The sequence below is a fragment of the Natator depressus genome, chromosome 24, assembly GCF_965152275.1.
Source record: "Natator depressus isolate rNatDep1 chromosome 24, rNatDep2.hap1, whole genome shotgun sequence".
NCBI classification, from domain to species: Eukaryota; Metazoa; Chordata; order Testudines; family Cheloniidae; genus Natator; species Natator depressus.
The window spans coordinates 10,823,659-10,891,283 of NC_134257.1; the positions used below are offsets into that span (position 1 = coordinate 10,823,659).

The 67,625-nt window shown below is 58.0% G+C and overlaps 3 protein-coding genes across 11 annotated transcripts; 1 reads left to right on the top strand and 2 right to left on the bottom strand.

Moving 5' to 3' along the window:
• Positions 1–5,235: 5,235 nt before the first annotated feature.
• B4GALT3 (beta-1,4-galactosyltransferase 3) lies at positions 5,236–19,135 on the top strand. 3 transcript variants are annotated; one of them, XM_074938975.1, is made up of 7 exons: positions 5,236–5,345; positions 10,904–11,219; positions 14,297–14,532; positions 14,664–14,854; positions 15,605–15,727; positions 17,446–17,550; positions 17,675–19,135. In XM_074938975.1, exons 2-7 carry the CDS (start codon positions 10,964–10,966, stop codon positions 18,387–18,389), a joined length of 1,626 nt encoding a protein of 541 aa, XP_074795076.1. In that variant the 5' UTR covers positions 5,236–5,345; positions 10,904–10,963; the 3' UTR covers positions 18,390–19,135. The 3 variants fall into 3 exon arrangements, with proteins under 3 accessions (XP_074795076.1, XP_074795078.1, XP_074795077.1); XM_074938977.1 differs by lacking the exon at positions 5,236–5,345 and adding an exon at positions 8,394–8,414; XM_074938976.1 differs by lacking the exon at positions 5,236–5,345 and adding an exon at positions 8,431–8,566.
• PPOX (protoporphyrinogen oxidase) lies at positions 15,354–28,578 on the bottom strand. 3 transcript variants are annotated; one of them, XM_074938979.1, is made up of 15 exons: positions 28,536–28,577; positions 27,794–27,888; positions 26,992–27,126; positions 26,220–26,335; positions 25,886–26,018; positions 24,396–24,540; positions 23,889–24,079; positions 23,434–23,494; positions 22,978–23,096; positions 22,523–22,636; positions 21,751–21,900; positions 21,628–21,670; positions 21,159–21,412; positions 16,968–17,496; positions 15,354–15,659 (listed from the first exon to the last, which is right to left on the bottom strand). In XM_074938979.1, exons 2-13 carry the CDS (start codon positions 27,878–27,880, stop codon positions 21,276–21,278), a joined length of 1,431 nt encoding a protein of 476 aa, XP_074795080.1. In that variant the 5' UTR covers positions 27,881–27,888; positions 28,536–28,577; the 3' UTR covers positions 15,354–15,659; positions 16,968–17,496; positions 21,159–21,275. The 3 variants fall into 3 exon arrangements, with proteins under 3 accessions (XP_074795080.1, XP_074795081.1, XP_074795082.1); XM_074938980.1 differs by lacking the exon at positions 16,968–17,496; XM_074938981.1 differs by lacking the exons at positions 16,968–17,496; positions 21,159–21,412 and having other exon boundaries at positions 28,536–28,578.
• Positions 28,579–35,948: 7,370 nt separating this feature from the next.
• Positions 35,949–58,708, bottom strand: USP21 (ubiquitin specific peptidase 21). 5 transcript variants are annotated; one of them, XM_074939145.1, is made up of 14 exons: positions 58,577–58,708; positions 55,026–55,119; positions 53,883–54,687; positions 51,656–51,715; positions 49,882–50,005; positions 49,058–49,169; positions 47,373–47,510; positions 46,675–46,739; positions 41,522–41,625; positions 40,471–40,557; positions 39,907–39,988; positions 39,237–39,344; positions 37,078–37,192; positions 35,949–36,185 (listed from the first exon to the last, which is right to left on the bottom strand). In XM_074939145.1, exons 2-14 carry the CDS (start codon positions 55,106–55,108, stop codon positions 36,095–36,097), a joined length of 1,974 nt encoding a protein of 657 aa, XP_074795246.1. In that variant the 5' UTR covers positions 55,109–55,119; positions 58,577–58,708; the 3' UTR covers positions 35,949–36,094. The 5 variants fall into 5 exon arrangements, with proteins under 5 accessions (XP_074795246.1, XP_074795247.1, XP_074795245.1 ...); XM_074939146.1 differs by having other exon boundaries at positions 53,919–54,687; positions 58,525–58,630; XM_074939144.1 differs by having other exon boundaries at positions 58,525–58,630.
• Positions 58,709–67,625: the final 8,917 nt, after the last annotated feature.

The following is a 67,625-nucleotide window of genomic DNA, read 5'->3' on the forward strand; positions in this document are numbered from 1 at the left end:
AAAAAGGCGTCAAACTCTTCAGTGAGTTCAGCCAGCCCCAGGGGGAGACAGCCAGACGGGAGTGGGGGTGAAGATCTCTGCCCTGAGGGCTGATACTCACAAGCCTGCTTTTACTAATTGCAGTGAGAAGCTAACCAGGAGTTTAAGGACACCAGCCCATTCAAAGAACTGGGCACTTGCTGCGTGTTCAGCTCAGGAGAGGGTATTAATGCCAATTCAATGGTGCCTGTTTTAAATGCATAGGATCTGTGGCCTGGGTACCTTTCAGTAGTGAAGAAATCTGTACATTTTATACTATTATTGTTTTCGTTGTGTAGTATTTTCTGTAATGATATGACTATGTTGAGATTTGTGTAGGGTCTTAGTTAACTCTCAAACTGTCCTCTTACAGATTTTTTTTTACTCTGAGCAGCTTTACTACATTCCAAACTCCGGGTATGGACATCCACAACTGTCCAGATGTGTGTATTTATCTGTATTGTGTTATTATCCACAGGTGGGAGTCCCACTGTGAAACAGACTGAACTATGCACTATGGCTGCAGTAAAGTGGAATTATAGTGGGTACTCATGTAATCAAAATTAGTGGGTTACACTTGGTCTGATCATATTTTGGTACCATATTTCCAGCACACATACATAATTGTTTACACACTGACCATACATACTTCACACAATAATACTTAAGACCTGTTCTGCTAAATATTCTGACAGCAGTGTGTTGGGGTGTACCCTTTGCCAGTTGGTCAACCTGGCCAAAGGCTTTCTGCAAATCCAAGTTCCTTATATTGACTGGATCACCTTTATCCACGTGCTTGTTGACACCCTCAAAGAATTCTAATAGATTGGTGAGGCATGATTTCCCTTTACAAAAGCCATGTTGACTCTTCCTCAGCAACTCGTATTTATCTGTCTGTCTGATAATTCTGCTCTTTTCTATAGTTTCTACCAATTTGCCTGGTACTGAAGTTAGCCTTTCTGACCTGTAACTGCCAGGGTCGCCTCTGGAGCCCTGTTTAAAACTTGGCATTACATTAGCCTGTAAGGATAAGGCCTTTGTCTGCAGCCATATTGTAAGGCCTAAAGCCTAAGGCCTCTGTCTGCAGCCAGATTAAAAGAGCAGCTGAGCAGCAGCCATTAGCTGAGAAGCAGGAAGTTACCTCCTCACATTCCATCTAAATTACATTAAAACACTGTTATATCAGGCTGTTAAGAAGGAGACCCAGTCCTAATGACACCACTTTCACCAGATAAAGAAACAGATCTTAAGATGGCTAAAGAAAACTTAACTTGACAGCATCCTGTCTGGCAAGAAATCACTTATCAAGAGTTGTGGTTGTGAAATCCTCATTTCTTTATTGTTTTGTCATTATGGTCCCCATTTCTCTATCGTTTATCTGTTTTGTCCCTGTCTGGTTCTTTAATAGTTTGTCTGTTACATAATTAATTTTGCGAGGTGTAAATTAATTAAGGTGGTGGAGTAGGATTGGTTAGAGAATTTTGTTACACTATATTAGGATTGGTTAGTAAAATTTTAGTATAATGATTGGTTAAGGTATAGCTAAAAAGGACTCAAATTTCACTATATAAACTGCGGTCCAAAAACTCCAGGACACAGCCCCAAAGATCAGAGCTGCCAGACCTCAACACTCTGCCAATGACACCGTGCAGAAACTGGAGTCCCCTAGATGACCTGATCCTGACTGGTAATCAAGAAATGTTCATCTGTCTTATTGGGAGTGGTGAGCACTGTATGTGTAGTGTGTGCAGTCTGTTTCGGGGGATTGTTAATAAATAGAGGTTATGTAGTATATTACTGTGTAAGGCTCTTTCACTGGTAAAAGACCCTGTAAACCCAAAAAAGATTAAGCCCTGAGTCCACAGGGAAAGGGTATTTGCCCGGAGCCCACCGAATGCAGGCCAGAGCCCACGGAGGGGTAAAGTTAGGTGCTTTTTGCCTGGAGCCCTAGAAACTAGGAAAGGATGGGGGTACCTAAATTAAAAGGGTTACGCCTTGAGCCCTAGTAACTGGATAAAGGTGGATGCCCTTAAATGTGTGAGTAACAGAGAATTTTCTGCAGGTAACAAGCCCATCTATCCATGGGCATATAAAATGGACAGTAAGTTCAGTGGTGCTATATGGAAGTAAGTAGTTTCTATTCCTTTGGGGAGGTTAAGATTTATAAGTAACTGTGATGGGTACTTCAAAGCCTTCCCCAGCTGTCTGTTGTGTCTCTAATCTGTGCCAGCCATTAAGGGCTGCCCCTAGATGCCAACCTCTGCACGGGGGACTCCCAGGTTCTCTTCAGAGTTGGCTCTGCATTTCTCTTTCAGGTTTTGGGAATGCTGCCCCCCCAAGGTTCCCTTGAACGCCACAGGTCTCGGGGAGCTGTTCACACACAGAGCCATCTGTCTGGAAGCTCCTGGACACTCCACTGCATCCATGTCCCCTGGGGCCTAGGCCTGCCTGTCCCCGCACTCTGGGGGCTTCCTTGGAAAGCAGCTGCCTTCAGGAACTCCTTCAGAGAGGTGTCAGTCTTCTGATTATCAGTCTGCTTCATGCCACCAGGGAGGGTGGCAATGGAGGGCTCTGGCTCTGTGTCTACACTGCAAGCAGGAGGTGTGATTGCAGCACGTACCCAAGCTAGTTTCAATCTAGATCAAAGGGCAGCATGTCTATCGATACATATGATACAAGCACAGACCCCTGGGCGGGGCTCTGCTGCCCTCACACCTGCGCCGGCAGCACCCAAACCTGCTGGCCATAGCTGAGCAGCTGGGTGCAGGGGGGCCGGGCACTGGGGGGCTAGGCTTGCACTGGGGGTCCAGGGCACTGGTGGGGGGGAGGGCATTAGGGCTCTGGGGGTTGGGGCAAGGGGGGCACTGGGTTGAGGGGGCACTGGGGGTTGGGGTGAGGGGGTGTTAGGGGCAACAATACCTGAAGTCCAAAGGTGCAAACAATTTGATGTTTATTGGGGTGAACTTTCAGCAAGCATGATTCCAGTTTCCTTCCTTAGTGTCCCCCTTCCCAGCTCTGACACCACAGAGCCTTACTTGTGTCCCTGTTCCCATTTCCCCCCTTAGCAAAACATGATTCCAATTTCTCCACCCCCATTCCCCCCCTTACTTCCTGATTGACTGCAGACTATATAGTAAAACTTAAGTTCTGCTTAGCTATACCTTAACCAATCATTTTACTGAAATTTAACTACCCAATCCTAACATATTGTAACATGATTATTTAACCAATTATATCCCACCACCTTAATTAGTTTACACCCAGCAAAATTAATTATACAGCAAACAAAAACAATCACAGAACCAGACAAAGATTATACAGACAAACAATAGGAAAATGGGGACTACAATAATAAAACAACACAAAAATAAGAATTTTACATCCCAGTTATTAATAAGTAAGTTCTTGCCAGACAGGATGCTATTAAACTAAGTTTCCTTTTACATTTTCTAGGCACTTCCCTTTCTCTGGAGGTGATAGGCATTATCAGGACAGGATTCAGAGTAGCAGCCATGTTAGTCTGTATTCGCAAAAAGCAAAGGAGTACTTGTGGCACCTTAGAGACTAACAAATTTATTTGAGCATAAGCTTTCGTGAGCTACAGCTCACTGTAGTTCACGAAAGTTTATGCTCAAATAAATTTGTGAGTCTCTAAGGTGCCACAAGTACTCCTTTGCTTTTTTCAGGACAGGACTGTATTCCTAACAGCCCAGTAGCACCTTATTTCAATGTGACTAGTTTGAAATGTAAAAATGTGACCATTCGCTTCCCAGCTTATGGCTGCCTCTGCTGCTTAGCCAGAGGCCTTAGCCTAAGCACAGGGCCTCAGACTGTCACAGTAAAAAAAAAGGCATTATACAGTCAGACAGTGATTTTGATTCTTTCTTTTATACCTCTAGAACTAGCTAAGTAATAAAAATATACCTAAATTCTTAGAGTATAGGCCTTTACAGACAGGCCTGAATATCTGTATCCTAACAGAGGTGTCATAAATATAAAGGGAAGGGTAAACCCCTTTAAAATCCCTCCTGGCCAGAGGAAAAATCCTCTCACCTGTAAAGGGTTAAGAAGCTAGGATAACCTCACTGGCACCTGACCAACATGACCAATGAGGAGACAAGATACTTTCAAAAGCTGGGAGGAGGGAGAAAAACAAAGGGTCTGTGTCTGTCTGTGTGATGCTTTGGCCTGGGACAGAACAGGAATGGAGTCTTAGAATTTAGTAAGTCATCTAGCTAGATATGCGTTAGATTATGATTTCTTTAACTGGCTGACAAATTAAGCTGTGCTGAATAGAATGAATATTCCTGTCTGTGTGTCTTTTTTGTAACTTAAGGTTCTGCCTAGAGGGATTCTCTATGTTTTGAATCTGATTAGCCTGTAAGGTATTTACCATCCTGACTTTACAGAGGTGATTCTTTTTTACTTCTATTAAAATCCTTCTTTTCAGAAACCGAATGGTTTTTCATTGTTCTTCGGATCTAAGGGTTTGGGTCTGTGGTCACCTATGCAAATTGGTGAGGAATTTTTACCAAACCTTCCCCAGGAAGTGGAGTGTAAGGGTTGGGAGGATTTTGGGTGGGGGGGAAAGACATTTCCAAACAACGCTTTCCTAATAAAAATAAACCCAGATAAACGTTTGGTGGTGGCAGTGGAAGTCCAAGGGCAAAGGGTAAATAGTTTGTACCTTGGGGAAGTTTTTAACCTAAGCTGGTAAGAATAAGCTTAGGAGGTTTTCATGCAGTTCCCCACATCTGTACCCTAGAGTTCAGAGTGGGGAAGGAACCTTGACAAGGGGGCACTGGGGGGAGGGCATTAGGGCACTTGGGGCGAGGGGGCACTGGGGCGAGGGCATTAGGGCGTCGCTTGGGGCGAGGGGGTCACTGGGGACTTGGGGGGAGGGCATTAGGGCACTGGGGGTTAGGGCGAGGGGTCACTGGGGAGACGGCATTAGGGGGTTGGGGCATTAAAGCACTGGTGGGTTGGGGCGAGGGCATTAGGGCACTGGGGGCTTGGGGCGAGGGGGTCGCTTGGGGCGAGGGGGGCACTGGGGGGAGGGCATTAGGGGAGCAGGTTCGGGGTGGGGAGGTGATAGCGCCGCACAGGACCCCCCTTCCCCAGCCCGCTCCTGCCAGTTATCCGGGGAGGGGCCCTTTAAGGGGTGGAACTTCTAGGCCCCGCCCCACCGTTACGTCACCACTGACCCCGCCTACCACCACAGCTCACCTTTCCCAAGATGGCGGCAGCGGCGGCGGCGTCCCTGGCTGCTGGGCGGTGCTGAGGGACCCGCCGCCCCCGGGACGCAGCGCGCGGAGAGCGGGGCGCAGGTGCGGGCCGGGCGGGCGGACGAAGGGGGGAGGGGAGCGGAGCGTGTGGCAGGGCTGGGCCCTGACGCGCTTGGCCCAGCCCTGGGGGTGCCCGTTGCGTGTCAGGCCAGACCGGGCCCGGAGTGGGGCTGGTTGGGGCGGGGCAAGGGCCTCCCGGCAAGGCCCGGGGGCGGTCTGCGGGGTTGGGTGCTGCGGGGTCCGCTGCAAGCCGCCCAGCCCCGGCAGCGCGTCAGGCCAGGATGTTTAAAGCCCATGCTGGTTTGCCGGCGCCTGGGTGACCTGCGGAACTCCCTGCTACTGGACCTGAGGCGGACGCAGAAGTAGCTGGGGCTAGGAGGAGCCTGGATCTCTGTGAAGTGCTCTCCTGTCTGTAGTGGCACCTGCAGAGATGGTAATGACTGATGTCTTCAGGAAATCCGCTCTTTGCCATGGGAGCACAGAAGGGATCTCTTCTCTCTCTTCTCCCCACCCCCACCCCGTGTGGAGCCCTGCAGGATCGGCCCCTTGCATTACGGGGACAGGGCTACTTTCCACTGGTGTTGGTGCCAAATGCGATGAACTCAAGCTCCGATCTGATATGGCAGCTCATGCAATTACCTGTAAGACCAAATTTGGTTGAACTCATTTCTCTGTGCACGGGGTGCATTTTTGCCTCCTGGCTAATGGACTCTCCTGAGCACATGGAATGCTGCCAGACCAGCCAGTCTTATCTCTGTGCCCTGTGCCACCTGAGTGCTTAGAGAAGGAACTCCAGATCTGCTCTCGTAATAACATTGTTACAGACCCCGGTAACAGGAAGAGGGACAGGCCAGGAAAAGAGAAGGGCCATGAGTGCTTTAAGGGCTGGAGGGCCTAATGCCCATCAGAGGGGGCTGGGAGCACTGCCCCTTCTCCTGTCCCTAGAACAGACTCCAAGGAAGGGCGAGGGTGGCATGCATGGAATTTCATGTCATGTTCGTTTGTGACATGGCTTTTATTTCTTAAGTGCCCCAGGCAAACACTGGCTTTCCCTGGGGCTGGGCTTCAAACTTCCTTGGGCATCCTTGAGATCCTCAGCCAGAACTGTGGCTACAGAAGGCGCATTGTATTTGCACACAGGTCACGGCTCTAGGGTGTGTCAGTGGATGGAGCTGTCCACTGGTTCCAGTCACACTCCGATCTTGTGCCAGGCTGGTGGGCTGTGGGTGTTGGTGGCTGGCAGTGTGCAGCAGAGAAGATGGGGAAGATGTTAGAAGCATTGATTAGGCAGGGCTGGTGCGGGGGGGTGCATGAAGCATTCCTGGAATGCATTTCGGTGCCTTCGCTTTCCAACACCTGTGGCCTTTTGCCATGGACTCTGTAAAGCCTGCTGTGCGCCATGCCCTCGAACCTGGGCAGGTTTGCACCATGTCTGCTTTGTTACCCTGGCCCCAGCAATGAAACCCTGCTCTGTGCTTATCGGTGGTGAGAGAATCGATTGCAGCAGGTCTCCTTCATTTGTGCCCAGTGAGGTGTGAGCTGCAGCCTGAGCATGAGGCCCGGAGGTCTGGAGCATCGTGAGTTCTAGCTGTGCCCAGACTGTGATATCTGTGTCTCCGTACACGGCTGTTCAGTTCTTGATTCTGACTGGGGCCTTGGGCTGCTATTGACCATTAATATCCTTTAGGAGAGAGAATCCCGGCTTGCCTACGGACTCGCTGGGTGACTCCAGTCAAGTTTCTTCCCCACTCTGTGCCTTAGTTTCCCTGTCTGTGAAATGGGATAATACTTAGCTATGGTGCAGGGGGCCATGGAGAATTATTAATGCTTTGAAGGTGAAATTATACCACATCCGACTCCTTAACGACTGGGAGTTGCCTCGGTTCCCCCATGTTCCCAGTGAGAGAACTCTGCAGGGCTCTGATGTTCCAGCAGCAGGGTCTCCAGTTGACCCAGCAACTATTTGAATCCCAGGATCCTACTGACCAGAGTACAGTGGAATCATACAAGGATTCTTCTCCGTGGTCTGGCACATCTGCGGGAGAGATGTTGGTTTTAGTGTTTTTCCTGCTTAGCTGGGCTAAATTGGAATCTGCGAGAACATTCATCGTTCAGATGTATTGATTAGCAGTGAGACTGAACCCTCGTTTGCTGCTGCTGGGCCATGTTTTATTGAGAGCTCTCAAATTCTACAAACTGCACTGCATGCAGGCCGCAGCATTTTTTGACAGAGTCTATAATTATTTTTACCCAGCTCTCTCAGGAGCAAAAACAGGAGCAAATCCCTCCATTATCCAGCACCTCTCCCCTCGACGCCCTGTGGCGTGTTTGCTTTCTGGGTACTATAATTTAAACCTCAGGCGTTTCTGTCTGCAGAGACAGGTAGCCTTTGTGTTCAGCTCCATGCAGAGGGGAGATATGCTGAGCATTGCCAGAGACTCTTGCTTTGGAAAAAGGACTTGTTTTAGATTAAGGACAGTGTTTGCCTGCTCTTTGAGTGGGGGGCAAACTGCTGTGGCTGCAGTAGGAAAGACGCACCCAGCTGTGTGGGAGAAGCATGCCCGCTGGATCTTTCTGGGATGGAGATTGGTGCAAAAACTAAAAGCATCGACCCCCAGTTGATCCGAGAAGGCCTCAAAATTCACAACTCCGCAGAGGGGGACGGTGGCAGCTCCCTTTGCTATTCCTGGAGGTGGCAGCCTCATGAGCTTCTCTTTCTAGCCAGAAGTGCTAGAAACACAATCTTATATGAACTGAAAGCAGCAGTTTGTGAGGAGAGCCCATGTCCTCAGCCCAGGCAGCTTCCCGCTGGCTGTGGCGCTAGCTTTCGCCGTGCGGGTCTGTGCTCTGGAAGGAGAGATGTAGAAATCATGGCAGGAGGAGCAATGCTCCCACTAAGAGCTGGGCCATCTTCTGCCTTGCAATCTCCTGGGTTCCCACGTCCCCTGCCCTAGCCCCCAACATGCCAATGGGCCTGACCCGCCATGTGCTGTCTCCTGCAGCACCCCAACGCAGGATCGGACGTCACCCCGGCACGTTTCCAGCTTGATGCAGAGACTGAAGATCTCCTTACAGGGAGCAGATCAGTGATGTGACGGAGTGAGGGCAAAGGCAAGGCCAGCGGAACTCCTCAATGGAAACTCCCTTCTCTTCATTTTGCACCCAGCCCCCTCATAGGTCGTCCTTACAGGGTGCGGGACTCCATCCGGAGAAGCACGGATGCTGAAAAAGATTTGGGGGTTGTAGTGGATAATCAGCTGAACGTGAGTTCCCCTGCAGTGCTGCAGCCAAAGCGGCTAATGTGTTCCATGCATTGGCCGTATAAACAGGAATATAGGGTAGCAATAGAGAGGTTATTTTACCTTTGAATTTGTGCGACCTCTTGTGAAATACTCCATCCAGTTTTGTGCCCAGAATGTCGATAAATTATAGAGTTCAGAAAAGAGCCAAGAGAATGATTAAAGGATTAGAAAATATGCCTCTTAGGAGCTCAATCTAGTTAGCTTAACAAAGCGAAGGTTAAGGGGTGAGTTGATCACAGTCTGTAAGTACCTACATGGGGAATAAACATTTAGTAATGGGCTCTTCAATCTAACATGCTCCAATGGCTGGAAGTTGAAGCTAGACAAATTCAGACTGGTGGTAAGGTGTGACATTTAAGTGAGGGTAATTTGACCATTGGCCGTGGTGGATTCTCCATCACTGGCCATTTTTAAATCAAGATGGGATGTTTTTCTAGGTCTGCTCTAGTTGAAAGTAAATATTTTGGGGGAAGTTCTCTGGCCTGTATGATACAGGAGGTCAGACTAGATGAGAGTCCAGAGGAGAGGAACAAAAATGATAGAAGGTTCAGAAAACCTGATCCATGAGGAAAGGTTAAAGAAACTGGTTATGTTCAGTCTTGAGAAAAGAAGATTGAGGGGGGACCTGATGAGTCTTCAAATATGTTAATAGCTGTTACAAAGAAGACTCTGATCATTCTCCATGGCCACGCAAGGCAGGACAAGACGTAATGGGCTTAATCTGCAACAAGGGAGGTTTCGGTTAGATATTAGGAAAAACTTTTAACTCTCAGGAGAATTCAGCTCTGGAATCGGCTTCCAAGGGAGGTTGCAGAATCCTGGAGGTTTTTAAGAACAGGTTGGACAAACACCTGTCACGGATGGTCTAAGGTTACTTGGTCCTGCCTCCGCGCAGGGGGCTGGACTAGATGCCCTCTCGAGGTCCATTCCAGCCCAACATTTCTGTGATTCTGTGATGGCACTAATCCCTTCTGGCCTTGGAATCTGTGACTCCTCCAGGAGCTCAGCAGGGGCCACTTCTGGCTGCAGCAGAGAAGGCCAGACTTGGGTGCGGGTGTGAACGCTTTGTTTAGAGCTGGGGTGAGGTAGACAGGAGGAGTCACAGAGAAGGCTCTTGTGCCCAGAGCCCTGAGACACTGACAGGGCAGATGAGTGGTGCTAGATGAGCAGAGTCGGGTGGGAAGGGCAGTGGGGCTGCCTGATCCCAGCCCCTCGGGGTGCTGACAAGGAAGGTGGCCGGAGGGGGTTTTGAGTAGAATGAGGAACTGGTGGAAGTGTGAGAGTCTGGGCAGATGGGGCTGTTCCCCCTAAATACTTGCAAAGCAGGCAGGAGCTGGAGCCAGGACTTGGTCCCGGCGCAGAGTCACAGTAGAGAAAGGCCTGGAGGATGTGAGCAGAGGTGGAGCCAAGGCAGTCAGCTGTGCCATGCTGCAGGGCAGTAGGTGTCAGGGCAGACCTGGGGAAGGAAGATGCCACGGTACAGACAGGGGAGGTGAACGGAGGGGGTGCAGTTCCTGTGAGGAGAGGGATGGATCAGCCAGTCTGTCTCCTGCCAACGCAGAGCTGTTCCTTGCAAGCCATGAAGCTGCTCCACTGAGATAGGAGTGACTGATTCTGTGCCCCAGCCTGGTGCTAGAGGATGCAGCTGCAAGAGGGCCCAAGGGCTTTTGCTAATCCAGTGGCAATTCTCACTAGTCTGTCCCTGGCCAGATGCAGGCATATCTGTTGAACTTCCCTCCACTCTCTTTGCAGCTCTGAGTGGATATGGGATGCTTCACTCCCTCCCCTAAACTTCTGCTGCTTTATACCCCAGAGGTGGCTGCATCTCTCCGGGGGTGGGGGTGAGGAGCAGATTTTGGGTATCCCTTAGGCTGAAAGGTGCTGTCCCAGTGCCAGTGAGAGTTCGCAGAGTGCTTTGGGGGGAGATCGACTCTCCACTAGGGCCTGTAATTCTTCACTTAACGGCATTTGCCAGCTTGCTCCTGGGCTGGGAAGGGAGCAGGTTGTACTGCCCGCCCACTGCACAGGAGGTGGAGGACTTGGGCATGTTCATATCACAAGCTGATTTCTCCAGCTAAACCAGAGTCCTTATAGTTCTTTGCCAGCCTGTTCCCTACGGTCAGCCAGCTCTGCTGGGTGGAGGGGGTGAGGCCCCGGCACTGAAGGGAGTGTCTCCAGTAGAGACTCACACCCTGTGTGGGGGATGAGGCTGGCTGTGCTCTGCCCAGGGCTGCTGCCCAGGGCGGCCTGAAAGGGGCACCTCACCCAGTTAATGTGTGGATGTGTGTGTCTTGACAGCACCAGCTAGAGACGCCACCTGGCACTGCTTGCGGGGGAGGAGAGCTCTCTCCTGACATCATGATCCGGAGACTGCTGGACCGGCCCTGCACCTTGGCCCTGCTCATTGGCTTCCAGTTTGCCTTCATGGTGTACTTCTCCTTCGGTGGCTTCCGGAACCTGACCTCCATCTTCGGGCGTGACTTGAACCCCGTCTTTGACTACTCCCGCACTCGGGATGTATACACCAACCTGAGTCACCTCCTACCCCGGCCACCTCCAGGCAGCAGCCCCACGGGGTCTCTGCCCTACTGCCCTGAGCGCTCACCCTACCTCAGTAAGTTGTGCACTGGGTGTGGGGTCAGAGTGGGAGCCCTGCAGGGTGGTAGGGGATAGGGGGCTACAGGCAAGGAGTCCTGTGGGAGATTGGTGGGGCACCAGCGGGAAGCCTTCCAGGGGAGGCAGGGGGAATTGATGAGGCGCAGGCATGGAGCCCTGCAGGGGAGGCGGGGGGATCGGTGGGATGCAGACAGGGAGCCTTGAGGGCCCATGGAGTGGGGTTCACTCAGTCTTTCTGTAGCATCATTTGTCATGCACAAGCCAAACTGGCTTTCAGTCAAGTCTGTGGTTTTCCAGCAGGAATAATAACAAACAGGGTATTTTCCCTCACCCATCAGTGGGTGCAGGACAAGCTGTGGTGGGGAGCAAGTACCCCAGAGGCAAGGAGGGGGGAGGTGGGTTGCACCCTTGTAGGGCGGGACAGGGCTGAGCAGGGGGAATAGCCTGTGTCATGTCTCCAGAAGGTGTATTGGTTACTTGCTAGACAAGGCTCCTGCCCTCCAGGGGGCCTGCTTCTGGGGTCTCATAGCTGGGTCTCGCTGTGGGCTGAGGCTCTGCGAAAGGCAGCAGAGACGCCCTCTTGCTCATGTGGTTGAGGTTTGCCTCTGGCGCCCCCAGCAGTGGGACCCATGCACCACAGAGCTGCGGGGGCAATCGGCTCCTGACTCCAGATACTAGTGGGTGTCTCAGAGCACTTGCATATTTAAACATGGAGAGAGCTTTGGAGTCTTTGACTGTAGGTCGGGAAGGGAACCTTGCGCCAGTCCCAGGGGAAGGAAGCATGGGGCAGCCTGAGCCTGGTGGCATGCACCAGCCCCCTTGAGTTTGTTTTGCCTTAAATTTTATTCAGCTACAATTTTCTGTTGTAAAAGCTGGTGCTGTGGCTGTGATGTTGCCCGGTGGGGATAGCCCAGGTGGTGTTGCCCCCTCCAAATGGTGATGTGGGTGCTCTAAAAACCTAGGGATGAAGCAGAACTTGGCCACTGATGGATGGCGATTCTGTACCCATTGCATTCTGGGTAGGTCCATCATCCTGCCCATTTCTGCACACCCGGTATTCAGCTTGCAGGCAGTGTGGGACTCGCTACAGGCTGGGATCCATGATTTGCCAGGACACTGTCTGTGTTCGGAGGAGCAAGAAGTCTCTGGAGCTTGCCGTGTCAGATGCGGAGCCATTCTTGCCTCAGATGCTCCCCCTGGGCTTAAACCCGGGGCATACCGTCAGGCTAGTGCCCAAGAGTGCTCAGACCAGCCCACTGCCTACACCTCTGAGTGGTGAAAGGACTAGAGCATGCCTCTGCCCCAGCGGGGCTCCAGCTCCCATTGCCAGCAGCGCTGGGGGAGACAAGGGGTTGGTGGCTCTGGGGGGCAGCTGCCGTGTAGTCTGGACTTGCTGTGAGCCCAGTTCCAATGCCACGTGATGCCCTGCCGAGCTTGCTGCGGGAGCAGCAGCGGTGCTGGGCTAACAAGGCTGCTGTGTTGCTGGGAGGCCATGCATTGAGCGGCGGGCTCTGAAATGGGAAGTCTGGCTGTGCAGCTGGCGTGTGCTCACCTAGACATGCCCAAGCACCCATAACAGCAATCCTGGGACAGACCCTGCATGGGGAAGCAGGCTTGTAGGGGCCTCTGGGCATCCAGCGCCAGGTCAGGCTTGGGTAGGGGGCTGCATGTCAGCGGGGGTCTGTTCAGGGCTGCAGTGCATCAAACCCATCCAGGGAGCAGGACACCTAGTGGGAGAGGCCCAGGCCTGTGTTCCAGTCCTACCCCCTGCTCTGAGAACTCAGCTACGCTGCCAGCCAGGGAGCCGCTCCTCTGCAGGGAGCAGATGGAGGCCCAGGCTGCTTGTCCTGCTGTCTGTCCTACCTGACGATACCTTGTTGGGGCAGGAGCGGGGCCTCCTGGGTGATGTGAGTTCAGCTGCAGAGCTGAGCTAAGGGCTGCCGGGCCATGGGGAGGCTGAGCCTAAAGATGGGCTCCGGACTGGGTGGGAGCTCCAGCCTTGAGACCCCTCCATTGCCCTGCCCAGCAGGGACAGCTATGCCTGACCTCCTTGTGAGGGCCGATGGAGCCCAGCATGGTGAGCACTTGTCTCCTGGACGAGCTGTAACTGCAGGTCTGTTTGTCCTGCATGGCGCCACAGGGTTGTGCTGGGGTCCTTGGTTAGCGCAGTTCCCCTCTGTGCAGTGCTGTGCCCCGCCTGGACACTGGCCTCCTCCCCAGAGGTGCCTGCACAGAGCTTTGGGGCCATGGGCACTGTGGGAGCGGGAGGGACTCTGAATCCTCTGCAGTCCCCTGCTCTCAGCCCTGCCTGTGGCTCCGAACAATCCAGACTGGGCTCCCTTTGGTGTGAACGACCCCCCGGCAGCGCTGACTCAGGGCAGAGAGAGGCCAGGGCTGGAGAAATTGCAGACTCCTGTCCTCGCACAGCTGCTGTTGGAGGGAGCCATCAAGGAGCTTAGCTGCACCTCAGGTGCCCTGGCCGGAGCGCAGGCCAGCCCTGGAGGGGCAGAGCTGGCTGTTCAGGCCCATGGCCTGGCTGTCCGGTGAAGGATGAGCCTAAAGGGCAGTTGAGCACATGGCAGCCACTCACTCTTCAGAGCCTTGTTCCGCCCCCATGTGATGCCAGGCTCCTTCAGGTGTCACCCGTATGCCTGAGCCCAGCTAGCAGGGTTGGCTTGGGGAGCCGGCTGGGTGACTCTCCACACCTGTGCCTGCTGAGTGTGGTGGAGGAGGGGCACGCCTGTCCTTGAGAGCATGTGCGGGCTGCCTTAGCAATGGCCGAGTGGGGAGGGGTGGCAGCCATGAGAGCTGAGGGGTCCGAGGGCCAAGGCTGGCTGGGGGCGAGACAGGGACACCAGCAGAGGGGCTGTGTAGTGTGTATGGATGGGGATGCTGGTGCTGATGCGTCTCTGGGAGTGTGGCTGGGCATTGGGGCTGGAGGGTGGCTGGGCACCAGGGCTGGGGTGTGGTATGGGCCTCAGCTGGGTGGGCTCTGGGGCTGCGGACCCATGGCCAGTGTGATGGGCTGTGGGGGTGTCTCTGCTCCTGATGCCAGCAGTGCTCTTTCCCCTGCAGTTGGCCCCCTGACTGTGGGCTTCAGTCAGGTGCCGACGCTGAAGCAGATCGTGGAGAAGAACCCGGCGGTGAGGGAAGGGGGCAGATACCGGCCCGTGACCTGCGAGTCCCGTTCCCGTACCGCTGTGATCATCCCCCACCGCAACCGGGAGACACACCTGCGCCACCTGCTCTACTACCTGCACCCCTTCCTGCAGCGCCAGCAGCTGCAGTACGGCATCTACGTCATCCACCAGGTGGGTCTGCACTCGCCTGCCGCCAGGCAAGGGGCGCTGTACTAGGGATCCCCACTGGCCCAGGGTGGAGTTGGGGCCTCAAGGCACCTGACTGGGCTCCTGTCTGAGCTCTTTGCGCTGCCCTGCTGCAGGCTGGGAACTCCACCTTCAACCGGGCCAAGCTGCTGAACGTGGGGGTGAAGGAGGCTCTGAGGGACGAGGAGTGGGACTGCCTTTTCCTGCACGACGTCGACCTCATCCCCGAGAACGACCACAACCTGTACACCTGCGACCCCTGGAGCCCCAAGCACGTCTCCATCGCCATGAACAAGTTCGGCTACAGGTGAGCTGCCACATGCCATCCTCCCACAGGGCCTCCCGCCACCATGGCTGTCTGCTTGTCGCTGGGCACCATGGCACAGAATCTGTGTAAATCTGACTGAAAACAGTGGTCACAGCTCAGCATGGGGCAGGCGCTCCTCAGTCCTGCCCCCATGGCCCCCTGCTGGTCCACTCCTGGGTCATCCTGCCCCTGCTGGTCCACTCCTGGGACACTCTGCCAGGGCCCTGAGTCCTGCCCCCGCAGCCCCCTGCTGGTCCACACTTGGTTGCATGTCAGTTAATACCAGCTGTGCCAGTTGGCACCATGGTTTATCATTGCAGGTACACACCCTCACTGCCCGGTATCCAAGCCCCAGCCAGCCTGCCCAGAGCAGGGACTGAGCTCTGAGCTGGTTCCCTGAGGGAATCCTCAAAAAGAAAAGAAGGACTTGTGGCACCTTAGACATGAACACATTTATTAGCATAAACTTTTGTGAGCTACAGCTCACTTCATCGGATGCATGCAGTGGAAAATACAGTGGGGAGATTTATATACATAGAGAACATGAAACAGTGGGTGTTACCATACACGCTGTAACGAGAGTGATCAGGTAAGGTGAGCTATTACCAGCAGGAGAGCGGGGGTGGGGGGGAACCTTTTGTAGGGATAATCAAGGGAATCCTGGCACCCAGGGCCTGGCTGCTGGGGGTAGTCTCTGAGCCAGGATCCTTTCTCAAGCCGTCTCAGTCACCCTCCTCTTCTCTCCTCCAGCCTCCCGTATGCCCAGTACTTCGGCGGCGTGTCAGCGCTCACCCCAAATCAGTATCTGAAAATGAATGGTTTCCCCAATGAGTACTGGGGCTGGGGTGGGGAGGACGACGACATTGCCACCAGGTGAGAGTCACCTCAAGCACCTGCGCCCTGCTTCTCACCCCTCCTGCTCTGCTCGATGTGTAACTAGATCTGTCCCCACCCCGCTGCTTGCCTGGGGGTCTGTGCACTTCCTCCCCTGCCCAGACACAGGCCCAGGGCACGCATGGCTGGCCACACAGGTCCCTGGTGACAAGAGATGGAGCTATGGATGGAGCATCGGGGGCCAGGGAATCCCGGCTGCTCTGAGCCAAGCCATAGGTCAGGGGGAGCAGGACATGGCCCACACCCCCTGCTAGTACAGCTTGTCTCCAGGGGGCACTAACACGCTGTGGGGGGAGTTACAGGCCCAAGGGACGGGCATCAGGCACTGCCTGTCTGGCATCAGCAGCCTGGTGGCACATGCTGTCCTTTGGGATCAATCACATGGATCCCCTGTGCAGGAGGGAGGGGTATGACTGTGCCCCCCACCCCATTGGCTCAGTGGGGCATGCCAAGGTGGAGACTCTGCTCAACCCATCCTGCCTCTCTCCCCTGGCCTTAGGGTGCAGCCCCCAATCGCTGGCTCCCTGAGGATCTGCTCCACAGGGTGGGAGGTGTCTCTGCTGCCATTCGCCCCTTGGGCCTGGGGCAGCGTGCTGGGGCCAGCTGTCAGGCAGGGCCTGCATATGGCCAGGGCTGGGAGAGCTGGCCGCAAGGTGTTCGTGAGCCAGCAGGCCGAGCTGGTGAGGAGCTCGCTCGGGGACCTAGGCAGGCGCTCTGTTCTAGCTGTCGCCCCAGCATGGGCCTGGGCCAAGGGGCTGGCAGCAGCGTCTCTGGCCCTGGTGACAGCACTCAGGCAGCAGGTCCCTCTGGGGCACCCCACTTCCCAAGCTGGGCTCCCACAGAGGCTGAGCCACCTCCAGCTGAGTGTGTGGTGCTCCTCTGGCCCTGTCCCCGCTTCCCGCGGTCTGGGTCTCATTGTCAGCCCCTGTGGTCCATGGCTGTCTCTCCTTGGCCCTGATGCACCCCTTCCCGGCCATGGTCTGGGGTTGTCTCATTGACCCTCGTTTCTCTCCCATGCTCTGTGGGTTTGCTTCATTGGCCGCAGTGTGCTTCTCCCCCCCCTCCCCCCCACATTGTGTCTTATTGGCCCTGGTGCATCCCTGCCCCACCATGGTCTGTGGCTGTCTCTCATTGGCTCTGGTCATCTCCCCGTTCCTCCCCCCACTGTGTCTCGTTGGCCCTGGTGTTCCCCCTCCCTGTGGTTGTGGCTCCCTCTCACCATCTCTCTCTTCTCTCCACTCCTGGCTCTCGGGACTCTTTGCATGCTCATTTCTCACACAGTGCCATTGCCAGCCATGATCAGGTAGGCCCAGCGCAGCGGGAAGGAGGCGGGTCTGTAGCTGTAGCAGAGCTGGCGGGTTGAGGACGAAGTGACTGCCCTGTGCTCTGCTGAGCGGTTCCATGGCCTGCTGCCTGCACTGGTGCAGCTGGCTCCTGGGTGCCAAGGGGAGAGAACCTGCTCCTTGGTGGCAGGGCTCTCCCCACAGCAGGAATCGGGTGACTCCTGGCTGGTGCTGCACCTGCTGAAGCACAGCTCTCTCTGCTGTCCCAGGAGCTGATCCCTGGCTGCCTGGCCCCCAGTGTAGGGATCTAGCCCTGCAGCCTGCTGCACCATGCCATGGCAGCGAGCGGGGATGGATCCTGCAGCCCCTGCGCAGGGCGCCGCACTGAAGCGTATATGCTCCTGTTGTCTCCAGGGTGCGTCTGGCTGGCATGAAGATCTCGCGCCCCCCCGTATCGGTCGGCCACTACAAGATGGTGAAGCACAAAGGTGACCAGGGCAACGAGGAGAACCCGCACCGGTGAGTGTGCTGGGGCCCCGCCCTAGCAGGGAGTTCACACTGGCTAGGCCAATGGGGAGGCTCCCAGAGGGCGGGGGCTGGGCTGGGCAGAGCCCTCGTGCTGACTCTCCTCCCCACCCTGCAGGTTTGACCTGCTGATCCGGACGCAGAGGATGTGGACACAGGATGGCATGAACTCTCTCTCCTACACGCTGCTGGCCAAGGAGCTGCACCCTCTGTACACCAACATCACCGCTGACATCGGGACCAACCCCCGGGCGCTGAAGGGCAGGAAGGGGTCTGTGCCCGGCTTCGGGGGGCAGAAATACAAGACTGGGACCAACCATGAGTTCAGGCAGGAGATGCTGCGCAAAACACATCCTGCCAATCTCCCCTGGCCCATGGCAAACTGGGTGGAGCAGCCCCCACCCCTGCCCCAGAGGTCTGGACAGGATGCTGGCTGGGGAGCACCCACAGCCCCCTCCACACAGAGCAAGAGGCCTGGAGCCGCAGCAGGCCAGCTGGGGGGCAGGGAAGGGGCTGCATGGGCCAGCACCCAGAAGAAGGCCCAGGGGGGAGCTGTGGACAGCTCTGGGTCTCAGCGCGGAGCAGGAGCCCCTTGGCCCAGGGGAGCTGCTCAGGGCACCCAGCCGAGTCCCAGCATCCTTCCACAGAGCCCTGATGCATTGCAGCACAGCCAGGAGACCTTGGGCAAGGGGAAGCCTGAGTCTGGGGCAATGGATTTGGGTGGAGCTGAGAATGCGGAGAGCAGTGCCCCACAGGCCCTGGCACAAGGGCAGCTCCCCAAGGGCCCCCAGACACAGTGGGACAATCAGACCTTCCTGCAGAGCACCCTCTAACCAGAGGGCCCTGGACATCAGGCATGGGGTGGGGCAGCCACAGATTTGCTGTGTGAGCTGGGCCCTTCCCAGCTCCTCGAACAAACCCCATGGATCACAGTGAACTGGAGGCCCTGGCCCTGTGCTGCTCCCAAGTGCTAGGCTGGGCTGAGAGGCCTGGCACCCAGGAGCTCCTTCCCAGGCCAGGAGTGGACAAGTCTGCAGGGTGGGCCATGTGTGAGCTGAGCCCGGCAGGTCTTGGGCCTGTTCACAGTGGGACAGGGCCCATCAGCCAGCTTGCTCCTACTGCTGGCACCTTTGCAGCCTCAGCACAGGCTGTGGCTTGGTGTCCCCCAGCCTGGGCTGGGAGGCAGAGAAGGTTGGCCTATTGTTGGCTGTGTTAGCCCAGGGAACCATCCTGCTGGGGCAGTAGATGGGGGCAGAACCTGGTAGCACAGAGGGCAGTGGGTAATTTACAGAAAGGGGGCCAAGTGGGTTGTGCTGGTATCTGCTGCATCTTTGTAATGGGGCTCTAACCCATGGGTGTGGTTACAGTGGGTCCCACTGAGCCTCCTGGTTGGGTCCTGCAGGTGGAACAGCTGCAATCAGTTCTGGCATGCTGCTGGGGAGAAGCAGGTGCTTTGGTGCATGGGCACTAGCTGGCTCAGGGCCTGGGGCAGAGCTGAGCAGTAGTGCCCCCCCCCACCTGTGGGCTCTAGAATCCTGTTGCCATTGGAGTGTTCAATCCAAGTGCTGTTCACTGTAGTAGGCTCTTACAGAGCCCAGGAGCCCTGCCCCCCCCCCCCCCCTTGTGGTCATGTCCTCAGGGGAACTCCTTGAGCCTCAACCCTTCCCCTCCTGCTGGGCTCCTGAGGACAAGCTGAACCCAAATCCCTGTGCTGTAGGTGGGACAAGCTCATGTCTTCCCACCAGACTAGTGCCCCTTACCTAGCCTGACCTATGCTGGCTGTGAGGAGGGCCTAGAACTTCCTGTGCTGTACTGGAGAGAGCCTGCATCTGACCCGCCTGCCTGGGCCAATCATGAAGTGCAGCCAGGCCCCAGGCTGCTCATAGCACACACTGCTCTGTGTGGCTCTGGGCATTGTGTGGAGCTGGTGGCAGGGCCTTTGTCCCTGAATTGGGTGTTTGCAGTGTGCCCTGGCCAGGCTGCTGAGTGGGACACAGGGAGGAGGTTGGGCTCAGCTCTGACCCTTTTCCCTGGAGTTGTCAGCGCTTTGGTGCTGGATTTACACACCACATTGGTCTCCAGCTGCTGTGTTAATCCTCTGCAGGTGGGAGGCAGGCCCTGTACCCTGAGGGGAAGCACTCCTGGAGGTGGGCAGCACTGTGCTCTCCCATGGGAGGGTGGGGACAGGGAGACTTGCCTTCCTCCTTTCCTGGGGGCTAGTACTCACCTTGTGCCTGTCCCCTGCCCTGTCTGTGGCTGCTCTCAAGATGGGGAACTGCTAGCCTGTGCCTGGCTGCCCTGCTTGGGTATGTAGGAGCCAAGGCATTCAGCACCAGCAGCTTTCATTGTACCTAGCTGTGCCCTTGGCACACAGAGTCTGCTCAGGCTACAGCAGCCATGGCAGGGGCAGAGCTGGTCCTGCTGCTTGGAGCTGCAGGGAGAGGAACCCCCTGCCTGGGATTCCAGGTGGAGCTTTTCCCCTCCCCTGTGCTCTGGGCACTAGTGCCTGGCCAGCCCTAGCCCCAGTGGCAGCCTCCTGAGGGCCCATAAGCCCAGGGCACCTCCAGGCACAGAGGAGGCCAGCTGCTGCTGCTGCAGGCCCAGCTTATACCTGCTAAGAGGCCTCCAGGCAGCACCTTCCCCAGCACTGAACTCATTTTAAGGGAGGGGCGCTGAGTAGACTGCGCTTAGCATAAGCTGGGCAGGTCCCATCCCCTCACCCCAGAACAATTTGTGATGTAGGGAGCTACATCTAGCCCACCCCCATGACAGTTTAGAGAGCACAGGGGCTGATCCTCTAGCTGTTGACAATTTGCTGTGGTTATTTATTTAGGAACATGCTTGTCATGCCTGGCTGCCGCTGCACCATGCAGCATCTGAATAAAATGTTTGGTCCTACAGTGGCCCCCTTGCTCATCCCTTTGCACCACCCCCACCTCGGGGGGGAGGGGTGTCTCACAGCTCAGGGAGCCTGGCCCTGGAAATGGGGCTGGACGGACTTTCTCCACTTAGCTCCCTTGGCCTGGACAGAGCCCATAGAAACTGGCTGCCTGCCCACAGGCACCTCTCACAAGGGTGATGCTGCTTCTCCTGAGCTGTTTTGTACCTAGCAGTGTTCACCCCCTGCCTGCACCACCAGCTCTCAGTGCCAGGCGCTGCCCTTGTCCCAGCTCCCAGGCCCCTGCCTGCCCCCATCCCAGCATGCTGTAGTGAGGGGAGAATCAGCACAGAGCTGAGCTAACCCAGCTATGGGGGGTTTATTAGTCAATGACAGAGCTTGAGGTTGTGGAGGGGTCACAGCCAATCTCCCCCCCCCCCCCCCCCCAACCACCTCCCCCATAAATTACACCAGCCAGGGAGGGGCTTGGCCACGTGCTGGTTGGGTGGGAGCCTTGGGGGTGGGGAAGGAAGGGCCATGGTGAGACAAGCCAGCCCAGCCCCTCCCTTGGGCTGGTACCTGAACACTGCCGGGAAGAACTCAGGCTGCAGCCTACAGCTGCTAAGAGTCAGCGCCCCAGCCTTCACACTCACTTTCTCACTGCTTCTGGTGGTGACCCTCTATTGCAAGGGGGCCCCCAGCAGGACACCCCAGCCCCACCCACCTTAGGCAGGAATCCAGCCCTCAGGAGGCAGCCTCTCCTCATACTGAGAGCCCGTTGTCTGGCCAGGGGCTCCACTCGAAGCAGAGTTAGTGTAAGTGGTGGGTGCCTGGTGGCAGATCACTGGGCCTGGTCCAGGAGCCGGGTGACCGCCATCTTGGCACTGTAGATACAGTCGTTCACAGAGACACCCTGGTAGGAGGCCCCGATCAGGCTCAGTGGCAGTCCTTCCCGCTCCAGGTAACGGCTGATGGTCTCTGCCGGGGGGACAGAGGGAGTAAGGCAAGAGGGGTCTCCACCACCCCCAGCACATGGGCTGGAGCTGTGCTCCCCTGGCTGTGCGTCCTATTCCCCAGCCCAGGACCACACCCCCAGGCTTGACTACTGCAGAGGGGACAGCTCCCTCCAGCCAGCAAGGGGCTGCCTGATGCCATAGATGTGAGAGGGCAGCCAAGGGCTCTGCCAGCCTTACCTGTCCTCTGCCAGTGGCCGAGCGTGTACTGGGGGATGCAGGCCTGTGGAAGGACCAGAGACAAGGGTGAGGGCTGATTTGGCCCATACAGTTCCTAGTGCTAGCCACCCAGACCCCACCTACCTTGAGCACCTTGACAATTGTGCAGGAGGGCTCGGCTGCCAGGCCCAGGTGTGCCCTCACTGCCTCCTTGGCACGGCTCAGCAGCCTTGCCTCTGGCACCATCTCTGGGTCCCCAAAGCCCTCTTCAAACCACGCACCTCCCAGCATCACCTGCAGGTAGTAAAACAACCACTCAGGAGGGGAGCAGGAACTCAGCTGGGGGCCAAGAGGCCTCCCCTGAATTGGGGTGGAGAGGGGTAACTGCTCCAGAAAGCTGCCCCCCCCCCCGACCCTAATCAGGGCCCCAGAGTGCCAGGCCTGGCCCCAAACTAGGAACCCCTGCCCCACCCTGAAGGCATGGCTGAGCTGGTGCCAGACCAGGCCAACCTTCAGCCCATGGGAGGAGCCAGCAGGATACTGGGGCTCCTGGGCCAGATCCCACAGCTGTCTGCCCTGTGCTGTGGTGGAACCAGGCCCCTTAGCATAGGCCCCGACCCCATGGATACTCTGGGGCTAGAGCACCCACCGGGGGGCTCCACCAATCAGCTCCTCCCCCTCCCTCCCAGAACCTCCTGCCTGCCACTGAACAGCTCAGCAGTGGGCAGGGGTGGGGCCTTGGGGAAGGAGTGGAGTGGGTGTTAAGCACCACCCAGGGAAGTCAGAAAGTCAGCACCTTTGCACCCTGTGACCAGGGCTCAGGCTGCCAGGGCCCACGGCTGGACTTGTGCACATTCACCCCAGGCTCCTCTGCCACCAGCACGCCTCCCTGGTGGGAGCAGGGTGGTGTGCTCACCGTGAGCCGGACAGAAGGACCACCGGTGCCATTCTGCTCCGGGAAGGCGACCGAGTCGTAGACGATGCCCAGCAGGGAGCGATCTTCGAATGAAGGGACCAGGTGCCCGAACCCCTGGGACAGAGACAAGGAGACACCTATTACCCCTCGGGGCCTGCCTCACTTCCCCCTGGAAGACTGTAGCTGGATGGACAGATGGGTGGACACCCTGCCCCCACCCCCAGCTCTGGGAGCCAGCTCTGCACTCAACTTGCTGGCAGCTCCCCACAGCCCCTGCCCCACAGTCCCCTGCCGCTCCCAGAATGGGATAGGGCGCCCATGACATGCGGCCAGGGCTGTAGTCCTGAGGCGTTCTCCCTTCCTGCTCAGATAATGCTGGGTGCCCAGGGACAGGACAGGGGCATACTGGGGGCTGCAGTGGTTTATGGTGGCAGGCAGGGGCACCCCAGTCTCACCGTGATGGGCAGCGTGGCACCGTTGTACTGCAGGTTCACCACACCCACCGACACGGCCTCGATGCCGCGCAGCTCCTGGGCCAACGGCTCGGCCCAGCTGGGGAGCAGCACCGCTAGAGCTGGAAACAGAGACACCTCAGGACAGAGCAGCTGGGGGTCCACACCCCTCTCCCCCCTGCACAGAGCTGGAACGCCTGCTCCAAGCCACAGCCAGGGAGAAAACCCAGGAGTCTGCTACTCTCCCGACTAGCCCACACTCCTGCACAGAGGGGAGGATTCCTGGAGTGGGAGGCAGCGCCCAGCCACCAACAGGGGCTCAGACCCATGCAGGGTCTTGCTGGACAAACAGAGACTGGGTCCCAACCCCCACCGTTCTGAGTGCCTAGATGGCTCCACACCAGGCATGAATACCCATCAAAGCAGAGGGGCTACCCTCAGCACAGGCACCACCCCTACCTCTGGCCGGGATGGCACTGATCACATGGTCTGCTCTCACGCTGCCATCCTCCAGGGTGATCTAGATGGGAAAAGCACAAAGCAGAGACCTCAGCCCACCTGCTGGTAAGCCTGGGCCTACACCCCTGCCCCACAGAGCAGAGAGGTGACTCACCCAAGCTGGAATAGAACCCAGGAGTCCTGGCTCCCACCTCCCCTGCTCTGACCACCAGACCCCACTCCCCTCCCAGAGCTGCGAACAGAACCCAGGAGTTCTGGCTTCCAACTCCCTTGCTGTGACCACTCATGTTCACACCTGAATGGGACAACGGTGAAGTGGTTGACCAGACAGTGCAGCAAGTGGCGGTTCAGTTTCAGTTTAAACCTTTGGAGCCCAGCTCCCCTCCCCTCCATGTCCCAGCAGAGCCCTGGGCACTCAGAAGGGGTGCAAGAGGACGCATCCTGCTGCCTCCCACCTGCCAGCACTCAGCTGCCGTTCTCTCCAGACGCTGCAAACGGGCATGGCAGTGCATTTCCACCCCATGCCGTCTGAGGAAGTCCTGCAGGGCCTCGGGCAGTGTCTCCATGCCACCACGCAGCGACCACTGGCTCCAGCGCTCATCACGGGCCCTGCGGCTCAGTGCTGAGTCCAGGGCGGGGCCCTTCCCTAGGAGCAGAGAGCAGGCTAGAAACCCATCCACATGCAAGTCTCCCGGAACCTGCCAGTCTCCCAGCTGCCCTGACCCAACTGCCACCAAGGGGAAGGGCCCCCAGAGATCAGAGCTGGCCCTGGGAGCTCCAGGGAGGAAGCTGCACAGCTAGCCAGTGATGGAGCAGGTCCCGAGTCATGCGCATGCTCCTGTCCCTGTGGAAAGCCTTTCTGTATCACGCTCTTTTAGAGCGCAGGTGCAGCCTATCCCCTGGCCCAGCGGCTCCGTCACCCCCAGAACCCCTTTGTGGGAGGCTGCGCGGCCGACTCTCACCTCCACCCAGGGCCATCCCCAGGATGACGGAGCGCCGCCTCCGCTCGGCCTCAAACAGCGCAGGAAAGCAGGAGCGCACGCTCAGGGCCCGGCAGTCTCCAGCAAACACCCCCCGGCACAGGCTGTCGATGGCGATGTCGGCCAGCTAGGAAGCCAAGGGGAGAGGATCAGCCAGGCCCTACCTCAGCACTAACGCTGCTGGGCGTAGGGTCCTGCCCCTGCCCCAGCCCCACCCGCTGGGCACAGCCAAGAGAAGTGATCTTCCCAGTGGGGCTCTGGGTGAGCTGAAGAGCCAGTGAGGGCAGTTCTTGCATGCCCCAGGGGGCAGCTGTGTGAAGGGGCAGAGACTACCCTGGACTGAAGTGCTGCTCTCCATCCTGCCAGCTGGCTCCACAAACCCTGGAGCGACCAGAGACAACCCCGGGTCCACTGCCCTTCCCCCTCCCACCAGGGCTGGGCAGACGAGGCTGCCAAAAAGCCCACAGAGCCCCTGCACCAAGCCAGGCTCACTACCCCTCAGCAGACAGCAGAGAGACTGGAGAGGCCAGCCCCAGACCTGCAGTCAGACCATGCCCACCCCACGGGGGGGGGGACGGGGGGACACACCCCACTGGCCACAGCAGGTTTCTCTCACAATCGAGCATGGGGCAGAAGCCTCCTGCTCTGCCGTTCGTGCTGGTTGAAGCAGTCCCTCTCTCCATTCATGGGATTCCCAGCAGGTTCCTTCTCCCCGGTCGCTCAATGGTGCTCTGACCCCCCAGCCCTGCTGGCAGCCTGTTCACCCCTCACCTCCTCTAGCACCTTCCCACCCTCAGGCTCCAGAGCACTGTGGCAACTAGGCTCCCCACCACCAGGATGTCAGGCATGATCAGATGGGGAAACTGAGTCACAGAGCAAGGAAGGGCCATGCCTTGAGTCACACAGTGTGTCTGTGGCAGAGCTGGGAATAGAACCCAGGAGCCCTGACTTCCAGTCTCTCCTGCTTCGCCACCAGGGCCTGTCCCATTGAGATACCAACAGAGAAACCCGTCATGGCAATGCAGCCCCCTCTGGGGCAGGAAGTGGCAGCTGTTCCACTGCACAGCGACACCGCCTGGCAGTTTGGAATGGGAAATGCAAAATCCTGCATGTGTCTGCCAGTGCTCAGGACACTAGGAAAGCCTGGCAGAATGGCCCCAGGACACCTGGGTTCACACCTTGGCTCTTATTGAAATTGCCTTGGGTCTCCAGTGGCCCTGAGCAGCACAGATCACAGGCTGCCTGGGGCCCATCTGGGAGGGTCACGCCTGGCTCCCTTCCCTCACCCGCTGCAGGATGAAGATAAGCAGAGCTGCTGCTGCCACACCCGGGGCCCCAGCTCCAGCTCCTCCCCTGCACTAAATCTCTCTCAGTGCCCAGCACACAAAGCTGCCTCCCCCATTCCATGGGGCTCCCTGCCCTGTGCACACACCCATCCTGGGCTCCCCTCCCTGCACAGGCTGGGCTCATACCTCCTTTCCAAAGCGGCGGCTCACAAAGCTGTGGATGGTCTCATCCACCTGGGTGCCCCGGGGGGCAGCCAGCTCATGCAGTCCACTCCAGAGTAGGGGCCTGGTGAAGGGTGGCACCGTCCGCAGAACACCGCTGCCAACACACACAGAGGGGTTACCAAGCTAGGGCATGGCGGGCAAAGTGAACAGAGGTAGTGCAGCTGGGAACCTTCCCTGTCCCCACCCCCCAGCACAGTCACTAGCTGCTGGGATTGAGGGGAAGAGTCAGCTCTCCAACACAGTGGCTGGACAGGCCCATGGGCAGGGACACCTGCAGCAGCCACGGGACACGTACCCAATGCTGGATGGCAGCCTATGCAGCGCCCCGCTCACATAGAGGTAGCGGTTCTTGGAAGCCGGGTGGTCGCCGGGCACCGGAAGCACGTCTGCATCCAGGCCAAGTTCAGAGACCTAGGGAGAGACAAGCAGGCCAGACGCAGACTGCCTCGCGTTACTGGGTATTAGGGCAGCACCAAGAGGCCATGACCAAAATCGGGGGCCCCTGCTGCCCCACATACTCCCTACTCCTAGCTGAGATCAGGGGGATCCTTGTCATGCCAGAACCTCCGGCCCTGACTGAGATGGGGCGGGACAGACTAAAATCAGCAGGCTCTGCCCAACTGCACACAGCTATTTCACTGACTCCACCCAAACCGCCCCAGAGCTGCTAGACGTTCCCACCCTTTGACCGTGCCTCATGGGTTCTTCTAAGTCATTGCCTGCCCTCCCCCAGCTCTGTAGTGTGCTGGCATGTCTGCTTCCTCGCCAAGCCCATTCCAGCCAGGGGATGAGTACCACCAGCCCTTCAGCAGGGGTAGACGCAGCTACTGGAATCAAGAGCACCCAGCTGTTACTGTCTTGCTGGCATGCAAGCGATTGCAAGGTCCCAGAAGCCATGAGGAGGCAGCTCTGGGGCCTGTCCCTGCATGGGGGCTCCCATGATCTTAGGAGATCAGCCCAGCTGGACAGATCCCACCTGGTTGCAGAGCCAATACTCCATGTCCCCCACCTCATCCCCCAGCTGCACCCTGCCCCCCTCCCCCATCCTGCAGGCTCTGCCCACCTACCATGAGCAGAGTGTTCTTTCCCACGCTCCCAGCAGGTCGGATCCCCCTGGGGCCATGCTCAAATACGGCCCCGTCCTCAGTTCGAGTGGAATGGAGCCAGCCCCCCAGGCGGCCACTGCCCTCCAGCAGGATTATCTGCGGGAGGGAGGAGCCCATCAGGGAAGCACTGCAGTGGCCCCAGCTCTCACAGGAGAAGGTGCCAGGAGGCACCTGTTACTTAGCCAGCTCCCCAGAACACCAAGGCTGCCAGTACACACGGCCCTAACTGCCCTGGAGCCCAGCCCAATCCAGCCTCCACTGAGCCCCAGCTGTAGCCTGTGGAGGCCATTTGCCTGAATGAAGCATCACGGTCAGCACTGGACTGCACCATCTCCCTACTGGTGTCCCAGCATTGCAGAGCCTGGCACCAAGAAGTGGGGGGACCTGCCCCACAGCCAAGTGGCTGAGCCTCACAGAAGGGACCAAGGGCCACCCACAAGCCTGAATTCCAGGCAGGGCAATGCCCTAGCTGGGTGGGGCAGCTGTGATCATAGGGTCATTGGATGCTGCGCAAGCCAGCCCCACAGCCAAGTACCATTTACCCCCCACTGGCACTTCCAGCACAGAGGCCAAGGGCTGGAAGGCTGTAGGGAAGGAGCTCCTCTCTGCCCCAGAAAGCAGGGCAGCCCTGGCGCTGTCCATGGTTTCCACAGAAAGACCTCAGTTGGTCTCCAGAGCTGTGGGGCAGCCCCATGATCAGCGTCCCACCGCCTTAACACCCCACACAGGCAGCCCCTGGGGATGCTGCCCCAGGAGGTCTCACCTTGGGAGCATTGGGGCTCCTGGCCAGCTGGTAGCAGGCGGTGAGGCCACTGATCCCACCACCAACAACTGCCACCGTCCTCTGCATCCAGCAGCCTGGGGGAGAAGAGAGGAGAGGGGTAGGCCGTGCCCTCACACAGGATCAGCTGCTCCCCCTGAACCTGGGGTCTCTGGGGCTAGACCCCACCCAGGGAGCCAGCAACGTGGGACAGAGCTGCACCTAGGACAGGACTCATAACATGCGTGGCACTGCCACCAGCCTCAGCCCCCCGCCCCCACCACCCCAACCACTCCCAGCCTCAGCCCCCCGCCCCAGCCCCCCGCCCCCACCACCCCAACCACTCCCAGCCTCAGCCCCCACCACCCCAACCACTCCCAGCCTCAGCCCCCCGCCCCAGCCCCCACCACCCCCAACCACCCCCAGCCTCAGCCCCCCGCCCCAGCCCCCACCACCCCAACCACTCCCAGCCTCAGCCCCCCGCCCCCACCACCCCCAGCCTCAGCCTCCCGCCCCCCAACCGCCCCCCCACCCATCCCCAGCCCCAACCGCCATCAACCCCAGCCCCCACCACTCCCCGCCTCAGTCCCCCACCCCCAACCCTCAGCCTCCCGCCCCCCACCCTAACCAGCCCCAACCCCAACTGCTCCCAGCCCCCCCAAACACCCCCACCCTCAGCCCCCCACCCCAACCGTTCCCCCAACCTCAGCCCCCCTTCGCGTCCCGACCGCCCGGCCACTCTCACCCTCGCAGCAAAAATGCGCCCTCGCCGCCGCGGCCAGGATTGGTACGGATGGGGGCGGGAATAACGAACTACGGACCAATCAGACAGCAGACTGTCCTGTGCAGCATCAACAAGGTCGACCCCGCCCCTGTGACGGCTGGGCGGGGTAAGGCGGCCGAGCGGGGCCACGCTGAGCCCGACAGGCGGGGCGGGGTGGGGTTTAGGGGCACCGTTTGGTCCAGTGACCCCGCCCCAATGCCCGCCTTCACCCTCCCAGTACCGCCCCTCCCAATACCCCTCATCCCTGTATCACCCCCCCACTGCCCCAGTACTGCCCCTCCAGCCCCCCATACCCCCTCTCAGCCCCATATCATTCCCCCACTGCCCCCAGTACCGCCCCTCCCAATACCCCCCCGCCCCGTATCCCCCCCACTGCCCCAGTACTGCCCCTCCAGCCCCCCATACCCCCTCTCAGCCCCATATCACTCTCCCACTGCCCCCAGTACCGCCCCTCCCAATACCCCTCATCCCCGTATCCCCCCCACTGCCCCAGTACTGCCCCTCCAGCCCCCCATACCCCCTCTCAGCCCCATATCACTCCCCCACTGCCCCCAGTACCGCCCCTCCCAATACCCCCCCGCCCCGTATCCCCCCCACTGCCCCAGTACTGCCCCTCCAGCCCCCCATACCCCCTCTCAGCCCCATATCACTCTCCCACTGCCCCCAGTACCGCCCCTCCCAATACCCCTCATCCCCGTATCCCCCCCACTGCCCCAGTACTGCCCCTCCAGCCCCCCATACCCCCTCTCAGCCCCATATCACTCCCCCACTGCCCCCAGTACCGCCCCTCCCAATACCCCCCCGCCCCGTATCCCCCCCACTGCCCCAGTACTGCCCCCCCAGCCCGCCATACCCCCTCTCAGCCCCATATCACTCACCCACTGCCCCCAGTACCGCCCCTCCCAATACCCCTCATCCCCGTATCCCCCCCACTGCCCCAGTACTGCCCCTCCAGCCCCCCATACCCCCTCTCAGCCCCATATCACTCCCCCACTGCCCCCAGTACCGCCCCTCCCAATACCCCCCCGCCCCGTATCCCCCCCACTGCCCCAGTACTGCCCCTCCAGCCCCCCATACCCCCTCTCAGCCCCATATCACTCTCCCACTGCCCCCAGTACCGCCCCTCCCAATACCCCTCATCCCCGTATCCCCCCCACTGCCCCAGTACTGCCCCTCCAGCCCCCCATACCCCCTCTCAGCCCCATATCACTCCCCCACTGCCCCCAGTACCGCCCCTCCCAATACCCCCCGCCCCGTATCCCCCCCACTGCCCCAGTACTGCCCCCCCAGCCCGCCATACCCCCTCTCAGCCCCATATCACTCACCCACTGCCCCCAGTACCGCCCCTCCCAATACCCCTCATCCCCGTATCCCCCCCACTGCCCCAGTACTGCCCCCCCAGCCCGCCATACCCCCTCCCAGCCCACGTATCACTCCCCTACTGTCCCCTCCAGCCCCCCAGCCCTGTATCACACCCACTGCCCCAGTACTGCCCTCCCGCCCCATACCCCTGTATCACCCCCACTGCCTCCAATACTGCCCCCCAATACCCCTTCCCAGCCCTGTATCACCTCCAATACCCCCCAGCTCCCATATCACCCCCATTGCCCCCAGTACTGCCCCAACCCTGCTTACCCCCTCCCAGCCCCGTATCACCCCCACTGCCCACAGTACCGCCCCTCCCAGCCCCTGTATCACCCCCCACTGCCCCAATACCCCCTCCCAGCCCCCCATACTCCCTCCCAGGCCCATATCACTCCCACTACCCACAGTACCACCCTCCCAACCCCCCAGTACCCTCCTCCTGGGCTGCCAGTTAATGGCCAGACCAGCCTTCGGACTCCCGCTGTCTTCCAGCTTCTCTGTTTCCATTCTTAGGCTCTAGTCAGCTCCTGACAGGGCCTTTGTACCAACGCTGAGGGGCTGCGTCCCAACCGGTTGCCCACCCTCCCCTGTAGGCTTAGAGCGTAGCAGTACCCAGTGCCCGGGGAAACTCAGTCATACATATGGACTCATCAGGTGACCCCAATTCCCCACCCTCTGAGTCAGGGCGCTGGGGGTTGGACTGGGGCTTGCGGAGGAGAGAAAAGCCTCTGCTTCCGATCCCGTGAGCTCAGTCAAGCAGCTTGAGGAACTGACACCCCCCTCCCCCCGCTTCCAGGGGGCCCACGTCCCCTCAGCAGCAGAGCAGATTAATGACCAGGTGCTTGGAGCACAGGGCGCCTAAACCCTGAGCCACCACCCAGCTCTGCCCCAGCCAGGGACACGCTACACGCTCAGAGCAGCAGCCAGCTCAGGGTTAGCTTAGCCCCGACCTGGGCTCAGGGCTGTCCGGGCATCGCCTGCGAGTGCAGCCTGGCCTTAAAGGTGAGGGCTTGGGGTCCAGGACCCACCTGCCCCTTGCACAGGTCCCTGTAGGAGAGCTTTGAGGCGCCGCTGCTCTCAGAGTCCTTCCCTGCAGTCCCACGTGGACAAGGCTCTAGGGCCCATTTGAAGGCCAGCTGGGAAAGGCCCTCAGCTGGTTGCTATCAGGTGCCAACAGCCACAGCCCTGTTGTGGGCTCACACGACCCGGGTACATGTGACTTGCACCATCCCCTCTGGCAGCTGCTCCTGCCAGCCACCACAGACAAGAACTAGGGTGACCAGATGTCTTGATTTTATAGGGACAGTCCCGATTTTTGGGTCTTTTTCTTTCTAGGCTCCTATTACACCCCACCCCCTGTCCCGATTTTTCACATTTGCTGTCTGGTCACCCTGACAGGAACCCTGCTCAGAGAGCAGCAGGCCTGTCCATTTCAGTCTCTGGGCCAGCCCAGATGGACCCACTGGGAGGAACCCCACAGAGCCCTGCACGTCTCCAGCACCCTAATGCCAAGGACATTTACAGCCACCAAGGAAACCACAGCCTCCCTTGGGGGCGTGGGGGAGGAGCAGGACCCCGCTGTAACCATGAAGAGAACCCAGGAGTCCCAGTTACTGGCAGCGCCAGAGCCCATGACACGCCCCATTCCACGCCTGGCAGGCTGCATCAGAGAACCGGTCTGAGCAGCCCTGGGGATGACACTGACAATGCTTTTCAGGGTCATGCCTGAGACTCTGGAGTAACATTAATGTAGGGGCTAGATCCCCGGCAATCGAGCTGGAGAGGGGTCCCCCAGAGGCCCCATCCAGGGCTTTGGCCTGTTTAAATTGCCCCATGCGAAGGAACAGCAGCAGCCCATAGAAACAGCTCTCGTGGCAAAAGGCTACTGGCCATTCCTGCCTCTCCTGGCAGGGAAGGCGGCTCGCTGGGCTGGCACACATAGTGGAACTGTGTTCACCTGCCCTGGGCCTGGCTCCCCTCACAGCCTGGCAGTGAAGTGCTGCGGGCAGGAATGGTGCCCCATGCCCTCCCAAGGCCTCTCTGCTGCCTTTTAACTTGAGTGAGCCTGAAATAAGCGGCCCGGAGGGCCGTGGGGAAGCCGGGCTTTCTATAAACATGCTGCAGTGCTTTAGCAACTGGGGCAGCCCGAGGGATGCAGGCCCCCGAGATCACAGCCTCCCCTTCCCCACCAGCTAGGGCTAATTAACTCCTGGCAACCAGCACCAGGTTTTTCAACACACAGCGCAGCCCTCAGGAGCCCTCCCCAGGCAGTGGCTGTGGAGCAGCGGGCAGCCAGGATCCTGGCTGCATGGGGGCCTCCAGGAACCCGCCAGCCCTGCAGGCTGGGGCAGGAGCAGCCGAAGCACGAGGGCAGGGAGAACAGACTGACTCCATTCCTGATGTAATGGAAGGAGCCATGGGTCCTTGTGGGGTCCTGCCCCTAGGCGGTGGGGGGGCTCATTCCCATGAAAGCCCCATTGGTCGTCTGCCCACAACCCTGCCCAGCTTTGCGGAGCTGCCAGGGGGAAGGTGGAGACAGACACTGCCACACAGCACACCCTGCACTGGGGGAGCAGAGTCCTGGGCCTGCCACCTCTCTGACAGTCCAGCCACCTTGGGGCCGGCTGTTCTGGGCAGCGCTGCCCTGCAGTGAACCCTTTACAGGTTCCCCAAGGGTGGCTCCTTCGGGGCTGCTTTCCCCAGCATAGTCCTGCACAGGGGACCCTCCCTGCTGGTGTGTCACCCTAGGCCGTGGGGGTTCTCAGGAAGACAGGGAGGAGGCAGTGGTCAAACGTTCATTCCCCTCTCCCTTCGTTGGGCGTTTGCAGCAGGGGCCACTCGTCTGGTATTAAACCTCTTGGAGAGGCTTGTCCCCCCCGCCAGTACTGTGGCTTTGCCTGGTATTGGCCGAGGGAGCCACAGTGCCCCTGTGCAGCGTGAGCTTGCACCCGCCCTCAGGCTGGCATGGGCAGGCCTGCACTATGCCAGGGCAGGCCTGCACCATGCCAAGACATGCCGGAGCTCCCAGTGTTCTGGGAACGTGCGAGGGGCATCAAATCTCATCCACAAACAAGTTCAAGGACCATCTCTCTGCTGGCACGTCCCAGACCCATGCTTGGCTCCAGCCCTGCCTCCTTCCACGCAAACCACCACCTCAGTCTGGCCCTGACAACTCCTTGGGGGTGTCTGGCCACCAGCTCAAGCTCCACCTGGCTAGAGCAGAGCTCCTGATCTGCCTCCAGCCCTCCCCTCTACCTCCTTACTCACACCCAGGGGACGCCGGCAGCATCAGGCCCATCAGCTGGACCTTGCTCTGGCTCCTCACAGCCAGGCTCTGGTTAAGTCTCAGATCCTTTCTGCAGAACATGTCTAAGATACAGCCTTTCCTCTCCTCCACCCATCTAAACCCCTTGGCCAGGCTCTCAGCAGCTCACATGTCAGTTACTTGCTGGCCTTGGCGAGCACAGTCATGCCCCGGTCATATCCCTTCAGACCGCTGCTGCTCATTCCCCTAGCCCCTCACTTTGAGCAGGTCACCCCCTCTTCCCTCCCCTCTCCTGGCTTCTCCCAGGCTGCCCCTCCCACTCGGGAGTAGCTCCTCTTAGGCATCTGCACAGCTCTCATTAGCCTTCAAATCCCTCCTTACAACTCCCCTTTGCCGTGACTCCTGCAAAATGTGACCGTGGCAAGCTTGAGATCGCTGCCCATCACGCTGACCAACAGTGTCTGTTTCCTTGTGCCCCCATCTCGCTCTCCCTCTGTCATCTCGTCTTGTACTTAGATCGGAAGCTCTTTGGGGCAGGGACACTGTTGTGTGTCTGTACAGTGCCTGGCACCATGCGGTACTGGTTCACAGCTGGGGCTCCTAGGTGCTACCCCAAAATGGATAAACAGCTCAAAACCAAGGTGGCAGCCTCCAGCAGGAGAAGGAGAGATGCACCCACGCTGCAGGTGGGCACAGAGCCCCACGCGGCTGGCCTGCAGGTTGCTGGCTATCTTCTGTTACAGACTGGTCCAGTCCTCCTTGGGCTGGTCCCCAGTCTGGCAGCAGCAAACGCAGTGGCTGGGTGGCCTCAAGCTGCTGGGGCAGGGCAAAGCCCTCAGTGTTTCTAGCACTGGGAGCTTAGGGTACACTCCCAGCCCCAGACTCCTTATCTGAACCCTTCCTCGGGACGCGAACACAGCCACCCTCACCTGAAAGCAGCGCCTGCGCACTCCCCAACCCCCACTCGTTCACATGCTCCCCCGACCTCTGCTCCAGCTGTGGGCACTCCAGGCTGCTAGTTTAACCCCTTCCAGGACAACGCAGGCTGAGCAAGGGAACTGCTGAACCACGTAAGAACAGCCACCCTGCGTCAGACCAGTGGGCCACCTAGCCCCGTAACCTGTCTTCTGAGAGCAGCCAGAGCCAGGTGCTTTAACGGAAACGAATGGAACAGGGCAATTACCATCCTCTGGCTTTACTCCCAGCTTCTGGCAGGCAGAGGCTAGGGACACCCGGAGCATGGGGTTGCGTCCCTGCCCATCCTGGCTAATAGCCATTGATGGACCTCACCTCCAGGAGCTCATCTCATTCTTTTTTGACCCCAGATATACTGTTGGGTTCACTCCATCCCCGGCAATGAGTTCCACAGGCTGCACGTTGTGTGAAGTACCTCGTAGTGTTTGTATTAAACCTGCTGCCTATTCATTTCACTAGGTGACCCGCTGGTTCCCCCCCGGTTCCTGTGTTATGTGAAGGGGTAAGTCAGTCCCTAGTCACTTTCTCCACACCAGTCATCCTGGTAGCATCCTGATATTTTCTGTCATTATCTATCGCTTTCCTAGTGGTTCCTCCCTTTCTGGTGGCTTTTCTGACGGTTGTTGCTCATTGAGCAGTTGTTTTCAGAGAACTATCCCCAGCCCTATCAACTTTACACTGAAAGTCCTCGAGTGACGCAGCCTTGGAAGAAAAACAAATCTAGGACACACTCACAGACACCCCCTACATCTGAGCTCCACCCAGTTGGTGTGCAGCCTGGGCAGAGTCTGTCCTGCCCTTGCGCTCCTGTGAGCCCCTCTTACACGTGGCGGTGGTCAGTCCCCTGGCCCAGAGCAATTCCCCCTCTTAAATAGGCCTGTGCCCGCTCCCTCCCCCTAGCTCTGAGCCGTGTGCTCAACCCTAGGGCAAACTGGGAAGTTCCCTGGAGCCAGAGCAAGGGGTTCAGAGCCATTTCAAGGCGATGGCCTCCACAGCAGGCTCTCGGTGATGGTCCTTTTACAGGCAGGACAGCTGCCTGGGAGGCTGCATGATAGTCTGGCTATGGGCAAGTCTGGATCCATCAGCCCCCTGGGGCTGCTGGCTTCAGCCATCTCAGCGCTGGAAAGGGACAGAAAATGGCCCTTGCTCCCCACACACCTGTCCCGGGGAGCTGTCCTGGTGGGTGGCCGTCACTGCAGCAGGTAGTGGCAGGATCCCTGCCAGAGGCAGATATCCCAGCTGTACCAGGCTCTCGGTGTTTCTCATGCCAAGGGCATTGCGTTCCGGGCCCCGTCTGCTGGCCAGGCCAAGCTCGACCAGGGCTGGCCGTGTGTGCTGAGACCAGGCTTCCTTCCCAGCATAATGTACAGGCTGCGCGCGCTCCGGCTCTCCCGTCCCTTCGACACTAACCCTCTGGCCACATGACAGCAGTTGTGGGTTCCTCCACCTCGGCCTGCAGCAGCTGGTCCTAGCACCAGGCAGACACAGGGTGAGGCCAGAGGAGGGCGGGGGGGGAGAAGAGCTGAGCCTGAGCGCCCAGCAGGGCCCTTCTCCCCTGACAGAGAGCCTGGGCACTTTTCTTAGTAAATTTATTCAGAAAAAGTTCCTGCCTGGAGGGTGGCTCCGGGGTTTATTTACAGCCTCGCTGTGTGAACAAAGCCCCCACGCTGTGTCAGAATAGCATGGGTGGGGGCCATGCCAGGCTCCTCCCCCATGCACCCAGCGATGGGCAGGGCAGGCCCCTTGCCCCTGTCCAGTGGGTCGGCACGTCCCATCCTCCCCCAGGCACCGGTGAGCAGGTGGGCTGCTCATCCCCCACACTGCCTCCAGGCCTGTGGGGGGCTGAGGATCCCCGAGAGCTGGGCTCAGTCTCTGAGGTAAGAGGGTTGTGGCACAGGTGCCAGGGTCCAAGACTTCATTGTTTCTTCCCATGATGGTCGTCCAGCTCATAGAAGAGCACATAGCCCTCACTAGATGGCACCTGGTTCTCGCTGAGCGGGGACACGCTGCAGGGAGGAGATGGCATTAGCTCCGCACCCGGCCTGGCCCACCAGCGCCCACCCAGCCTCCACACCTGGCTTCCCCCTAGGGCCAGGGCCACGCATTGCAGGCTAAGCCAAAGCGCCAGCGAAAGCTCCAATCCCAGCCGCTACCCTGGCAGCACTCCTGCCACACAGCAGTACTGTGCTCCATCACTGCCCAGGGCACGGGTCTGGCTGGCCCCAGGGCAGGGGCTTCTCAGCTTTCAGAGCAGTTCAGAGCGAAGCTGCTCTGCTCTCTCTCTCCATGGTGCACTGGCTCACTGGAGCCAGCCGGCAGGCAAGGGGAAGCCCTGGGGCAGGCCAAGGGGGAAGGGCAGGGCTGTGAGAGGCACAGTCCAGACCACCTGCAGCCCACACTGGGCACAGCCCAGGGCGCTGGGCCCTTCCTCACATTTCCCCAGGATTCCAGGTGCAGCTGGCCAGGTGCATTCTGGGGTCTCAGGCTGGAGAGCCTGCACACAAACAGCGTGTGTTCATTAGGCCTTGGGGGGCCTCTCCTTGCTGCCGTCACCGCAGGCTGCCAGGCTTCCTGAGAGGGCAGCACGGAACCTGCCTGCCCCACTGCCTCCATCTGGGATAGAGTCACGGGGCGCCAAGGCCAAGGGCACCAGTCCCTTCCAGGAACGCCTGTCATCGGTGCAGGGTCTAGGAGTGCACAATGGGCACAGGACCCCACTGTGCCAGGGCTGGACCCTCCCCCTTGGGGAGCCCTTGCAGCACGTCACAGTATCACATTCAGACATGGACCCGCACCTATTGGCCCACTGGCCTCCTCTAGGGGTTCAAGGTCTCACCCTGCACCCAGCCTGGAGGACCCCAGTGCCATGGCTGCAGGAGCGCCCTGCCCCCCACATACCGGGAATCGTTGTAGACCCGCCAGCCGGACTGGTCCCTGCAGAAGGCGGTGTAGTGACCATAGTGCACGCTGCCCGAGTGATTGCACAGGGCGTAGAGGTTATACACCGGGCTCCCTGCAACACACAAATGGCTCAGGTCTGGTCACGCAACCCCCGGGCATTCCCCCAGCTTCCCCAAAGCCCTCACCACTCTCCCAGGTCCCCAGCGCCCTCACCACTCCCCCAGAGCCTTCTCCATGCAAATCCCGGCACCAGGCAGCACCAGTGGCCCCGCGCTGCCCATCTGGAGCAGCCCCAGCCACTCAATCAGTGAACCATTTAAACAAAAAAATTGTTAATAGTTTAAACGGTTAACTTTTAAAACAGTATTTACACCCCTACCCTCCACAGCCTTCTCCACACAGCCACCCCCCTGGCACTCTTACTCCCCAAGAGCCCTTTCCAGGCAGTAAACCCCCTTGCTTGTCCCCCAGAGCCCTTGACATGCAGCCCCAGCATCCTCCCAAACCCCAGAGCCCTCTCTGTGTAGTGATCAACCAGCACTTTCCCCCCAAACTCTATCTGTGCAGGTTACAGCGAACCCCCTTGCTTGCCCCCAGAGCCCTTGCCATGGAGGGAGGCCACCCTGACCCACTCCCTGTGTGTGTAGAGCAGTTCCTGGCTGCGTTCCAGCCTCGCTCTAGGTGGAAGGTGAGACATCCCCTTCCCTGGCAATCTGCCTCAGCCTTCTGCAAAGCTAGGCCCAGCTAGCAGAGCTAGCAGGGGTCAAAATGCCATGCCCTTGGGGCAGCCAAGCCAAGCCTGCCCCCTCGGAGCCTGGCTGACACACTGCCCCTCTGCCCCATGCCCGGCTGCACCCACTTGCAGTCCCAGATTCTCAGCCCAGGATGGTGGTTCTGGGAAAAGTGTGGACTGAGCACAGGCCAGGGAGCCAGAATATCTGGGTTTTAACCTTGGCTCCAACAGAGTTCTTCTGCAGCTTTGGGTAAGCCGCAGCCCCCCCCGTGCCTCAGTTTCCCCACCCCCAGAAAGGGAAGGAAGATGCTCTACTCCTCTAGGGGGTGCTGTGGGGAGCACTGCCTGTCTGCTCAGCACCACTCCCAGCGAGTGGCAGGATCCTTGATCCAGGTCCAACCAGAGTGAGCTGCCAGCAGCAGTGCAGGGAGTCCCTCCCTGGGCGTTAGCAGAGCCCTAAGGAGGATGCTCAGAGCGCAGGGAGCTGGGTCCCCCAGAACCCACCCAGCTCCTAGGAAACGGCGTTGAACTGGCTGGATTTGGCCTGGGCAGCTGAGTCCATCCCCCAGAGCCCCTTGGCAAACACTTCCATTGAACCACCCCCACCCTATTCCCTTCAGCCCCTCCCCCTCACCAGGGCCATGCCCATGCCCGCACTCCCTTCAGCCCCTCTCTCCCCCCACCACCAGGGCCCCACCTGCTCCCTTCCGCCCCACCCTCCCCCTCACCAGGGCCATGCCCACTCCCGCGCTCCCTTCAGCCCCTCTCCCCCCCTCACCGGGGCCCCACCTGCCCACCCGCTCCCCATTCCCTTCAGCCCCTCTCTCCCCCCCTCACCAGGGCCCCACCCGCTCCCCATTCCCTTCAGCCCCTCTCTCCCCCCCTCACCAGGGCCCCACCCGCTCCCCATTCCCTTCAGCCCCTCTCTCCCCCCCTCACCAGGGCCCCACCCGCTCCCCATTCCCTTCAGCCCCTCTCTCCCCCCCTCACCAGGGCCCCACCCGCTCCCCATTCCCTTCAGCCCCTCTCTCCCCCCCTCACCAGGGCCCCACCCGCTCCCTTCAGCCCCCCCCTCCCCAGGGCCCCACCCGCTCCTTGCTCCCTTCAGCCCCTCCCCAGGGCCCTCTCCACTGCACATGCCAATAGCACCAGCCCAGGGCGTGGGCCAGGTGCGGGCTATTCGCTGCAGGCTGTTAGCCCTTTCAGCCCTGCTCTGCGCCCCACGGGAGCCACCCCAGGGGCCTGCCGGCCAAGGCGTTTTGGGGCCAACGCCTGCAGCAGCTGGTCGAACAATGTGAGAGTCTCCCTCCCCAAGAACAAGGTCAGGAGCCAGTGTGCTCCCCACCCCAGCCAGGGCCCTGCAAGGCATGGCTTGGAAGGAGAGTGCTGGACATGCCGGGTGGGCTGGTGTCAGGACACCTACCAGCCTTCTCACTGGCAAACTCCTTCAGGTTAAGTCGCTGCAGAGGGAAGTCCACGAAGACAGAGCATTTCTTGATGGAGTACCGGGTGGTGGAGAACCTGTTCAGGTCTGGCCAGGGAAGTGGCCGGTTAAGGGAGGTAACAGGCAAGGGGACCAAGAGGTAGGGGTGGCCTCTGTCCTGATGGGGAAGATGGCTTGTAGCCTGCAGGAACTTGTGCTAGCCCAGCCCCTCAGGATCCGGCACATCCCTCTCTACACCACATGCTGCCAGTGCCAGGGACACACCCGCAGCTACCTGGGCCACGGATCCCAGCCAGGCACCGAGCAGACGTCTGCCACACAGGCTCTACCAAGGCTGCCAAACTTTCCTCGTTTGCTGTGTCCTGCACTATGAGCCCCGACCCCTCCAGTGCTGGGACATTGTCAGGAAGCTCAGCCAGACGCAGGCTGCGGAACAGCGCGTGCTGGGCCGGGCCAGGCCAGGCCTCTGGGCCATGGGGCCAGCAATGGCCAGTACTGAATGAGTCGCACCTCAACAGGAAAACCCAAGCTAATCCCAATGTCCCCAGATGCTGAGCAGGGTCAAGCCAGGGCTGAATGGGCCACCCAAAGGCAAAAGTCTTCGCCCCCTTCCCCCCAGAGCACTCCCACGCCACAACAGACAGGATACGCAGCACTAGGATGCGGGGGAAGCGCTGAATGGTTAGTTTCTTGGTGCTTCTTGTCCTCTGCCGACACTTGTCACAGACCTGCTCCAAGGCACAGGACAGCCTAGCTCAGAGTGCGCAGGGGAGGAGGCCAAGCTATGCTGACTGCTCCAGCCCCGCTGTGGCTGGCACAGCCGGGCCCAGAGCCTCCTGCCTCAGTTACGCCACTGCCAGCTGCCCTCCCACGTCCCTGCATGAGCTGCAGTCTCCCGTTGCTTTGATGTCAAGGCTCCAAGCAGCCTCCTACCATCCCTCCCTGCTCCCCCCGCTTCCCCGTCATGCCCCCCTCTGCCTGGATCTCAGCCTCCAAGCACCCCAGCTGGTGCTGCCCAGTTACTGCCCTGCAGAGGCGGTAGTGATGCTGGAGCCCTCTGCAGCCTGACCTGGTCCAGCTCCTAGTGCCCCACCCCATATGGGATGTCCCTCACAGCCCTGTGGGATGGAGCGGTCAAGGCCCCGCAAGCACAGCAGGGCAATGGCCCATCCCTATGCACTGCATGCGGTGGGGCCTCTGGCCCTTCCCTTACCGGAGCGTTCTCGGAATCCAGCTCCTCCTCCTTGGTGAAAAGACTGAAGCAGTCGAGGAGAGAGACCTTCCCCCCGGCAAAGCCCTTCTGCAAGGGAAAGCAGGGGAGGGGTGCAGGGGGTCAGAGGAGGGGAGGGAGCTCAGCCCTGACAGGGAGGGGAGCGTGCAGTCAGGCTCTGCCCTTGCGTGGAGGGGAGGGACACAGACCAGGGAGGGGGCTCAACCCCAATCTCAGGGAGGCCTGGAGCACTGTCTGCGTGAGGCTGGCTCAGCTCGTCACTCTGAATGGGCAAAGAGGGGGCAGCCCTGCGCTGCTCCAGGAACAAGGAGGGGCAGCAGGTGTGCCAGGGCGCAGGGAGCTCAGGGAGGCTGCAGCAGGGGACTGGTCGCACACACACAACCCTCGCTGGCTGGCAGGAAGCATGGCCCCCCGCACAGTCCCCAGGCCAGGGTGGCGCTATGGCATCCAATCATGGGCGGCTGGTATCATAGGCTGGAGGAGGCTGTACCTCCCCAATCAGCCTGGCGTGGCCCCGCCCACACTCTGCCCCCAGACCCCTTCCTGCAGTTCCTTCCCACTCTTTGGTAGCCCACGCTGGCTGGGGCTGGGGCATGTCAGCGTGCTGCCAGGACTTGGGGCGGCTGACGCTGGGGCTGGGAACACGCTATTCGGCACTCCGGGGCTGCGGCCTGCCCGGCGCGCTGGGGCTGGGGCCAAGCTGCCTGACGCTCAGGGGGCTGGGACTGCTCCGCCCAGGGGGCTGGGGCCCTCCTGGAGCTCTGGGTCTGGGGGCACTCAGGCAGCCTGAGGCTGGGGAGGCCAGGGTGGGGGTGCTCTGGGCTCCTGCGGGGGGAGAGGGGAAAGGGGAGGGTGAGGGGTGGCGCCTTGGGCAGAAGGGAAGGGGCTGGGAGCTAGTCTCCCCAACGGCCGGTTCACCAGCCACCCATGCATCCAGCTGCCAAAGAGGGGATGAACTAGAACAGAGAAGGCAGCGGGTCTCTCCCCGTGCACCCCAGCCAGGATGGACTGACCCAGCCCCCACAGCCCCTACCTTTGGGATGGGGAGGGAGAGGTCACAGAAGACTTCGAAGGTGGTGGAGCGGTAGCCACAGGCCTGACACTTGAGGCAGCTTTTCAGCTGGCCGACGAAGAGATCTGGGAGGGAGACGGGACAGGGTGAGCACGTGTCTCCCCCACCCCACGTCCCCTGCTCAGTGCCCCCTGCCAGCCCAGCTTGACGTAGGATTGAGCACACCCCTGACAGGAGCCAAGGGGACACGTGGCTCCTCCCCTCGCTCCAAGGCAGCTGTGAGCGCCAGTGCCCAGATGGCCACCCCAGCACCGCCATACCCAGGGGCCCAAACCACGCCGAGCCGCTGGGTGTCAGTGACCGGAGAACCAGGTACCATTGCGGAGAGTGGACCAGACGATATGTCTGGGGGGAGAAAGCAGAAGGAGACTCCGCTGGTTGGAAGGCATGAGATGCGATGTCCTGAGGTTGGGGGTTCCACGACCACCACTCCCAAGAGAAGGAGGCGGGTGGTGGTGGTCGGGGACTCTCTCCTCCGGGGGACTGAGTCATCTATCTGCCGCCCTGACCGGGAAAACCGAGAAGTCTGCTGCTTGCCAGGGGCTAAGATTCGCGATGTGACGGAGAGACTGCCGAGACTCATCAAGCCCTCGGATCGCTACCCCTTCCTGCTTCTCCACGTGGGCACCAATGATACTGCCAAGAATGACCTTGAGCGGATCACTGCGGACTACGTGGCTCTGGGAAGAAGGATAAAGGAGTTTGAGGCGCAAGTGGTGTTCTCATCCATCCTCCCCGTGGAAGAAAAAGGCCAGGGCAGGGACCGTCGAATCGTGGAAGTCAACGAATGGCTACGCAGGTGGTGTCGGAGAGAAGGCTTTGGATTCTTTGACCATGGGATGGTGTTCCATGAAGGAGGAGTGCTGGGCAGAGACGGGTTCCATCTTACGAAGAGAGGGAAGAGCATCTTTGCGAGCAGGCTGGCTAACCTAGTAAGGAGGGCTTTAAACTAGGTTCACTGGGGGAAGGAGACCAAAGCCCTGAGGTAAGTGGGAAAACGGGATACCGGGAGGAAGCACAGGCAGGAACGTCTGTGATGGGAGGGCTCCTGCCTCATACTGAGAATGAGGGGCGATCAGCAGGTTCTCTCAAGTGCTTATATACGAATGCACAAAGCCTTGGAAACAAGCAGGGAGAACTGGAGGTCCTGGTGATGTCAGGGAATTATGACGTGATTGGAATAACAGAGACTTGGTGGGATAACTCACATGACTGGAGTACTGTCATGGATGGTTATAAACTGTTCAGGAAGGACAGGCAGGGCAGAAAAGGTGGGGGAGTAGCACTGTATGTAAGGGAGCAGTATGACTGCTCAGAGCTCCGGTACGAAACTGTGGAAAAACCTAAGTGTCTCTGGATTAAGTTTAGAAGTGTGAGTAATAAGAGTGATGTAGTGGTGGGAGTCTGCTATAGACCACCGGATCAGGGGGATGAGGTGGATGAGGCTTTCTTCCAGCAACTCGCAGAAGCTACTAGATCGCACGCCCTGGTTCTCATGGGTGACTTTAATTTTCCTGATATTTGCTGGGAGAGCAATACAGCGGTGCATAGACAATCCAGGAAGTTTTTGGAAAGCGTAGGGGACAATTTCCTGGTGCAAGTGCTAGACGAGCCAACTGGGGGGGAGCTTTTCTTGACCTGCTGCTCACAAACAGGGAAGAATTAGTGGGGGAAGCAAAAGTGGATGGGAATCTGGGAGGCAGTGACCATGAGATGGTCGAGTTCAGGATCCTGACACAGGGAAGAAAGGTAAGCAGCAGGATACGGACCCTGGACTTCAGGAAAGCAGACTTCGACTCCCTCAGGGAACAGATGGCCAGGATCCCCTGGGGGACTAACATGAAGGGGAAGGGAGTCCAGGAGAGCTGGCTGTATTTCAAGGAATCCCTGTTGAGGTTACAGGGACAAACCATCCTGATGAGTCGAAAGAATAGTAAATATGGCAGGCGACCAGCTTGGCTTAATGGTGAAATCCTAGCGGATCTTAAACATAAAAAAGAAGCTTACAAGAAGTGGAAGGTTGGACATATGACCAGGGAAGAGTATAAAAATATTGCTCGGGCATGTAGGAATGAAATCAGGAGGGCCAAATCGCACCTGGAGCTGCAGCTAGCAAGAGATGTCAAGAGTAACAAGAAGGGTTTCTTCAGGTATGTTGGCAACAAGAAGAAAGCCAAGGAAAGTGTGGGCCCCTTACTGAATGAGGGAGGCAACCTAGTGACAGAGGATGTGGAAAAAGCTAATGTGCTCAATGCTTTTTTTGCCTCTGTCTTCACTAACAAGGTCAGCTCCCAGACTGCTGCGCGGGGCATCGCAACATGGGGAGTAGATGGCCAGCCCTCTGTGGAGAAAGAGGTGGTTAGGGACTATTTAGAAAAGCTGGACATGCACAAGTCCATGGGGCCGGACGAGTTGCATCCAAGAGTGCTAAAGGAATTGGCGGATGTGATTGCAGAGCCATTGCCCATTATCTTTGAAAACTCGTGGCGAACGGGGGAAGTCCTGGATGACTGGAAAAAGGCTAATGTAGTGCCAATCTTTAAAAAAGGGAAGAAGGAGGATCCTGGGAACTACAGGCCAGTCAGCCTCACCTCAGTCCCCGGAAAAATCATGGAGCAGGTCCTCAAGGAATCAATCCTGAAGCACTTACATGAGAGGAAAGTGATCAGGAACAGTCAGCATGGATTCACCAAGGGTAGGTCATGCCTGACTAATCTAATCGCCTTCTATGATGAGATTACTGATTCTGTGGATGAAGGGAAAGCAGTGGATGTATTGTTTCTTGACTTTAGCAAAGCTTTTGACACGGTCTCCCACAGTATTCTTGTCAGCAAGTTAAAGAAGTATGGGCTGGATGAATGTACTATAAGGTGGGTAGAAAGTTGGCTAGATTGTCGGGCTCAATGGGTAGTGATCAATGGCTCCATGTCTAGTTGGCAGCCGGTGTCAAGTGGAGTGCCCCAGGGGTCGGTCCTGGGGCCGGTTTTGTTCAATATCTTCATAAATGATCTGGAGGATGGTGTGGATTGCACTCTTAGCAAATTTGCGGATGATACTAAACTGGGAGGAGTGGTAGATACGTTGGAGGGCAGAGATAGGATACAGAGGGACCTGGACAAATTGGAGGATTGGGCCAAAAGAAACCTGATGAGGTTCAATAAGGATAAATGCAGGGTCCTGCACTTAGGACGGAAGAACCCAATGCACTGCTACAGACTAGGGACCGAATGGCTAGGCAGCAGTTCTGCGGAAAAGGACCTAGGGGTTACAGTGGACGAGAAGCTGGATATGAGTCAGCAGTGTGCCCTTGTTGCCAAGAAGGCCAATGGCATTTTGGGATGTATAAGTAGGGGCATAGCGAGCAGATCGAGGGACGTGATTGTTCCCCTCTATTCGACATTGGTGAGGCCTCATCTGGAGTACTGTGTCCAGTTTTGGGCCCCACACTACAAGAAGGATGTGGATAAATTGGAGAGAGTCCAGTGAAGGGCAACAAAAATGATTAGGGGTCTGGAACACATGACTTATGAGGAGAGGCTGAGGGAACTGGGATTGTTTAGTCTGCAGAAGAGAAGAATGAGGGGGGATTTGATAGCTGCTTTCAACTATCTGAGAGGTGGTTCCAAAGAGGATGGTTCTAGACTATTCTCAGTGGTAGAAGACGACAGGACAAGGAGTAATGGTCTCAAGTTGCAGCGGGGGAGGTTTGGGTTGGATATTAGGAAAAACTTTTTCACTAGGAGGGTGGTGAAACACTGGAATGCGTTACCTAGGGAGGTGGTAGAATCTCCTTCCTTAGAAGTTTTTAAGGTCAGGCTTGATAAAGCCCTGGCTGGGATGATTTAATTGGGGATTGGTCCTGCTTTGAGCAGGGGGTTGGACTAGATGACCTCCTGAGGTCCCTTCCAACCCTGATATTCTATGATTCTATGAACTGTCCAGTGCCTCTGTCACCAGTGACTGACAGGGATTGTCACATGCCACTCCGTGCCAGACTGGGCTGGAGATGGGAAAGGGGAAGTGTGTGGCTCTCTCCTCCCTCAAGGGGCTCGGCTCCTGCCCATGCCACCTGGGAAAGGGGCAACACTCCAGCGTTCACGCCCATCTGGGGCAATTCTACTGGCTTGGTTAGATCCAGCCTTCCCCTGCCCATCACCCTGCTCCAGGGAGGGACAGGATGCTGTGCACTTAGAGCCCCGGCACATGCGGAGCTCAAACCCCATCTTGCACAAGGGGCTGGAGGGAGACACAGTCCTGGCAGAGTCTGCCTGTCCCAGCCAGGGGTCTCCACTGACTCAGCCCCCAGCAGCGGGCCCAGAGGGGGGCATGGAGCCATACCTCCATCAGAGCCCCACAGCCATGGGCCCAGAGAGAATGGGGGCAGGCATGGAGCCATACCTCCATCAGAGCCCCCAGCAGGCCTAGAGGGACTAGGCAGAGGGGACAGAGGGGTGGGAGTGGAGCTACACTTCCATCAGAGCCCTGAGCTGTAGGGCCAGAGGGATTGCGTGGTGGGAGGGCATGGGCAGCGGGTATAGAAGAGGAAGCTCCCGAGAAGTGGGGGGGCCACCCACACTCCACCCTGAGGCCTCACTTGGCCTCTTCCCCTGTGGCCTTGCCCACACTGTGCCTCTTCCCGTCCCTGCTCTGCCCCTCCCCCTGCCCAGGTCTCCCCGGCACTGTGCTTCTTCCCCGCCCCCGCAAGGCCTTGCCCTCGCTTCACCTCTTTCCCCAAGTCCCCCTTCCCCCCAGCCTGCCACTCCCACCTCTCCAGGGGAGGGAGCAGACAGGCGCAAAGGGCAGGCAGAGGGGGAGGAGAGGAGCAAGCAGTAGGGGAGCAGGGGGCCTGGGGGGGAAGAGGCCAAGCAGGGGTGGCAGAGTGGGAGTGGGGCCTTGGGGCAGAGAGAGGGTGGAGTGCAGGCGGGGCCTTGGGGCGGAGTGGGAGGCAGGGCCACAGTCCAGGCAGCAGTACCCCTCCCCCACTTCTAGGGAACTTCTGACACTCGCCCCCAGCCTCCCCAAAGGCAAGAGTCACATGCTGCCTATGGGGGAGGGAAGGCCATATGCCCATCAGAGCCCCCAGCCCGGGGACCCGACAGGGAAGTTGTGCTCACCCACTATCTTGCTGTCCTCTCTCTCCAGGTAGCGCTTCCACATCTGGTTGGCTCGTTCGTCATCACTAGGAAAAACCCAAGAGGGAGACAATAGTGGGGGGCTGCTGAGGGAGGAACCCCAAGGGCAGCTCCCTCCACACTCAGGCCTGGGCTCTCTGTAGCCCCTTTGCTGAGGCAGCCAGGGGCCGGGTTGTGCCTGGGGGGCTCTTATCCTGCTGGGGGGGGGGGTGGGGGGGCTGAGACTCCCCAAACTCCTCCCCCCCCCCCCATGCCCCAAGCCAGCAGCCCCACGGCTGAGAGCAGACCATGTGCTGTTATCAATCTCCTCCCCACCTGCCCCCTTGCTCTCGCCGCAGGCTCCCTCCACCCTGGGCGACAATGCAGCTGCTGGGAGGGGAGCCTGGGAACCCGACACCGCAAATCCACGAGAGCTGCCTGCTGGCCCTGGGGCTGTCGCTGCTTCTGTCCCCGGGGCCCAAGCCAAGGTCAGACTAACTAGACCCAGACAGGACACCAGCCTGGTTCCCGCCCCCTTGAGCCCCCACCAGCTCCGGCCGCGCAGCGATGGAGTTCTTGCCAGGGGCAGTCCTGCTGCTTTCAGACCCTCAGTGCAGGGCTACAAGGGCCAGCTCACAACATGAGCCACATTTTGCTGCGTCCCTGGGAGTCGCAGCCCCCAACCAGCTCAGTCTGCTCACCTCAGGGGGTCCGAGTCCTCTAGCACCAAGGGCCATTTGGTATCAGAGAGGATGCTGGGAGTTTTGCGCCCCTTCCTGTTGATCTCCACATGCAGCCGGTCCATGAAAAACTTCAGGAACTCCTGGGCGTCCTGCTGGCTAGAGACAAGAACGGCCAGTCAGGGCTCAGCCCAACCCTGCCCTTCAAGAGCTTCCACACACTGCGTCCCCTTCCCCAGCCCCAACCCCCTCCACACACTGTGTTCCCAGCCCCCGCACCCTGCACACGTTGCGTCCCCTTCCCCAGCCCTAGCCTCCAGCACCCTCCATACACCCGGTCCCCTCCCCCAGTCCCCCAACACCCTCCACACACTCGATCCCCTTCCCCAGCCCTACCCCCCAGCACCCTCCACTTTCCCCTCTCCCAGCCCCAGCCCTGCCCCACAGCACCCTCCACACACTGGGTCTCCTCCCACAGCCCCGCCTCCCAACACCCTCCACAGACTGCATCCCCGAGCCCTTCCCCAGCTCCAGTCCCCTCCACACACTGCATCCCCTTCCCCAGCCCCAGCCCCCTCCACACACTGCATTCCCAGCCCCAGCACCCTGCACACATTGCGTCCCTTTCCCCAGCCCTAGCCTCCAGCCCCCTCCACACACTGCGTCCCCTCCCCCAGCCCCACCTCCCAAAACCCTCCACACACTGCATCCCCTTCCCCAGCCCCCTCCACATACTGCATCCCCAGCCCCAGCCTGCTCCACACACTGGGGCCCCAGCCCTGCCCCCCAACACCCTCCACACACTGCATCCCGTTCCCCAGCCCTGTACCCTCTCCACACACTCGATCCCCTTCCCCAGCCCTACCCCCAAGCACCCTCCACTTTCCCCTCTCCCAGCCCCAGCCCTGCCCCACAGCACCCTCCACACGCTGGGTATTCTCCCACAGCCCCGTTCTCCAGGCCTCCCGGCACACTGGGTCTCCTCCCACAGCCCCGCCTCCCAACACCCTCCACACACTGCATCCCCTTCCCCAGCCCTGACCCCCACCCTCCACACACTGCGTCCCCAGCCCCAGCCCTAGCCTCCAGCCCCCTCCACACACCGGGTCCCCTTCCCCAGCCCTGCCCCCCAACACCCTCCACACACTGCATCCCCAGCCCCCTCCACACACTGCATCCCCAGCCCTGCCCCCCAACACCCTCCACACACTGCATCCCCTTCCCCAGCCCTTGCACTCTCCACACACTGGGTCCCCTTCCCCAGTCCTGCTCCCCAGGCCCCCCCAAACACTGGGTCTCTTCCCCCAGTCCCAGCCCTGCCCCCCAGGACCCTCTACACAATGGGTCCCTCCCCTGGCTTCAGTTCTCCCACCCAGGACTGTCCACATTCAGGGTCCCCTCCCCTGGCCCCACAGCTCTCCATGCTCAAGGTTCATCAGCAGTGGGGCTTTCCTAGCAGCTCTGACCCCAGCACTGCTGCTGTCGGCCCCCTCTTACTCAGCACATCACCCTGCCAGGGCTCTGGGAAAGCCCCACTGTGCTCTGCACAGACCTGAGATCACCCTGGCTGGACCGGTTCCTCCAAGATGCACACTATGCTGGCGCTAAACTCTGCCCAGAGGTGACTGCATCCCATGGTGCGCTGGGACAGCCCCTGCCCATGGCTGTGAGAGAAGAGGTCCAGGGCCCACAGGGAGCCCTCTCACCTGTAGCCTGTGAAGGACGGGACGTATTTCTGAAAGACAGCTTTGAACCGCCCAGGGTCCACAGCTTCAGTGGAGTCTGGGTGCCACAGGGAACTGATGACATCTGCAAATGCTGAGGGGAGACAAGCCACCATCCCACGTTACCCCACCTGTACCACCCCACAGCCAGCTCCCTCACCCCAGCTGGCATGGCAGCCATGGGGCGGGGGAGCGGGATTCCCTGCCTCTGGGGAGGGGCCAGTCTCCAACTGGACCCTGCTGGAGCAGCCCGGGGGGGAGAGGCAGGAAATACCCCCAGACCCACAGGGTATTACTGCCCCCAAACCGCTGCGCATGGCACAGACTGGGGGACAGGGAGGGGTGAAGGAACAGCTAGATGGGGTCAAAGGGAGCGTAGGACAGTGGGCGGAGCCCAGGAGGAGTCAGGATGCCTGGATCCTATTCCTGACTCTGCCACCAAGATCTCCCCCGCAACCTTAGCGCTGGCCCTCCAGACTTGTCCTTGCCCTGCGGTGCCCAAGGTGAGACGAACATGCTCAGCGCTCCAGAGCCTGGAGATGGGCCCATCCTCCATACACCTGTGCCCTGCCTGCTCCCATGCCGGGCACAGTGTCAGCACTGCCATGGCAGGGTATTCGGCCCTGCTCTTTATGTAACAGACTTTCCAACTGGCCTCACTTGGGCAGGGTGCTTACATAACCCTGGTCACTGGGGCGGGGATTAGCTCCCATGGCAGCCGGACCCAGGCAGTTCCTGGGCAGCGAGCCGGCTGCGCGAGCGCAGGGCTGGGGAGCAGCAGGAAGGCAGCCGGCTGGCTCACCTACCTTCCGTGAGCTCCTGCTGGGCCCGCGAGGTGCTGGGCTGCTCCTGGAGGAACTCCTTGCGCAGGCAGTAGTCACGCAGGGGCTTGGTGCTGCTCAGGCACTGGAGCACAGCGTTCATGAAGCACTGCAGGGCACAGGCAGGCAGTCACGGTGGGCCCCACGCCCCAGGTGCTAGCTCCCCCAGCCCTCTGCATGCAGCTGGGATTGGCCAGCACAGGAGGGGCTGTAGTTCCTACTGGACAGGAGCCATGGAGAGCGGCAAGCCCACAGAGTGCAGGCACATGGGCACTGGGACCCACCGTTACCCCGCTCAGTCAGCTCACCCTGCCCAGCTCTGCTCCAAGCATCCCCCTCCTAACCAGGCCATCCCAACAGCCACGAGAGGGCGCTCTTGAAGCCACACATCTCTTGCCACTGTGCAGAGACCGGGCTGGCAGCAGATGTAGCAGGGACACTGATGGGCTCCCAAAGGAGGAGGCCACCCACAGTGAAGCAGATCGGTGATGGGGAGGAGGGTCCCTCGAGATCAACCTCCCCACCAGGAAGACGGAGTCACTGGCCATGTGCAGCTGCTCAACCACCTCCCAAGCTAGACTCAAGCTGCTGCCGCTCAATGCTGCATGAGGGCCTCTTGGAGCCTCTCAGACAACACAGGCAGAACTCAGCTCAGCCAAACCCCTGCAACCTGGGCTATAGGAGAATCTCCATCAGCAGCACAAGGCCTCTGACACACAGCAGTGACACTGTGCTAGACACAGCAGGGTTTGGGCAGAGGGCCCAGTGCAGCCCGGGATGGTTTAGTGCCCTCCAGCACTGGGGCTGCAGGGAACAGCACAGAGGCAACAAGCCCAGGGGGTGCAAGGGGAACCACAGCTGGGTGGGAAAGGTGGCTGCAGGTGAGTCAGCTCCACTCACAGCACAACTGCTGGCTCCTCCATGCAACACAGGCATGGCCCTTTGATTGGACTCAACGGGGTCGTTGGTTTGGCATGTGCAGGCTCCAGCCCACCACACTGCTGGCGGTAACAGGCGCAGCCCCTGACCACCGCCCCCATCCGCCTGTCCCAGCCCAAGGGCTCCGGGAGCCCATCTGCACTGCTGGGGAAAGCTGCTGCACTCCCAATCCCACAAGGATGAAAGCAGGCAGGCAGGCGCTGGCTCAGAGATGGTGGCAGTGGGAGAACAGTCTTCCAAGGGCGCTCTTCAGGGAAGGGACAGACCCGGGAACACCGAGAAAGGGAGACAACTGGGGGAGGTTACATAGACCATGATGACATTAGACTCATGTGAGAAACTACAGCACTCAGCGATCTCAGATCTCCGTGGCAGGGCACCCCCACGGGAAGGGGCACCCTCACATGGCACATCGGGGAATCATGACCCCAGTCACGTAGAATCCAGGCAGCCCAGGTCTCCATTCTCTGCCCTTTGCATCACTGACACGAGTGCAAAGCAGGTGTGAAACACCACGGTGCTGCGGTCATCTTGCCCTGGTGTGAACACTGCCACGAGGTCTGCACAGGGAGAATCAGGCTGGACCAGGGGGGTGCAATGCAGGGAGGACGCGCTACCTCGAGTCCTCCCAATTCCAGCCCCTCCAGACACTTTCCCAAGCACCAACTGCTATTTTTGACACCATCAAACACAGGCTATGGGCTTTTCAGAAAGCCTTCTACGGAGGACAGCCTGCCCCGCCAGTATGTGTGTGTGTTGGGGGGGGTTGGGGGGGCTCCCGCTGCCCAGGCCTCCCCAGCACCGAACGCCAGGTGCTTACCGTGTTGCCAAGATTGCGGAGTCCGATGTGCCCAGAGCCCAGGAGGAGGGTGTGGTGTGTCTGAGAAGACGAGAGAGAGAGACAGGATGAACACCTGGGAGAAGGACCGTGAAGTAGCTAATTCTAGCATGAGCAGGAAGAGTCTGTGCCAGGAGGATGGCCACACACAGCCAACCCATTCCCTCTACACACACATGCACACACAGCCAGCTCATGGCCCCCAGAGGCTGGAAGTGTCCCACTGCCTACAGCCAGCAGAAGGAAGAGCATGGTGCATTACCTCACTGGTCATCAGCAGCAGCCCCATCACTGCCGTGTGTACCACAGACTCCGAGATATCCACCCCCTTGCCCTGCAGCTCTCGTTTGCTGGCCAACGTGCGGTGCAGCTTTTGAGGCAGCTCCACCAGGGTAGCTCCCTGCAGGCCTGGCATGGCTCCTGCCGCTCGGAGGAGCGGGCAGCTGGAGTGCTGAGCTTGCCCTACAGCACCAACTGAAGGGACCACAGGGCCCTCCCTCTGCCTCTATAAACCATCAGCTCATTAGCTGATCCGATTTCCCCTGGCTATTCCGGGCCCTGCTTGAGGCTCATCTCTGTGGGATTAATTAGCAAGGAGAGCTACTTTGGGGACAATGGATGTTTGAAGAACCATGGAACAGAGAAGGAAAATACAACCAAACACTCACTGACCATGCAGCAGGCACAGCGCACTCCTAGAGGGGATGGGGGTGGGGAAGAAACCAGCTACCCTGGGCCAATCTGTCTCAGGGCTGCCATAATCCACTGGATTGCTAGGTGGGAACATGCCAAGCTTCCGCACAGCCAGCTAGCCCTGTATGGGGTGGCAGGCCATGCCTAGTGGTCAGCCCCATGCCTGTGCTCAGGCAGATTACATAAGAGATTTCCTAAAAGGAACAGATTACACTTCTGGTGCCCGGTGGACACACCTGGGAGGTTCTCTTGCTAGGAAAGAGGAGCTGCAGGCAGGGGCTGAGGGGAAGGTCTGGGTCAGGCCACTGGGGAATCCCAAAGCCTGTAGATCAAGATTTGAGTGAGCATTTGGACAGTTTTGGACACTTTGATCACCTGGTACAGAGCCTTGGACATCAGACCTGTTGTAGCCAGAGAGATTGAGGGGCCTTCGCCATCTATGACCTCTGTGGTTTTGCATATCACTCACCACCATCCCCACCCCACCCCCTGCACACATCCCTGAGTCTCCTGGATGAGCAATCCAACAATTCTCGGGGCATCTGTTAACTTCACATGCAATACCACTAGCTACATGGCTTCACTGAAACCATAAGCTGGTTCTCCGCCCCTCCCACCCAGAGGGCTCCCCAGCGGATGGAGTGCTGGATGCAGTTCCTGAAGCAGCCAAAGTCGCTGCTGCATGTCAAGTCAGGACCCTCAGGAATATCACCCATGCTGGGACTGCTTGCTTGCTGGCATGCCATGCTCCTGCTCAGCAGAGCCAGAGACCCCCCCGCCAGACTTCCTGAAGGCCCGGTGACTAAATTCTGATGCAGTCCAGTCCCCACAGGCTTGCATGTGCATGAGGGCAGGTAGGATGCTGAAAACATGGTATGGTGGAAGGATGCTCCTGGGAGAAGCATGGCCAGACAAGGGACTTGAAAAATCACTCCACCTCCAAGTCCCAGCTGCCAACCTTTCTGAGGCACATCACCCTCCCGCCACCCCAGTGCACCCAGCTATTCTGCCTCCTGGCAGTATCGTTCTGACAGCAGCAACTCTGTCTCTCGTTATGTGGGAGGCAGAGTGCTCAGCTGGATGGGCAGACCTGGGGGAGTCCATGGTGGTGCTGGCTTTCGACTTGCCTGCTCAGCAGGTTGAAGCCGGAATCACAGCGGCCACAAGCTCATTTTCCCTGGATCCCACACACAGGTGCTGGGTTCTCATGGAACGAGGAGGCTGGGGGCAGCTTGGGGCAAAACCACAGAGCACCAGGGCTCGGGGGAGCCTTCGGCCTAGACTCCTCCGTGGAAAGTAAGGGCTGGGACAAGATGGGAGAACGCCCCCCTCCCCCATGAGGAAGCCCCAGATTGCAGCCCCCAGACATCAGGCCAGGCACTGCCACTCTCTAGCAGTCAGCAGTAATGAGGCTCATCCACCCCAGCAGGCCTGGGAGCAGAGCACGGGGAGGATGGCAACGCGGAGTGCTACCCGCCACACTCAGTAGTTGTCAAACAGCAATTACAGCAGACACCTTCTTGTCGGGCCTGCTTGGAGCTGGAGATGGTACCTTCCCCTGGGGTGGGCTCCCAGCCGCTGGGACATCCTGAGGGTGCAAGTACTCGGAGACCTGAGGATCGGGGGTGTGAGTCCTGGTGCAGCCCTCAGTGCGGACGGAGAGCAGTGCGCCCGCAGGCCTCCCATCCAGCCCAGGAGACACACTGACCCTCCTGAGCGAGGAGCTCCGCTGGAGAGCCAAGGGCCCCAGGCCCAGCTTTTGGCTGCACGGTGGGCTGCGGTCCCGGAGCACCAAGCGGCTGAGCACCATGCTCAACTCCTCCCCTCGCCCCACTGCCTGGCTCAGGTCCCCAATGCTGATAGACTTGGAGCGGGCGAGATTGTTCCTCCTGCGCTCAGAGTCTCGTTCCACCAGCAACACTCCTGATGGCATGGAGAAGGAGGCGCTGCCTGACATGGTGCCAGGCTGTGGGGACTTGGGCACCTTGACCGCATGGTCTGCCTTCACTGGCCCTCGCCGGGGCACTGAGCCCCGCAGCTGGTCGCTGCGCTTCGAAGCACGGCCCCTTTCGAGCTCCTGCTTCTTCCCCCGATCGTCCAGTGGGCTGGGCCGGGGAGGTAGTGGGCGAAGCTTGGGAGCCATGGAGAGCCCATTGGCCAGTGCAGGGGAGACTGAGGTGTGGCGCTCCTGGCTCACAGCCCGGTGTCCGTTCAGGAGCTTGGCGGTGGCCTTGGGCTGCGATGTGATGACCTGCTCTCTAGCCCGGCTGACCCGGTGTTCAGAGGCCTGGGGCATCGTAGAGACAATGGAGAGGAGAACCCTGGGGAGAAAGGGAGAAAGATGAGTCAGCACGGCGGGTCAAAGCCAGTGTCAGTCAAACGGAGCTCAGCTACTGGGAGGCAGGACTCCAGGCTGCCAATGCCAGCTCCAGGAGGGCAGTGTGGTCTGGTGGGTTCAACAAGGGAATGGGAGACCAGGCTCCTGGATTTCAGCGCCGACTCCCTGTGTAGCCTGGGTGGATTCTCTGTAATTCGAAGCTGGCTAGCTACATTATGGGAAGCGGAAACCTTCCTCTGCAGCATCAGGTGCTGGCCACGGCTGAGGCACAGATGCTGGGCTGCAAGGACCGGGGCTCCGAGCCAGCACAACTGGACGTACCTCTCACAAGCTGCAAGCGTCTCTTCCCCACCAGCACCAAGCTCACACCCCTCCACGGTGGCTGTCCAGGTGGAGATTCCCATTGGCTGAGGCCCTAGAACACAAGACAGGATGATCCAGGCACAGGCTCCCATGGCTGTTTCATCCAAGACTTCTGGCCACGAGAATCTCTGGGAAACCCTCTGAAAAGTAGCTGGGCAACAGAGCCCAGCCCAGAGCAGCTCAAACTGGCCCGTGTCACAAGGGAAAGGGAAGAAGGGTCTGCAGTGAGACAGGCCCCATCGGACTCCACCCAACAGAGTAGGATACTGCACACCTGGGCGGGAATGGTAGGGCTTCCTCAGGAGGGAAACAGGTCATGCTGCTAGTGAAGAGAGAAAGCTGGGCACAGGCTTTCCCTATCCCACAATGCACCAGCACCTTCACACAGCAGGGCCAGGAGTGACTGCGCCTAGCTAGAGGCAGCATCATGCCATCTACCCCCCTTTCCGCTCTGCTTCAAGGACAGTCTCCTGAGACGGCCTTTTACTCCCCTTTCAGCAGGTTTTCAAGGGAGACAGTTAATGGGCTCTGGTGCCTTCCAGCCAAGTCCACCAAGCTCCAGGCAGGGGTAATGCTGCAATTAAAACCCCCAGCCAGTCTGAGCCAGCTGACTGAGGCTAAGGGGCTATTTAATTGCAGTGTAGATGTTCAGGCTCGGACTGGAGCCCTGGCTCTAGCACCCTGCGAGGTGAGAGAGACCCAAAGCTGAGGCTGAAGCCCAAGCCCAAACATCTACACCGCAGTTAACAAGCTCTTAGCCCAAGCCTTGTGAGCTCGAGTCAGCTGCACAGGCCAGCCACGAGTGTCTAATCACAGTGCCGACATACCCTCCGAGGCCTTGCCCGCTAACTGCAGCTAGGTCAGAGGTGGGCAAACTCTGGCCCGTGAGACCATCTTGCCTGGCCCTTGAACACCCAGCCAGGGAGGCTAGCCCCTGGCCCCTCCCTCGCAGCCTCAGCTTGCCGTGCTGTCAGTGCTCTGGGTGATGGGACTGTGAGCTCCTGCCAGGCTGGGAGGGGGTGGATGGGGGCAGAGGGGGGCAGGGGCCAGGCTGTTTGGTGAGGCACAGCCTTCCCTACCTGGCCCTCCATACAGTTTTGGAATCCTAATGTGGCTAGGGTGACCAGATATCAAGTGTGAAAAATCGGGACAGGGTGGGGGGTAATAGGAGCCCATATAAAAAAAAAGCCCCAAATATCAGGACTGTCCCTATAAAATCGGGACATCTGGTCACCCTAGATGTGGCCCTCAGGCCAAAAAGTTTGCCCACCCCTGAGCTAGGTGGTCTCTGCAGAAGGAGTCAGTGATCTTCCTGCCATTACTGAGCAGGAACCTGCACCACTAGGGGGCTCAATGGGTGCCTTGTGTCAGCCTGACAGAGAGGCCAAGGGCTGAATGGGCCCTGGTGACCGGACTCCTCTCCCACAGGGGTATCTCCATGGCTTGGCTAAGGCACGTTAGCAGTCCCAGTTTGCTCTCCGGCCGCCTGGTTCCCAGACTCTCCATTCAGACTTTTCCCCACACGGTGCTGCTGTCAAACCCCCTCACCTCTCACTCAGCTGAGCTGAGGGATTTGGGCGAGTGAGGCACTGAACTACAGAGGTGATTAGGGTGAGTCACTAGTCAGGACATGGGTTGCCAGTTACTCCCACCAACCGCCTCTGGCAGGGGCTGGGCTTTGCCAATGCAGAGCTCAAAACCAGAAGCAGTGCTTGTATCTGGCAAAGAAACTTACTGATTCCCGCACTCCCACTCTCTAGAACAGGAGCACTGGCCCATTCCTGCCTTCTGGCATCCAGCACAGAACAGTAGAGGGCACAGACCACACATAATGAAGCCAGCGAACACTTGGTATACAGGATCGAAGAGAGCTAGAAGCCTTAATTAGGGTCCATTGGCACAATCCTGTACACCAGTGGTCCCCAACCTTTCTAGTGGGAATAGCATATTGCTATTCCCAGAAGACTGTGGCGGGCGAAAAGCGGCAGCGGGAAGAAGTGTTGCCGCCGAAATGCGGTGGCGGGGTGTCTGGCGGGCGTACAAAAATGCCCCGGCGGGCACCTCATTGGGGACCCTGCTGTACACTGTCATTAACTGGCTAATGTGTATGCATAATGTTGCCATCTTCTGGATGGAATCAGACCTACTCAGCTGTGTGCCATAAGCCTGATACTGCTAAAAGCTGATTGAGATTCCCTTTTAAGTCAAATAACAGAGGTCTATGCTTTTGGAGCAGTAGGATTATGTTTTTTCTATCCCTGATGTCATCATGAAATTCCTACCAGTCCAGCATAATGGCAATTGGGAAGCCACAAATGTGTCACAGTAGCAAATCCCCGCAATACACATTGAGATAAGAGGGGCATGATCCATTTGCGATTTGCTTCAGGAAAACCAGCACAGGCCCCTGCTACTGCTCAATGGCCTCAAGACAGAGTATATGGTATTTCAGAAAGGGAAAGCACAAGGGAGTGCCATGAACTGGGACACCAGGCCAGGGCTTCAGAGCAGCTGGCCAGTCAAAGCCAAAGCGACACTTCCCCTTGCAAGTAGGATGGCGAAGTGTGCAGATTCTGCCCATCCGAGCTTGGCATTGGTCAAGTTGCCAGGAGCCCAAGGGCTGCCCAAAATTTGTAAAAAATGGAGAAGGCTGCATCTGCCTTCCATCTTATACCTAGGGGTGCAGCCCACTGCAACTACAGATCCCAGCATGCAGTGCTCCCTCTCAAACTAAGCGGCCATGCTGCATGGCTCACTGGGACCAGTAGTCTCTTCAGGCCGCACTTCCACAGACAGCGCCAGACAGCAAAGACATTTAACTCCTGAGGCAATCTCTGTACGGATCACTCAAATAAAGAGAATTTATTTTCAAAACTTTCTGTGATGTTCCCCCACCAGCCACACTCACCTCCCTCACTCCTCATCCTACCCAGTTCACACACCCCTTGCTGCCAGCCAGCCTGCCCCTTGCCTGAAGGGAGAGAACCCAGGTACAAGGGGCAGGGCAGTGTCCTTGTGCAGAGCCCAGCTACTGATCATTCCAGCCTTCCCTCACCCTACCCCCCAAACCACATCTACGCTATGTGACCTCCAGCTCCCTAGAGACCCCCTACAGCCCCAGCCCCCATACACCATTCCATAACCCTATGCAGAGGCATCTCTCATCATCCCTCAGCCCCTAGAGAGAGAGAGTAATCACCCTATATACAGCCCCCATATACACATTACACCCCCATGTGGAGGCCCCAACCCCTATAGAGTAACCCCCTATATACAGCCTCCCATACATACATTATCCCCTATATGCAGGCCCCAACCCCCATAGACTAACCCCCACATATACATTGCACCCTATAGGCAGGCCCCAATCCCAATAGAGTTACCCCTATATACAGCCCCCCTATATACCTCGCCCCCCATCCCTACAGCCCGAGGAAATCCCCCTAACCCCACATACCATGGAGGGTGCCCACCCCCTCCGAGGCCCTGGGGGGTGGGTCAGGCCCTACCTCCTGCAGGACGCCATAGCAACAACTCCCGCACCAGAAGCCGCCATCTTTGTTTCTGTCCCCGCTGCCCGGCTACGAGCTACTTCGGTCGGCTCATGGCGCATGCGCCGCCATCCGCAGCCTTCTGCTTCTAGGCCTAGTCTGCGCGTGCGTCAGCGTCCTGCTCTAGTGACACATGCCCGTCGCCATGGAGGCAGAGCGGCGTCCTTCCCCCCTCCCAAAGAGGCGGCAGCACCGGCAGGGAAAGTTATCGTAGGGTCGCCGAGGCTCCGGCGGCTGCTGTCCAAGGGGACTTTGGCACCAGATTATCGTCAAAAGCACCCCCCTAGGCTGAGACATGCGAGGGGAGCACCTGTGCTGGGGGGCACGGGATATACCACATCCCCTGGGGGGGACCCCTGTGCTGGGGGGGGGGAATGGGACATACCACATCCCCTGGGGGGGACCCCTGTGCTGGGGGGGGGAACGGGATATACCACATCCCCTGGGCCTGGGGGGACCCCTGTGCTGGGGGGGGAATGGGATATCCCACATCCCCTGGGGGGGACCCCTGTGCTGGGGGGGGGGAATGGGACATACCACATCCCCTGGGGGGGACCCCTGTGCTGGGGGGGGAATGGGATATCCCACATCCCCTGGGGGGGACCCCTGTGCTGGGGGGGGGGAATGGGACATACCACATCCTCTGGGGGGACCCCTGTGCTGCAAGGGAGGGTATGGGACATACCACATCCCGTGGGGGCCCCTGTGCTGGGGGGTACGGGACACACCATGTCTATGCTACCAGGGTGGGGAGATGCAGCATTAGATGTGTAAATAAAAGGGATAAGACCCAACTGTGGGCCACCCTGCCCACTGAGGACATGTCTCTTGGCATGACTGAGGGTACACTGGCATGTCCCATACCCCTTCCCAAATGCAGGGGTCCCCAGGGATACTGCAGGGAAATACTAAACTTGTGCATGGCTGAGATCCGCTCATGGCTGAAGAAGAGCTGGCTGAAGCTGAATTCGAGCAGGAGAGAGGTGATGCTGATGCAGAGGACAGTACTTTGCAGAGTTTGCAGCCACAGTGCAGTCTCCTTCGACTGAAGGGTCACATCTGTAATTGGCTAATTCCATTTGTCACCTTAGGAGTACTATTGGGTTCCTTTCTGACGCTGAGCGCTCACATAGCAACTGCCCAAGTAAAACTTTCCACCATCTCTGGTTGGCTGGGAGACTCCGTCCCACCTTGGCAGATGATGACCTGGCCTAAATTATTCATGCCTTCATCACCTCTCAGCTGGATGGCAGCCATGTGATAGGCTGGGCATGAAGGCTTGGCACTTAGGAAACTCCAACTGGTACAGAACATTGCAGCCACGTCTCTTCAGCAACACAGACTGCCACAAGCACATCAGATCCGTCCTCTGCTCCCTATGCCAGCTGCCACAGAATATCAGACCAAGTTAGAGTTTGCAGTCTTTATCTTCAAAGTGCTCCGTGCCCTGGGCCCAGGATACTTAAAGACCGTTTAGAGCTCCAGGACAAAGACCATGGTCAACAACTTCACTCCTCTGGCTCAGTGGAAATCTCAACTATAAGAGTAAAGCCTGTCTGGGCAGGAGACAGAACTTTCTCCAGGGCTGGTCCGAGACTGTGAATGAATTCCCCCGAGAACTAAGAACTGTCATAAACCATGTCACTTTCCATTCCAAGTGCAAGGCATATTTCTTTGCCGCACCTTCTCTAACAGAAACACATGGCAACAGGTATAGTTATAAATGGTAATAGTAGTAACCATCAAATAACATTTAAAAGAAAGCCTATCAAAACAAGACTCCTCTGCACATGCTTCTCCTTCTGGGCAGAGAAGGAAAGACCAAGCAACAGGTCACACATGTCAGTTACGGTGCTTACTGCATGACTGGCAGATGCTCAGCTAGTACAGTGATGAATGAAGTATAAAATCCTATAGAGAAGAGAACTTCTGGTGCTGATTGTGAAGAAGTTGGGGATTTTTGTAGAGTTTTACATGAATAGTGTGCGCGCGCCTCAGTTTCCCTGTGTGCTGCATGTTTAACAAGGTGGTGGGAGAGGGTTTGTTGTTGCACAGGACCAGGTGTTACCTCACCTAGCAGCCTGGACCCCCCGAGAACAGCCTGGAGATGGGGAACCTTAACAACTGGTGACCTGGTGACTAAGAGGCCCACCCCAGCTTTGCAGTCAGCTGGTTCTGGCCAGTGGGATGACAATGGGCTGAGGAGAGAGGACCCCAGCGACCTGACCAACCAGTTCCAACCAGAGGGGAACAAAAGACTGAATAGAGAGGGCCCCAGCAACCTGTTTACCTGGGACAGAGGACAAAGGACAGGGGAGGAGCTGTTGGGGCCGATGATATCGGATGCCGAGCTGGAAAGAGCAGGGTCTCTGGACTGGAGAGAGACAGCAGGCAGAGCCCACCTGTATGCGGAAGGGAGTTAGATGTGCTGTGCTGAGGGAGGCCAGGCCTGAGGGCCCTGAGCGTTTCCTATGCTGGGTTCAGACATTCAATAAACACTCCTGTTTTATGTTGGCTGAGAGTTGTTCTGATCTAGAGATCAGGGTTGCATTATTCCCTCTGGAAGTGGAGGCCCCAGGGATCCAGTGCGAGTGGACTCCCTGAGGGGACCCACCGCGAGAGACAGGTGTGCTAAGGCTCAGAGAGGTGCGGTTCCAGGAGGTGGAGGGGCTTAACCCCCGAGAGAGAGTGGACCACCGAGAAGGGCTGTCGCACTTAAGGGGGTTCTCCCCAGGGACCGCACCCAGCCAAGAGTGGGCAGGACCTGTGAGTCTGTGACATTGATCAATGGATATTTATAGTTTCAACAAACACCTGTTTGATATATCTGTGTGTTATAATTCTGAAGAGCTCATGCTGCTGGCCCCACACACACATCGATATCCCTTTGTACCACACTGAAACAGCAGGATATGGGGGCTGTGAAATGGGTGAAAAGCGTTTCCCCCACTCCGCAAACACTGCCCTGCAGACAGTTATCCCCCTTATTGTGAGATCTTAACACTATCAGCACTTTCTGTAACAAGGAGGAGGGGGTGTGTTGTGGGAAGGGGGGGGTATTGGGAGAGAGGAGGTGATCCATAATACAGCCTTGCTAGCAGTAATTCAGAATGGATTTAACACTTTTTTCTGTGTTTTATACACAAAACTTCAGTGGCTGGAAGCTGAAGCTAGACAAATCCAGATGGAAATAAGGCATGCATTTTTAACAGTGTGAGTAATTAACCGTTGGAACAGCGTACCAAGAGTTGTGGTGGATTCTCCATCACTGGCCATTTTAAAATGAAGATTGGATTTTTAAAAAAACACGTGCTCTAGTTCAAAATACATTATTTTGGAGGAGTTCTCTGGGCTGGGTGATTGAGGAGGGCAGACTAGATGATCGCAGTGGTCCCTTCTGGCCTTGGAATCTATAAATCCATGAAAACAGGTCTGTATGTTACCATGGAGAACTGCTGCTTGGTGATCCCAGATACAGCTGAAGATGCCAGAGAGAAAGCAATTGCTTCTTCAAGGAACTTTTCTTAGGAGTTTGGGCCAGTTAAATAAACTAATAATCTGCAATTCTCTTTCCCATTTGTTAGTTTGCAACCACAACTGGGAACCTGTTTGTGTATTTTCAGGATGTTTGGGTGCGTGATGTAGCTATGCAATAAAACAATGGCTCGTTTGAATGTATCTATGCTTCAAGTGGCTTATCTGTGTAATAGGATCCATGTTCAGGGAAGTTCTCTTCCTGCGTTCTGCTGGTGCTGGAGGTCAGACTAGATGATCAATTAAAAATGGTCCCTTCTGGACTTAAGCTATGAATCTCAGTTACTTTGAATATCTGTTTAGCTGTTTTGGGAAGGGAGAAGAATAGGGTACGGCAGTAGCTCTCAACCTTTCCTGATTACTGTCCCCCTTTCAGGAGTCTGATTTGTCTTGCATATCCCCAAGTTTCACCTGACTTTAAAACTAATTGCTTACAAAATCAGACATAAAAATAGAAAAGAGTCACAGCCCCACTATTACTGAAGAATTGCCAACTTTCTACCATTTCTACCATATCATTATAAATCAATTGGAATATAAATATTGTACTTACATTTCAGTGTACAGAAATACAGAGCAGTATAAACAAGTCATTGTCTGCATGAAATGAAATGTCACCTGTTGTAAAACTAGGCAAATATCTAGATGAGTTGATGTGCCCCCTGGAAGACCTCTGCGGATCCCGGGTTGAGAACCACTGGGGTATGGGACGGTTGCATGTGTGTGTGTGTTTATGGCTTTAAAAGTAAAATAACTAGTGTCATGTGAAAACCTGGACATTTTCCCCGATTTCCTCCCCCTTAAGGACAGGGTGAGCGCCTGCATACACTTAGTGATGTTTACTATGCACCGGTCATAAATATAAAGGGAAGGGTAAACCCCTTTAAAATCCCTCCTGGCCAGAGGAAAAATCCTCTCACCTGTAAAGGGTTAAGAAGCTAGGATACCCTCGCTGGCACCTGACCAAAATGACCAATGAGGAGACAAGATACTTTCAAAAGCTGGGGGGAGGGAAAAACAAAGGGTCTGTCTGTGTGATGCTTTTGCCGGGGACAGAACAGGAATGGAGTCTTAGAACTTAGTAAGTCATCTAGCTAGATATGCGTTAGATTCTGATTTCTTTAAATGGCTGAGAAATTAAGCTGTGCTGAATAGAATGGATATTCCTGTCCGTGTGTCTTTTTGTAACTTAAGGTTTAGCCTAGAGGGATTCTCTATGTTTTGAATCTAGTTACCCTGTAAGGTATTTACCATCCCGATTTTACAGAGGTGATTCTTTTTTACTTTTTACTTCTATTAAAATCCTTCTTTTCAGAAACCGAATGCTTTTTCATTGTTCTTAAGATCCAAGGGTTTGGGTCTGTGGTCACCTATGCAAATTGGTGAGGATTTTTACCAAACCTTCCCCAGGAAGTGGGCTGCAAGAGTTGGGAGAATTTTGGGGAGAAAAGACGTTTCCAAACAACGCTTTCCTAATAAATAAACCCAGATAAAGTTTGGTGGTGGCAGTGGAAGTCCAAGGGCAAAGGGTAAAATAGTTTGTACCTTGGGGAAGTTTTAACCTAAGCTGGTAAAAGTACGCTTAGGAGGTTTTCATGCAGGTCCCCACATCTGCACCCTAGAGTTCAGAGTGGGGAAGGAACCTTGACAGCACCATTAAGAATGAATAAAATGATTTTAATACAATTATCCTGTTTGCCTGGCTTTTAACGGTAACAATTTAAGATGTAGCTGTATTACAAGTGCTTTCTCCATTCATGAGTATAAAGGGTTAATCAGAACATAAAAAAGCTTATGTACATGGACAATACACGTGCTTTCTTTTTGGCTTTAAAATCAGGTATAAAGCACGAGTCTGATGTGAGAAAATTTTTGCAAAAGTCCTTTCAGGACCCACATCCCCCAAGTTCTGTAGCCAAAGGGCTAGGAACATTGTCCTGCTGTGTCTGAAGTGAGCTAAAGACGGGCACCTATTTGGAATGTTTGTGGCTGCACCCAACACCTGCACGTTATCACTTTGATTGCAAAAACATAAACCATCTACAGAGGCAGAATACAAGACTCAAGAGACTACAAGGCTCAAAAGAAATGGAGTGACCTACTGCCTGTATTAGATGAGCAATAGCCCTGTTTGAGGAAAGATGGGGAAAATGGGATGATCTGATTTTAAAAGTTGATTGACAGAACTTTTACAAACTCCTATGAATATCTATGTGAACACACAACGACAGTGCCTCTGTGCTGCCATAGTCCCTATTTGTTATATTAGTTTCCTCTCTTTTAATACTTAAGAATACCAACATTTCTGTTTAGCTTTAAATACAAAGCCATTCCCTTTGCTTTCTAAGAAAAACTGTGTAATAAAAACATATCACTGATCTCACAGATTATTAAAAATCCCCTTTACAACATCCCAGGGCAGCCTTTTACTTGCTTTTCAAATATTCACGTGGAGAAACATCCTGGGAGGTTTTAGTAATGCCTAGAGCTACCCCTGTCCCTTTTCCCTTTATCCGGCTCTTTGCAAGTATTTTAAGGCTTCCTCCCCTCTCTTTGTACACTGGCGCTTTTTTCATTGTTTTCTCTGCAGTTCTCTATCCATTCTAGGGCCATGCCCCAAATGCCTCTCTAGGTAGGGAGGGTAGACTCTAGAACAGGGGTTCTCAAACTTCATTGCACCCCGACCCCCTTCTGAGAACAAAAATTACTACACAACCCCTGGAGGAGGGACCGAAGCCTGAACCTGCCCAAGCCCCCCAGCCTCAGGCGGGGGAGGGGCTAAAGCGCTAGGACTTCAGCCCCACACAGGGGGCCTGTAACCTGAGCCCCACCGCCCAGGCTAAAGCCCGCAGGCTTCACCTCCAGCCCCAGGTGGTGAGGTTTCGGCTCCGGCCCCTGGCCCCAGCAAGTCTAACACCAGCCCTGGCGACCCCATTAAAATAGAGTCACGACCCACAGTTTGAGACGCGCTGGAGCAGGGGTCTCCAAACTTTTTGAATTGTGCACCCCCACAGCCAGCTCTGGGGAAGCAAAAAAAAAAAGAACTACTGCCGGCGTGCAGCTGAAGACGGAGCGGGGAGAGCCGAGCGGCTGAAGACAGAGAGGGGAGAGCCGAGCGGCCGCCGGCGTGCCGCCGAAGACGGAGCGGGGAGAGCCGAGCGGCCGCCGGCGTGCCACCGAAGACGGAGCGGGGAGAGCCGAGCGGCCGCCGGCGTGCCGCCGAAGACGGAGCGGGGAGAGCCGAGCGGCCGCCGGCGTGCAGCCGAAGACGGAGCGGGGAGAGCCGAGCGGCCGCCGGTGTGCAGCTGAAGATGGAGCGGGGACAGCCGAGCGGCCGCCGGCATGCGGCCGAAGACAGAGCAGGGAGAGCCGTGTTGCCGCCGGTGTGCAGCCAAAGACGGAGCAGGGAGAGCCGAGCTGCCACCAGCATGCTACCGAAGACGGAGCGGGAAGAGCCGAGCTGCGGAAGACGGAGCCGGGGGAGCCGAGCTGCCGAAGACGGAGTGGGCAGAGCTGAGCTGCCAAAGATGAAGAAGGGGGAAGCCGAGCGGTCACCGGCGTACAGCCAAAGACGGAGCGGGGAGAGCCGATTGGCCAAAGATGGAGCGGGGAGAGCCGAGCTGCTGCCGGCGTGCCGCCGAAGACGGAGTGGGGAGAGCTGAGCAGCCGAAGACGGAGCGGGGGGAGCCGAGCAGCCACCAGCATGCAGCTGAAGACGGAGCAGGGAGAGCAGAGCAGCCGAAGACGGAGCGGGGAGAGCCGAGCGGCTGAAGACAGAGAGGGGAGAGCCGAGCTGCCGAAGACGGAGCGGGGAGAGCCGAGCTGCCGAAGACGGAGCGGGGAGAGCCGAGTGGCTGAAGATGGAGTGGGGAGAGCCAAGCTGCTGCCGGCATGCCGCCGAAGACGGAGCGGGGAGAGCCGAGCGGCCGAAGACGGAGCGGGGAGAGCCAAGTGGCCGCCGGCGTGCAGCCGAAGACGGAGCGGGGAGAGCCGAGTGGCCGCCTGCGTCCAGCCGAAGACGGAGCGGGGAGAGCCGAGCTGCCGAAGACGGAGCGGGGAGAGCCGAGCGGCCGCCGGCGTGCAGCCGAAGACCGAGCGGGGAGAGCCGAGCTGCCGAAGACGGAGCGGGGAGAGCCGAGTAGCTGAAGATGGAGTGGGGAGAGCCAAGCTGCTGCCGGCATGCCGCCGAAGACGGAGCGGGGAGAGCCGAGCGGCCGAAGACGGAGCGAGGAGAGCCGAGCGGCCGAAGACGGAGCGGGGAGAGCCGAGCTGCCGAAGACGGAGTGGGGAGAGCCGAGCGGCCACCGGCGTGCAGCTGAAGACGGAGCGGGGAGAGCCGAGCGGCCGAAGACGGAGCGGGGAGAGCCGAGCGGCCGCCGGCGTGCAGCTGAAGACGGAGCGGGGAGAGCCAAGCGGCCGCCGGCGTGCAGCCGAAGACGGAGCGGGGAGAGCCAAGTGGCCGCCGGCGTGCAGCCGAAGACGGAGCGGGGAGAGCTGACCTGCCGCCGAAGAATGAAAGGTCCAGGAGCGCTGCTGCCGACGTACTGGCGGTGCTCCTCCTGCCGCACACCCCCATGGATGGTCTTGCGCGCATCCCATTTTGGAGACCACTGCCCTAGAGGACCTCAGAGCAAGAGGATTGGATCAGGCCCATCTCCAGTTATTCATGAGGGAACACGCCCTAGAGAGATTTGTTACCGTTTACAAACAGGCATTTCTCCCCATGTTTCTTTGCACATCATTTAAAACACATTTCTCTCTCTCTCTCTCTATTTTAATTTTCTCACCCTTCCCCCCGTGTTTCTTTACCCTCCTCAGGGCTGGTGCTACTTACCAGCCATTGGTTTTGCAGTCCTGGGCCTCACACTAACTGTAATCACCTCTCTCCCTAGGCAAGGTGAGCCGCCCACTCGGGGCACAAAGGGTTAGGTCAGGCCCCAGGAGGGAAAGGGTGAGGTTGTAACATCGCAGTCGGGATGTCATTGATTCTGGTGACATCACGTCCAGTGACATCATCACATCATCCCCCTCTCTCGCTCAGTTTCTTGTCTCGTCCATTGGCCTCCTTTTGACAGAGGCTAGAGGTATTACGATGTTTGCAAAGCAGCTGACGGCCTGCTCCGCACACAGCGTTTGTGCTGGTACGGCAGCTCAGGCGGTGTGGTGCTACCGTAAACCACACACCTCCTGGGTGTGGTGCTCTGTCCCATCCAGTGGCTCCAAGACCACTTAGAGAGAGAGAGAAAATGAGTCTGCTCTACAGCCTTGGCTAGCAGCCAGGATTATTAGGGGTATTACAGTAACTCCTAGGAGCCCCAGCCCGTGCCAGGCACTGTGTATTATTATTTGTTCGGTAGATAAATTAAACAGTCACCAGGACCAGATGGCAATCACAAGCCTATAAGCAGTGATGAGCTGCCAAAATCTTAACAACCGGTTCCCAATACAAAATTCTGGGTTAAGGGCTGTGCCC

Excerpts from the sequence above, each read along its gene's own strand:
- B4GALT3 (XM_074938975.1), top strand. The coding sequence starts at position 10,964 with ATGATCCGGAGACTGCTGGACCGGCCCTGCACCTTGGCCCTGCTCATT. Across the intron at positions 14,855-15,604 it reads ATGAACAAGTTCGGCTACAG|CCTCCCGTATGCCCAGTACT; the intron begins GTGAGCTGCCAC and ends TCTCTCCTCCAG. Across the intron at positions 17,551-17,674 it reads AACGAGGAGAACCCGCACCG|GTTTGACCTGCTGATCCGGA; the intron begins GTGAGTGTGCTG and ends CCCACCCTGCAG.
- PPOX (XM_074938980.1), bottom strand. The coding sequence starts at position 27,880 with ATGCAGAGGACGGTGGCAGTTGTTGGTGGTGGGATCAGTGGCCTCACC. Across the intron at positions 27,127-27,793 it reads GGAGCCCCAATGCTCCCAAG|ATAATCCTGCTGGAGGGCAG; the intron begins GTGAGACCTCCT and ends TCCCTCCCGCAG. Across the intron at positions 21,413-21,627 it reads CGGCCACTGGCAGAGGACAG|AGACCATCAGCCGTTACCTG; the intron begins GTAAGGCTGGCA and ends TCCCCCCGGCAG.
- USP21 (XM_074939142.1), bottom strand. The coding sequence starts at position 55,159 with ATGGGAGCCTGTGCCTGGATCATCCTGTCTTGTGTTCTAGGGCCTCAG. Across the intron at positions 54,688-55,025 it reads ACGCTTGCAGCTTGTGAGAG|GGTTCTCCTCTCCATTGTCT; the intron begins GTACGTCCAGTT and ends CTTTCTCCCCAG. Across the intron at positions 46,740-47,372 it reads GAGGACTCGGACCCCCTGAG|TGATGACGAACGAGCCAACC; the intron begins GTGAGCAGACTG and ends GGTTTTTCCTAG.